Here is a 72,089-nt window from a genome sequence, read left to right as displayed (position 1 = left end):
CTATGCAGATACCCGTCGACAAGAGCTAGAATTTGATGAAAGTGATAAAGTGTTCTTGAAGATTGCACCAATTAAAGGGGTAATGAGATTCGGGAAGAAGGGTAAGCTTAGCCTTAGGTATATTAGGTCGTTTAAGATATTGGAAAGAGTTGGCCTAGTTGCCTACAGGTTAGCGTTACCCCCAGCGCTATCCAGAATCCATGATATATTTCATGTGTCCATGTTGAAGAAATATATCCTAGATCCGTCTCACATAATAAGTTATGAAACACTGGAAATTGGTGAGGCCCTATCTTATGAAGAAATACCAGTTCAGGTCTTAGACTATAAAGGGTAGGAATTACATACCAAGAAAATCCCACTAGTGAAAGTGCTCTGGAGAAATCACACAGTTGAGGAAGCTTCGTGGGAATTAGAGGAGGAAATGCATCAGAAGTACCCACATCTTTTTTAGTGGGAATCAACATCAGCTAGAGGAAGGAAATGTTTAGGTAAGAAATCATGTAAATAGGTAGGTTTTTGTGTAGGTTAATAAGTAGTATGTAATAGTTTTCTGTTTTGATGGTTTTGGGAGAGTTTTGTTTAGTTTTTGTAATCTTCGAGAACCGTAAGTGTAACCACAATATTCTTTCACCATAAGTGAGGGTAATTAATAAAATTACAGTAGGTTTTTCCTCAGAAAGTGATACATATAAGAGATAACAAATTTCGAGGACGAAATTTTTATAAGGGGGGAGGATGGAGAGACCCAGAAATATAATAAATGAAAATGATAAAGGGAAAAGGGAAAAAGAAAGGAAAGAGAAAGGAATTTTAAAAGGGGCATCAACAGGGGCTCGTCAACGAACCCATTGTCTTCATCAACGAACGTCCTTCTTGGTTTTTTCGATGAGTACATGTGTCATCAATAAGAAGATAGCGAGAGCAAAGAAGTTCAATACGTTAAGGGTTCGTCAATGAACCCAATATCTTCGTTGATGAACGGCCTTCTGTGACTCATCTACGAATCCATTCTTCGTCGATGAACACCCTTCTTTAGCTCGTCAACGAGTACACGTGTCTTGTCGACGAGGCCACATGGACACCTATCTATATAAGGGCTTAAGATCATTTTTCAGCGAGAATTATGCCCTTTCTTCTTCTTCTTCTTCTTCTTCTTCTTCTTCTTCTTCTTCTTCTTCTTCTTCTTCTTCTTCTTCTCTCTCTCTCTCTCTCTCTCTCTCTCTCTCTCTCTCTCTCTCTCTCTCTCTAAATTTTGGCTCTCCCTCCTTCTCTCTTCAGATCCATCTCCGGTTTACCCCGCTTCGACGATTGGAAGTTACCACGATGATCCTGAGGTAATTCTCTGCAAGATAACCGAAGCGGATTGTTGATTTGGGGTTCTTAGACACCATTCCAAAATCAGGGTAAGTAAGTAATTTTAGGATTTATGTGGTTATTTGGGATACAAGAACCCAAGAAATGTGTTAGATGGTAATATACTAGTTTGATTTGATTGAATTGGGGTTCATGCGATTTCAAGGTTTGGAGTTCTAGACATTGTAGGCATGATTTAGGGTATTTCAACAGGCTTCTAAGAAAACAGGTAAGGCAATAGATTAAGTCAGGTATTTTTAGAAAATTTAACATTTATTATGCAGTATTTGATTCAGAAATTATATGTATGAAATAATGTAGTTTTGGGAATACTGATGTTTGAACTGAGAAAACCCTAGAAAAAGATTTAATGTTATTTTTCAGCCAAATATGATTTTTCCATACAAATGATATAATACAGAGGAGTACTCACTTGTGTGGCATGAGTATAAATTTTATTGTAAATGATAGCATATCAGAATTTTTGGCCTAACAAGGCTTTCACATCTTGTTTTGATGGTAACAAATGAAGGAAAAATTTAATATGTTGTGTGTTCAAGTAATGATGTTTCAAGAAACTCAAAAAGCCAAAACCAACAAAGCTTCGAAGGAACTATCAAAAGATCACCAACAGCTCAAAGGTGTATGATGTGTCATGAAGTGATCAAAAAGGGAAGCTCAAAGACAGTTAAAGATGGAATGAACTCAAAGCTCAAAGATAACCATGAAGTTTTCAAAGAACAAGAAGTGCTTATATTTTTAGGAAATCTTCATGTAAGTACTTCAAAGGTAAAAATGTCATTGTGAATGAAAAGAAGCTCATTAGGGGATATAAATGAACTTAGAGACTTTATTTTAAAACCCCAAAAAATATTTTTCAAAATTAAGAAAGCAAGAAAGCCAAACATTTTTTAAAAAGAGAAGAGAAAACAGATTTTAAACTGTTCAGGCAACTGAGGTTTTATCTTCAGGCAACTGAAGATTTATTGAAAGAAATCAGAACAGGCAGTGTTGCTTTAGGCACCTAACCTTGTATCTTTAGGCACCTGAACCCACTTCAGGCGACTGAAGTTCCACCTTAGGCAACCGAAGTTTGGCAACGGCAAGATTTTTCAAACTTCTTGATTTCAAATTTAATTTTCTTGCACCCTAATCTTTTTAGAAACTTGGGGGGGCACTCCAAGTAAACTTGGGCAACATGAATGAGAGTGTTTCTAAGCCTATAAATACATGGGTTATGAACTTTAAACTTACCAAGAATTGAATAAATCTCTCTCTCTCTCTCTCTCTCTCTCTATCTCTCTCTCTCTCTCTCTCTCTCTCTCTCTCTCTCTCTCTCTCTCTCTCAAAGCCTTCTTCTTATTGAATTGCTCACTGAATTGCTGCAAAATCACTGAGATATTTTTTAGTATATCATGTATTTTTTGAAGCATATAATCTGAGTTCTTGATCCTTATCAAGAGAATTAATCTGCTGATATAAATCTTGAGCTTTCTACTTCATTCTTTTGATATTTTTTAATTGAAGTATATTAGTTTTTCAATTGTACTAATCCATTCTATTTGAGAGCATTCTTTGTACACATATATTTGTTTTATCTCTTGTAGATTGTGACAATTCCAAGATTGTTAGATCGTTGGCTAAGCATGGGGGGTCGCTTAGAAAGGTGGGCTCTAGCCTAATTGAAAGAGTGACCGAATGAGGAGATATCATTTGGAGAGGCAGACTCTAGCCTACTGAATGAGTGCATAACGGTGTTGTACCACCCGAAAAAGGAACTAATTTAGTGGAATCCTTTGGTGGTTTTCCAAAACTGAGGACATAGGCTGGGGATAAGCCAAACATCGTAAAAACCGTGGTCTCACTCTCTCTTTCCCTTGCTCTTTATTTTCAGCACATATAAACTGTGTGGATGATTTAATTTCTTAATCATATATACTATGTAACTTTAGAAATTAAGTAAACTTAAAGTTTAATTTTGATTTGGGATTGCAAAAACTGAAAGGGAGTACGTTAGTTGATCAATACTTTGCGAAAGCCTCAAAGGGAGTATGTGGATTGGTTAACACCCAAAGATAAATTAACTAAGAGTTTATTTGAATTCTAAATTTTTGGGAGAGTATGGATGTCAAATTGAGAAACAAATTTCATAAATACAGGGCTTGATTCAAACTTTCATTCACTACAGGGCTGCAAACAAACTAAATATTTTGATTGAATATTTTGTGGATTTGATTGATTGGTTTTAAAGTTTGGTGTGGTTGACTGATTGTTTAACTGTGTTGTGGATTGTATAAAAAATAACTAAGTTCTTGTGTGATTGTTAAATCAAATAACGAAGTTAAGAATAAATTAAAAAGATTTAAAAGAAATTTTAAAACCCAATTCACCCCCCCCCCCTTCTGGGGATTACACCTATGTTTTCAAGAATACTTTAAGAATTCACAATACCAGCATGAATTAACGACAGTTTTTAGAAAGAATATAAACAGGATGGAAATTATATTTTTTAGTATATTATGATATTTAGCCGATGTATAACATGATCATTTAGCAGACACAGATGCCGTGATTTTTTAGTCGGCGCAAATACCATGATTATTCAGCCGGCTTAGAAGCCGTGAATAGATATATATATATATATATATATATATATATATATATATATAACAGTTTATTCATAAATTATGATATGATAGATTTTATGCAGAAATATGAAATGAGATATGTTTCAGTTATATATTATATAAATGTACTATATGATATCAAAGTCCCTGATGGACTAAGTATGTTATGAGCACGGTACCGTAGTTAGCTAGCTAGATCAGATAGTGTAACCCTGTGTGCCGACCCAAGAAGTGTTGCGGAGAGTAGGATGGGCGGACCAGGTGGCTAGATCAGATAGAATAACCCCTTGGGTACTAACCCGAGAAGTGTTGCAGAGAGTGGGATGGGCAGACCAGGTAGGTAATATCCAATAGTGTAACCACACTATTTAGAAGGCGTTGGGTCGGAGGCCAATTAGCCCTAAAGAGTTGTGGAGACTAGGATACCCACTGTGTGCCGACCCAAGAAGTGTTACGGAGAGTGGGATAGGCGGACCAGGTTAGGTGGGCAAGCGTGCATAGTTATGTCATATTTGACATTGCCTGGTAGGCCAACCAAATTAAGTCCAGCCTACGGTCCGCACAACCCAAATCATGCAAGGTTAATTCATGATATACAGTTATCCATCTAGGGGAAAATCTCAGTGATATACAGATATAACAAATGATTTACATGTTATGGTAATTTATTATGATATAATATGCTTATCCTTAAATGCATAGATTTTCATGAGTTATATACAATACTAGAGTTTTACTATAACCAAAAATACACATATACATCCCAAAAGGACCATAAATATCCTAAGATCATACCCCAAAAATCCATCTCGATCTTAAACCTACTACTTACCCTTCAGCCAGGGTAGCACTAACAGCCTCTTCTATCTTAGAGCTCACTTCGCTCGATTGCCTATGTTTCCTAAAATGTTTGTATTGCTGGTGTAGAGACCCGGGAAATAAAATAATAGAAGAAAATGAGAAAAATAGATTTTTGGCTGGAGTAGGAGAAAACCAGCAACAATTTCTGAAGGAGGTAGAAAATTGGCGATGAATTTTGGTTTTCACCACGAAACAGTAAAGGTAAAACGGTAAATTCTTGCTGGTTAAATAGAAAACCGGCGATGATTTTTTGAGAATCCAAGAAAATCGTCGACGATTTTTGGTTGTAGAGCTAGTAGTATAAGGAAAGCCGAGAGACAATTGTAAACATAAAAATTAAAATCTCTCTTCTCCCTCAAGAAACCTTATGACCCTACAAGCTTCCACCTCTGATTCCGGCTCTATTAAGCCTCATTTTGAAATTTAGGAACCACCACAAGGTTCCTGGGAAGATTCTCTACATCATAGGCGAAGCGGAATTTCAATTTGGGGATTCCGGGGAACCATCCCAGAACTGAGGTAAGGGTGTTATGTGAGTATTTATGGGATGTTTATCTGGATTATGGGATGTATAGGCTTAGAAATGTGAATATAAACATAGTTTTGGAGTTGAATTGAGGAATTGGGAATTTGTGAAATGCAGGGTTTGGTGAGAATACCGCAGACAGGCTAAAGATTTTAGTGGGTATTTTCTCAGGAACCCAGATAGAATAATGAATAATTTATAGTTTAGGAAATTGTGAATATGCATATTTGGGGAAAATGTGAATACAATAGTTGTTCGGTATATTCAATTGATTAACAGGAATATATTCATATGTGTGTTATTTTAGGGTATCGAAATTATGAACGCCGCATATGTGAGATTGTAAAATAATAATTAGTGCTCAGATAGTCAAATAAGGGGAAAACATGTTATGCCAGCTTTATTAGAAACTTTACCAATAAAGTATAGTATTTTGTCACGAGCTTTTAGAGTATGACTATTGAATATATCAGAGCATGAAAATTATATAGATTTACAGAGTATGTTTATAGAGTTTTTATTTAGTTATGTGGCATGAGAAATACTGAATTATTATAGAAAATTCATACAGAGTTTTAGAATCATGTTTATATAGTTTCTACAGAAATACGTTATACAGATTTACAGAAACATGGTCATATAGTTTTTACAAAATTGTGATATATAGCTTATACAGTTTTATTTACAGAGCTATAGCTATTCAAAATATTATAGAATTATAGTTTATATGGTTATACAGAATCATGATATATAGTATTTTACAGAATCATGTTTATACAGTATGCTACAGAATCATGATTACACAGTGTATTACAGAACATGATTATACAGTGTTTTTATAACCATGATTATACTGAATTATGCAGAACCATGATTATACACAATTTTATATAACCATGATATACAGAGCATAGAGCCATAACATACAAAATTACAGAATTACAAAATATACAGATATACAGTTATTACAGCGTCATGGCTATACAGAAAATTAAAAAATCATGGTTAATACAGTTGATATTAAATCATGGTTAAATAGATAGATGTTATATAGAGCTATTATTATATAGTATCAAACCCTGACGGAACAGAGCAGTATACAGAACATTATATAGAGCACGGTACTGTTGCCATACATAGTGCACCCATACGTCTTAGATAGAGTATAGCATTGCTGATTGTGCCCATAGGTAGATGACTCACTCGAAAAATGAGCAGCTCGGAAGCTATCCCAAGTATAGGAGTTCTGTCGTGTAATATTAAGCCCAAGGGCTAGATCGTCTCCTCATGGAATGCGTTTTAATCTTAGATTTTACGTTCTTCCAATCAAAATTAAAAAGGTACTGAACTCAGTTCAGATTCGGGTTTTCAAGATTGTTGAGTTCCACTTTGAATTAAATGACATGTAATTTAAAGTCCTAAACTAAAATGCAGTGAATTGAAGAACACTAATGCTAATCTACTCAAGTAAACATCAGAACATGCGTTGATTAAAGATGGAAAATTGGAACTCATAATTAAAAACACACAGGCAAGGAAACTCAATCAGATTCAAACGCACACACTAAAATTGAACCTTCAACAAATTTAAGATATTGAATCAAGAGTCGCAATCTAAACACAGACATAAACAAAAGTTCGACGCTTAAATGACAACGAAACACAATAAAAACTCAAACTTTAATCAACCCGACCCTAACTAACCCAAGATTCAATAAAAAGACTAAATTTTGGAAAAACAACTTCAAACAATAACTCTTTTTTTTTTAATTATTATTTGGCTAGAAGTAAAACAGAATTTAATTTAAAAGAAAGATAAATAAATAATTGAAAGAAGCTAAACTAAACTCTACCAATCTAATGACAATATTAATTGAGAAATCTCAAATAAACAAGAACTAAACATCAATAAAATAAAATAAAGTAAAAGTACTTAATAATCACTCAAACAAATTTTCAAAAACTCTATTTAACTAACTAAATAATTTAAAAACAAAACACATTCAATTGCAATAAAAGGAGAAAGAGAAAAAGCCATAGCAGCTGGTTCTCAGGTTGCTGCTGCTATTGGTTGTGATGGAGCTACTTTCGGCTGCTGTGTTGTGGCGTAGCTGCTACACTGGCTGGCCGAGAAGCTGCTGGAAGGCTCGGGTACTCAGCTGCTGGAAGAGAGGAGGAGGCCTAAGTTGCAGAAGCTGGAGAGGCTGGAGGTCAGGGCTGGCTGTGCTGGAGACTGACCGAGAGGCCTGCTGTGGTGGCTGGCCGGACTGGAGGCTGGCCGAGAAGTTTTGCTACAGATTCTGCTGCAAGCTGGAGTTGGTTGTGGAGCAGAGGAGTTCCAGCTGGTGTTGGCCTGCAGAAAAGTGGCTCTCAACTGGAGCTGTTGCTGAGAAGCAGAGGAGGGCCTTGGGTTCTTGAAGGGTGGCTACTGTCGTAGAATTGCAGAGTTGCCAATGCCCGAGGAGATTGCTGAGTTTGGGAGAGAACAGCAAGATAGTTGATTGAGAGGGAAGAGAGAAGAAGAGGACAGGAATAAAAACAGAGAGTTGAGAGGAATAACAGGAGGAGAAAAGAAAAAGAAAAACAGAGGAAGAGGACGGAAGAATGAGCAAGAGAAAGGGAATAGAAAGGCTAAGAAAAAAAAAACAGGAGAAGAGAAGAAGAAGAAGAAGAAGAAGAAGAAGAAGAGTATATGGAAGAGAAGAGAGTCTGTGCGTAGGAGAAAAAGAGAATTTAAAGGGTAGGGGGGCGGTGCCCTAGGACCCAGCGTGGAACAACCCGACTCGGCAACTTGACCAGAATTGTTGTACTTTTTTTTTCATTTTTTTAATTCTATGTTCATCGCAAATCTGACTCTTCTAAAGCCTGTATCTCAAAAAACTCAAAACATGAGAGTTGTAGATAATCCTTTTCTCTTTCTCTAAAAATTTGAATCGTCTCGATCGGAGTTTGGATGGAAATGTTATGCACAAAATACAAATAGGTATTGGTTTTGGTTCTTAGGAATTTTCCTGCAACAAAAAATTACCAAAATTTCATAAATAGTGCAATAAAGTTCAAGAATGATGATTTTGGAACTTTATTAAAATATTGGACAATTTTGGATATTTAATTAAAAATATAAATCATAAAACTAGGGTTAAACGTTCAATTACGCAGTTTCGGTGCGTAATCACACCCCCCAACTAACGTTTTGCTAGTCTCTAGCAAATGACGTGAATGAATCTCAGGGTGGTGTCTAGAACTACATACTCCGATGATCATGAAATCAATGCACATGCAACACAAGCATACCATTTCACATACGAGAATACTACTGAATTTCACACAAGCTCGTTCATATTCAATGCACACGACTCCAAAGCACGTCACTCATGCAAGTTTCATCGTTTATATGTGATTTGAGAGTAGTATACTCTCATGAAGTTAATCAGTGGCACATTCAAAGTTAATGCAATCATATAAGTTCGAGTATAAACGGGTAAACTCTCGAGGTGTGTGTGATGTGTGTGACTCAATACACCTAGGACGCCAGTGGACACCTACAGAACGGTTGCTTTGACTCGGCCTAACTGGTATACCCTCAAGAACACTCAAAGAAAATAGGTTCACTCATCATATGTGAGGAGGAGTGTCGCGATCAAACATCCCACATATTAAAAGGAACAACGCTAAGTATATGGAGTGGACTAGTCTAGAAAGGATCTAGCCTATCTATGAGGTGTCGGGTCCTTCACCCTAGCATCTTCTCACCTACTCGTCATATCCAACCGAGACCACCCTAGATCAACTCATTCACAAACTTGTCGTGAATACATCTGAGGCATTAATCAGTTGAAGAATCTTCATATGTGGAAAAACATGTGTCGTCCTTGACTTTTTGTGATATGTATTTGGGCCGGCATTGACATTTCATTTCATGCGCATGTGTATTGCTTATTCTTTTTTTCTGCTCATTCTTTATTTTCTGTCTTTTCTTGATCAACTAGGACAATTATAACACTTCTTTTGTAATCTTCATACCATCAATGGGAATTGAGCTCGAATAGGAGTTCATGAATTAAGTCTTTCTCTAGGGGTGGCTCAGCCTTCACATTTTGAGTAGGTTACAAGACCTAGGTTTCTATCTCCCCACTAGGTGTCACCTCTAGACTATCAAATCAAAAACAGAGACTAGTGTACAAGGAATCATCCAGAAAAAGAGAATTGAGTTCTATGAACTCTGATTTGATATTAATGCTCAAAAGGACGATAAATAGCTCAAGGATATCTCACAAGGTGCCATAGTCTCCACGGATGTTCTCTCAATGCTCACAGAAACCCTAAGTGCAATGAATCACGTGAATGTGTTTATTCAGCCTCGTGAGATGCCGTGTAAATACAGGAAATTATATAGTCAAACTAACACGAATGTACTACCAAGCATGGCATAGTGCAATGTAATTCCTTAGTGCTCCTCCTTTCTTTCTCTCTCTTTTTGATTTTTTTTTTTTTATTTTTTTTTTTTTAAATTAAAAACCCGGTACATGTACGTGCACAGTGTTACATGCGAATGCTCACCCCCCCCCCCCCCAACTAAAGTGGAACATTGTCCTCAATGTGAAAGCACAGGGGAAATAAAATTGTGCACGATAAATAACTAATAGAAAAGTACTACTAACTAATGTAGCAAGAAAGAAAAGGGAAAAACACAACTAAAACAAATAAACGAAAAAAAAATAAAATAAAATAGGCATAGAAAGGTCAGAGGACTCCCCTAGGGTCTTGCAAAAGCAAGACCTCTTTGTCGACATCGAATGGGGTCATGAAAGGCTTTAGGCACTGTCCATTGACTGTGAAGCGGTTGCCATTCTTTGGATCTACAATTTCTACCGCACCATGAGAATGAACTTTTTCAACAATATACAGACCACCCCACCGGGATTTCAATTTCCCAGGAAACACATGCAGTCGGGAGTCATAGAGTAGCACTTGTTGAGAAGGGAAAAGTTGTTTTTCTTTGATGTTCCTATCATGTAGCAACTTCATCCGCTCCTTAGCCAAATGAGCATTATCATAAGCGTCCCTTCGAGATTCTTCAAGCTCGCATACCTGCAATTTTCTTAAACCTGTGGCATCATGAAGTGAAGGTTAATCTGTTTGATAGCCCATAAAGCACGATGTTGAATTTCAACAGGTAAATGACACGCCTTACCGTATACTAACCTGTAAGGAGACATCCCTAAGTTTGTCTTGAAAGCTGTTCAATAGGCCCAAAGTGCGTCAACAAGTTTTTCTGACCAGTCCTTACGGTTAGGACGCACAGTTTTCTCAAGTATCGTTTTGATCTCTCTATTGGCCAATTCAACTTGACCATTGGTTTGAGGGTGTAAGGGGCGGAGACTTTGTGGGTTACACCATATTTTTGCATGAGTTTTTCAAAAGGTTTGTTACAGAAATGGGACCCTCCATCACTAATGATTGCCTTGGGCATGCCAAAGCGTGCAAATAACTCTTTGAGAAAACGTATGACAACCTTGTGGTCATTGGTTCGACAAGGTATTGCCTCTACCTATTTAGAAACATAGTCCACAGCGACCAAAATGTAAGATTGCCCAAAAGAACTGGGGAAAGGTCCCATAAAATCAATACCCCAACAATCAAAAATCTCAAGAGTCAATATGGGGGACATAGGCATTTCATTCTTGGCAGTAATTTTTCCTAATTTTTGACAGGCCTCACATGCTTTACAAAAATTTTCAACATCTTTAAACATGGTGGGCCAGTAGAGTCCACTTTGTAATATTTTTGAAACAATTTTCTTAGCAGCAAAGTGGCCTCCACATATCCCACCATGGCAAAAATGCATCACGGAACTAAATTCATCATCTAGAACACATCTACGCACCAATTGGTCAGAACAATATTTGAACAGGTATGGATTATCAAAATAATAATGTCTTACCTCAGTTAGGAACTTACGCTTGTCCTGGGTGAGCCAATGGTCTGGCATCCGGTTAGTGACGAGATAATTCACAATGTCGGTGAACCATGGACCGCATGACACAGCAAAGAGATGTTCATCAGGAAAGTCATCATTCAAAGGAGGGGACACCAGTACCTCGGGTGGCTGCAACCGAGAAAGGTGGTCAGCTACAACGTTTTCCACGCCCTTTTTATCGTGTATGGTGATATCGAATTCCTAGAGGAGTAGAATCCACTTGATCAACCTGGGCTTGGCGTCCTTCTTTGCTAATAAATATTTCAAAGCAGAGTGGTCAGTAAAAATAATGACAGGGGCACCAATGACATAAGAGCGAAATTTTTCTAAAGCAAAAACAACAGCTAACAACTCCTTCTCAGTGGTAGTATAATTGCTCTGAGCATCATTCAAAGTTCGACTGGCATAATAAATAACTGATGGCTTGTTATCAATTCGTTAACTTAGAACAGCACCAAGAGCTTAATCGCTAGCGTCGGTCATGATCTCAAATGGCAAGTCCCACCGAGGAGGTTGCATGATAGGCGCAACAGTCAAATGTCGCTTAGTGTTTCAAAGGCCTATTGACAATCATTAGTCCACAAAAATTCAGTTTCATTTTGCAACAACGTACATAATGGTTTAACAATACTACTGAAACCCTCAATAAAACGTCTATAGAAATCGGCATGACCAAGGAAGGAGCGAATATCCTGGACTGTCTTAGGGACAGGTAGCTGAGAAATCAACTCTACCTTGGCCCTATCAACTTCTATACCACGCTCAGAAACCAAATGTCCAAGTACTAAACCACTACGTACCATAAATTGACATTTTTCCCAGTTTAGAAGTAAATTCTTTTCCTCACATCTTTTCAAAATCGCAATTAAATGTGTCAAACAATGATCAAAAGACTTACCGAACACAGAAAAGTCATCCATAAAAATTTCGCACACATCATCTAACACATCAGAGAAAATACTCATCATACAGCGTTGGAAAGTAGCAGGGGCATTACATAGACCGAATGGCATTCTGCGGAAAGCAAAGGTGCCAAAGGGACAAGTGAAGGTAGTCTTCTCTTGGTCCTCAGGTGCTACAGCAATTTGATAGTAACCAGAAAATCCATCCAAGAAACAATAAAAAGAATTACCAGCTACTTTCTCTAATATCTAATCTAGGAAAGGTAACGGGAAATGATCTTTTTGGCTAGCCGAATTCAATTTACGATAATCAATGCACATTCTCCAACCCGTTACTTTCCTAGATGGGATCAATTCTCCATTAGTATTTTTAATAACAATCAAACCAGATTTTTTTGGGACTACCTGTGTTGGGCTTACCCATTTGCTGTTGGAGATCGGATAGATGATGTCAGCAGCTAATAATTTCAGTACTTCATTTTTACCTCCTCTTTCATGGCAAGATTCAGCCTCCTTTGTGCATCTCGAACTGGTTTAGCGTCTCCTTTGAGGAAGATGTTATGAGTGCAAATGGAAGGGTCAATACCCTTGATGTCAGCAATGGTCCATCCAATCGCTCCTCGATGTTTTCGAAGTACCTGCAATAATTTAGTTTCCTGTTCATGAGTAAGGTATGAAGATATTACCATAGGGAATGTGCCATCTACTGGACCCAAGAAAGCATATTTCAGCTCGGCAGGCAATGGTTTCAACTCAAGTGTTGGAATTTCTTCTGCAGACGACTTCAGAATTTCTGGTAGGTCAATGGCCTCAAATGTAGGCTTACACCAACTACTTGTATAACTCGCATCAAACATATGAGGACCACTATCTGGGATCCGCTCCTCTGATTCTAGCAATAATTCATCAATCCCTTCAAACTGCGCAAAAGAGTCATTTTCAAGTGTGGCATCGACGTCGAGTACCAACAGTAGCTCTGAAATGTCTAAGTCATCTATCACATCAACTGCATAAGTATCTGCGTCATCACACCCACTTGACATCCTATGAGCATTAAAAACATTCGTTTCCAGTATCATGTTCCCAAATGTGAGCTTCAAGACTCCGCTCCGACAGTTAATCAAGGCGTTTGAAGTAGCAAGGAATGGTCGCCCCAAAATGACAGAAGCCTGATAAATGGTGGAAACAGGCTGCTGCATATCTAAAACAACGAAATCCACGGGATAGTAAAATTTGTCAACCTGAACCAAAACATTCTCAATAATACCTCGCGGAGCCTTTACAGATCTTTCTGCCAACTGTAGCATCATAGTAGTTCTCTTCAATTCACCTAAACCCAGTTGGTCATATAATGAAGACGGAAGCAAATTCACACTACTCCCTAGGTCAAGTAGAGCTCTCCCGATACGAGATTCACCAATCATAATAGGTATCATGGGGGAGCCAGGATCTCTAAGTTTCTGTGGAGTCTGACTAAGAATCAATGCACTGACCTACTCAGTTAAGAAAGCCTTTTTCTTCACGTTCAGTTTCCTTTTTACGGTGCATAGGTTTTTTAGAAATTTTGCATATGCAGGGATCTGCTGTATGGCATCTAAGAGTGGAATATTGATTTTTACCTGCTTGAATATCTCTTGAATCTCCGTATGATACTTGTTCTTTTGTCCAGATGTCAAACGCTGAGGGTATGGTACCACAGGTTGGTATTCCTTAACTGGCTCATCCTCTTTATTATCTGACTTTGTTAAACTTGAGCTAGCCTCATCTGATTTTTCTTCTGTCTCATTTGGCACCTCAGGTGTCAACGTGGTTGTTTGTTGGGCAGTGGCCATTTCAGGACGGGGAACTTCCTTTCCACTTCGCAAAGTAATAACTGCTTTTGCTGACTCAAATGTATCCCCTGAAACATTGTGCACTGACTGTTGTGGCTGTCTATATACCTGGGGATTAGGCTGAGGCTGTGCAGGGAATTTTCCTTTTTCCAGGGTATTAAGCTGTGTACTCATCTTGCTAAAGGCATCTTTCAGTTCTCCATTGGTTGTAACTTTCATTTGCATGAATTGCTGGAGCATGGTTGCCACCTGCACTACACTATCATCTGAAGCTTTCTTTACTGGAATGGGGACTAACGCTGGTTGGAATCCTGGTGGTGCGTAGCTCCGAGAAAACTGTTGCGGTTGATACTGCGGTTGAGGAGCTACGACTGGATTGTATGTCGGTTGCGGAGGCGGTGCATATGATTGAGGTGCCTGCTGATATCGTGAAGATGATGGACCAGGCTGATCATTTCTCCATTGGAGGTTTGGATGATTCCGCCACCCTGGGTTGTAAGTGTTTGAGAGCGGCTGATTCTGTGTCTTGTTAACCCAATTTGCCGATGATACCTGATCAGATCTGCTCTCTTGCAACATAGGTAAGAATTGACAATCCTGAGGTCTATGGTCTGAAGTCTCACAAATCGTGCAAATCTCAGCTTTCGACTTTTCGGATTCCATGACTTCCAATTTTTCAGATAATGCAGCTACAAGGGCCTATAAGCTAGTGTCCTCTTTAACCTCATATCTGCCCCCGCCACTGATTGCTCTGATAGGTTGGGCAGCTATCGGCACCCGTTCAAGTCGTGCGTTCCACTGCTGGGCACTCTCAGCGAGATAGTCTAAAAATGATAAACCCTCGTCTGGTTCCTTACGAAAGAACATCCCATTGCACATAGACTGGACAAATTGTTTGCACACAGGGGTTAAAGTAGTAAAAAAATAATTCACTAACCTCCATGATTCGAAACCATGGTGCGGGCATATGTTTATCAAGTCCTTGAATCTCTCCCAACATACCTGGAATGTCTCGCCATCTTTTTGCATGAACTGACTGATCTGCTCCTGCAGGTACTGAGTTCTCTGAAGAGGAAAAAACTTACGTAAGAACTCACGCTGCATTTCAGCCCAGCTAGTAATAGAGTTAGGGCGCAAAGAATTAAACCAGATTTTTGCCCTGTCTTTCAGAGAAAAGGGAAACAAACGCAGTTTAATGTATTCATCAGTCCCAGCTCTATTAATGAAAGTGGTGCAAACCATCTCAAAGTCTGTCAAGTGTTGGTACGGACTCTCAGAGTCCATCCCGTGAAATTGGGGAATCACAGATAACATGCCATGCTTAAGAGTGAAATTCGGTGCATCTTGTGGCAACACAATGCATGAAGGTGTAGATGTGCGTGCAGGCTGTAGAAAATCTTCAAGTGTACGTGGTGCATGTGCAGCCATAGCTTCTTCAAAATAATGGCCAAACAGATTATTCAGCTCAAATTCAGAATCACTCGCAGGACTAACAGGTGAAAAGTCAGACTCAGTGCTATGTGTATCCCTACTGGTGCTAGGTGAAAGTCTACACAATCGATTCGAATTATCTCGAACCCAGGGCATCAAACATCACAATCGCCAGCAGAAATCCACTAACACGGCAACAGACAAAATTTTTTTTAATTTTTCAATTTTCAATTTTTTTTCATTTTTTTTCTATTTAATAAAAGAAAATCAAAAAAATAATTGGGAAAATGCAAAATTCGAAATTAAAACTGGCAATTCCCCGGCAACGGCGCCAAAAACTTGACTCACTCGAAAAATGAGCAGCTCGGAAGCTATCCCAAGTATAGGAGTTCTGTCGTGTAATATTAAGCCCAAGGGCTAGATCGTCTCCTCAGGCAATGCGTTTTAATCTCAGATTTTACGTTCTTTCAATCAAAAGTAAAAAAATACTGAACTCAGTTCAGATTCGGGTTTTCAAGATTGTTGAGTTCCACTTTGAATTAAATGACATGTAATTTAAAGTCCTAAACTAAAATGCAGTGAATTCAAGAACACTAATGCTAATCTACTCAAGTAAACATCAGAACATGCGTTGATTAAAGATGGAAAATTGGAACTCAGAATTAAAAACACACAGGCAAGGAAACTCAATCAGATTCAAACGCACACACTAAAATTGAACCTTCAACAAATTTAAGATATTGAATCAAGAGTCACAATCTAAACACAGACATAAACAAAAGTTCGACGCTTAAATGACAACGAAACACAATAAAAACTCAAACTTTAATCAACCCGACCCTAACTAACCCAAGATTCAATAAAAAGACTAAATTTTGGAAAAACAACTTCAAACAATAACTCTTTTTTTTTTAATTATTATTTGGCTAAAAGTAAAACAGAATTTAATTTAAAAGAACGATAAATAAATAATTGAAAGAAGCTAAACTAAACTCTACCAATCTAATGACAATATTAATTGAGAAATCTCAAATAAACAAGAACTAAACCTCAATAAAATAAAATAAAGTAAAAGTACTTAATAATCACTCAAACAAATTTTCAAAAACTCTGTTTAACTAACTAAATAATTTAAAAACAAAACACATTCAATTGCAATAAAAGGAGAAAGAGAAAAAGCCATAGCAGCTGGTTCTCAGGTTGCTACTGCTACTGGTTGTGATGGAGCTACTTTCGGCTGCTGTGTTGTGGTGTAGCTGCTACACTGGCCGGCCGAGAAGCTGCTGGAAGGCTCGGGTACTCAGCTGCTGGAAGAGAAGAGGAGGCCTGAGTTGCAGAAGCTGGAGAGGCTGGAGGTCGGGGCTGGCTGTGCTGGAGACTGGCCGAGAGGCCTGCTGTGGTGGCTGGCCGGACTGGAGGCTGGCCGAGAAGTTTTGCTACAGATTCTGCTGCAAGCTGGAGTTGGCTGTGGAGCAGAGGAGTTCCGGCTGGTGTTGGCCTACAGAAAAGTGGCTCTCAACTGGAGCTGTTGCTGAGAAGCAGAGGAGGGCCAAGGGTGCTTGAAGGGTGGCTACTGTCGTAGAATTGCAGAGTTGCCAATGCCCGAGGAGATTGCTGAGTTTGGGAGAGAACAGCGAGATAGTTGATTAAGAGAGAAGAGAGAACAAAAGGACAGGGATAAAAACAGAGAGTTGAGAGGAATAACAGGAAGAGAAAAGAAAAAGAAAAACAGAGGAAGAGGACGGAAGAATGAGCAAGAGAAAGGGAATAGAAAGGCTAAGAAAAAAAAGAACAGGAGAAGAGAAGAAGAAGAAGAAGAAGAAGAATAAGAAGAAGAAGAGTATGTGGAAGAGAAGAGAGTCTGTGCGTAGGAGAAAAATAGAATTTAAAGGGTAGGGGGGCGGTGCCCTAGGACCCGGCGTGGAACAACCCGACCCGGCAACTTGACCCGAATTGTTGTACTTTTTTTTTTCATTTTTTTCATTCTATGTTCATCGCAAATATGACTCTTCTAGAGCCTGTATCTCAAAAAACTGAAAACATGAAAGTTGTATATAATCCTTTCCTCTTTCTTCAGAAATTTGAATTGTTTCTATCGGAGCTTGGACGGAAAAGTTATGCATGAAATACGAACAGGTGTTGGTTTTGGTTCCCGGGAATTTTCCTGCGACAAAAAATTACCAAAATTTCATAAATAGTGTAATAAAGTTCAAGAATGATGATTTTGGCACTTTATTAAAATATTGGATAATTTTGGACATTTAATTAAAAATATAAATCATAAAGCTCGGGTTAAACGTTCAATTACGCAGTTTCGGTGCGTAATCAATAGAGTTAAGAGCTCCCTAGCATCCGGACCAGGTGGAGCGAGGCTTTCATGCTATAGGCATCCAGATATGCATGCAGTTAGGCTAGCACTGGAGGGCTAATGAGTGTTTAGCCCCGCCTACGGCACAACCCTATAATGAGGGGTTAAATCATGACATACAGCCATCCAGGGAAGTTTTTAGAGTTTTTATATATATATATAGTACACATAGAAAATAGAGATTACCTAGTATAGTTAGAAGTATGTTTGAATAGATAACTCAAAAATTTTCATATTTTAAATGACATAAGCATGAGTTATTATACAGATGTTTTTATATGATATATTGTTTACAGTCTTAATTAAAGGATATGTTGTAAATAAACTCATATGCCACACACTAGTAATAACATGTTTCTTCTTACTAAGAGGTGCTTACCCCTAGCATTATGAACATTTCAGGTAACCCAGAGAGGTGTGCAAGGCCGGCTCAGAGATAGAGGAGGCGGCTGAGTCAGTATAGTTTTGGGATGAGTCATGGGCTGGATAGTAGAGCCCACAAAATTTTGGGATTTTTGGGAAATTTTATGTATATGTGTGTGTATATATATATATATATATAGGTGGGTCGAGTGTACTCTGGTATTGTGTTTTAGAAACAGAGTTGGATATGTATGTTTTCCGCTACATAGGTGTTACATGTTATGCACAGGTTACCATGGCCTCTCTAATGGGTCCTTGATGATATGACCCCAAGTACAGGATAATAGAATATGTTATATAGTTTCAAAAAAACATAGTATAAAATTTTGGGTCGTTTTAGTTGGGGTGAGACACCTCTCAGTAAGAGAGATAGATTAATATCAGTGTGTGGCAACATGAGTATTATCGTGTTATAAACATATACTGCAAGTAATGTGATTGTAATATATTAAGCTATAACTGATAACTCATGAAAATCTGTGCTTTTAAACATAAGCATACTATATCATAATAAATTTCCTTAACATGTAAATCATTTGTTAAATATGTATATCACTGAGATTTTTCCCTAGATGGATAACTGTATATCATGAATTAACCCCGTATCATTCGAGTTGTGCAGCCCGTGGGCTGGACTTAACTCTAGCTGGCCTACCAGGTTAAGTCACACAGGACATAACTACACACGATTTCCCACCCAACCTACTCCGCCCATCCTACTCTCCGCAACACTTCTCGGGTCTACTCGACCTCCAACCCAACACTTTCTAAATAGTGTGGTTGCACTGTCGACTATTACCAACCTGGTCTGCCCATCCTACTCTCCGCAACACTTCTTAGGTCGGTTCACAGAGGTTACACTACTTGATCTGGCTAGCTAGCTACAGTACCATGCTCATAACATACCTAGTCCATCAGGGTTCCGCTATCATATAGTATATTTCATTAATAACTGTAATAATACTATTTCATGATTCATTGTAAATTTTTTCATGATAATAATATTTCTGAATATTTTTTATAATTATATCTGATCACGGCATCTGCTTCGGCTGGATATCATGGCATCTATGCCGAACTAAATATCACGACATATGCACTAGATTGAAGATCATGGCATCTGCGCCGGATTGAATGTCATAATATACTGAAAATATAATTTTTGTACTATTTATAGTTTTTTCTGAAAACAGCCTTCACATTATGCATATTCATAGAAATCATAAAATATCCTGACATACCATTATTTACAGTAAAATTCGTACTCATGCCACACACAAGTGAGTACTATTCTGTAATAAATTATTTGTCCTGGGAAAAACATATTTTGTTGACAAAAATCATATTAAATCTATTTTCAATGTTTCCTCAATTCAACATCAGTATTTCCAAAAACTATACTAATTCATATATATCTAAATCAAATACTGTATATTCAATAATAAATTTTTTGAAAATACCTGACTTAATTTATTCCCTTACTTGTTTCTTGATAAGCCTATTGAAAAACCCTAAACCACGCTCGTGGCGTTCAGAACTCCAAACCCTAAAATTACATTTTCCCCAGTTCAATCAACTAAAACCCCAGTATTACCATCTAACACATTTCCTAGGTTCACATATCCCAAATAACCACATAAACCCTAAAATAACTTACTTACCATGATTTTGGGATGGTGCCCAAGAACCCCAAATCAACAATCCGCTCCTGTTATCTTGCAAAAAATCACCTCGAGATCATCAGCTGTCCATGTGGCTTCGTCAACGAGACACGTGGACTCGTCAACAAACCAAAGAAGGAAGTTCATCAATGAACATTTTAGGGTCTGAAATTTTTGCCCTCTCAGTATCTCCTCGTCGACGAGACATGTGTACTCGTCAACGAACCAAAAGGGCATTCATCGACGAAGCCAATGGGTTCATCAACGAACCCTGATTCCCCTTTTTTAAGAATTCCTTTTCTTTCTTTCTCTTTTCCTTGTTTTCTCATAATTTAATTTCTAGGTCTCTACAGATAGCGTCAAACAAAAGGAAATTTAAGAAAGGTCAATCAACCGCTCAAAGTGGCTTGTCAACTGCTTAGTGAAATATTTTAGTCTCTCTACTTTTCTTTGTATATTGGTAACTTTATTTGATTTATTATTTATTTGGTCAAAAAATGACTACTAATAGTAATAGTGCAAAATTTTTAGTTGTTGTATTTGTATGTAAATATTAAATGACATAGGAATAATAAATGTATTTATTCTATTTATAATGAGGATATCCACACACACAAAAAATCTAATATTGCCAATATGATTTCCCTTAATTGGTAATGATCTTTTAATTTTGTAGTATGTCCTTAAAACAACTATTCATATTTTACTAATTTTTGTTAGATATGGCGTCCCAGAGTATACACTAGAGTCAGAGGGGGGTGAATGGACTCTTTTCGCGGAAAGCGTATTTTTCTCCAAAAGAAAAACTTTTGGCAAGATACAAGAAATTATATCACAATATAAATATAAATCATACACAAGATATAAAGTAAAGAGTGTAAGGGAGAGAAAGAACAACACCGGCACACCTTGGGACCAACCCAAGAATTCCACAATCCACTATGAATACTTCTTCACCGGCGGAGCAAACCTGTTGGAATTGGTGTTGGGTATTTAAAAATTTATTCCTAGGTTCAATTCAATTCATAACCAGTATAACTCAACCTAGGGTTTTTCTAAGCAAATACCAAAAACCTAACAATATAAGACTGAGTAGATAAATAAAAAAAATATGGCAAGCTCAATATTTCTCAATCATTCACAATAATAAAAACATAAACATTCAAGTGCATAAAATAAATTGCGAAAATTAAAATCAAGCACAATAAATGTTATCAGGGTTTGGCCAAACTTGCCTACATCCCCGCCTCAAGCTAACAAGAAAGAGGATTCCACTAAAGCTCGCTTAACGGGCGGTGCGACACCTAATACAACACTTTATAGGCTGGTGCACCTAGTTCTCCTAACCGGGTCTAAACCAATCCAGTGCTCTCTTACCCGAATCAGAGCAATTCAGGACTTTTCACAAGGCAAGTCTCCCTCTTCCGACCACACGCCATGAGTACAACAGATAATAATTTGTGTACAAATAAATGCTTCTAACACAAGCAGAATGTACAATAATTAAGCACAGTATAATCAATGCACTTAAGTATGATAGAGAATTAATGCTCAAGTGAGATTTGGTTAAACAGTATATCAACTCACAACAATATGTATATCTATATGTATATGTGTGAGTAAGTGAGATCCTTGATCTTTGATTCTAGAAGGTATATTCACAATATGAACAATCAAAGAATCTAAACAACCCAAATCAAATATCTCAAATATATTTTTAAATTACAACCACAATAGATATCTTGGGTTAAAAGCTTGCAAAGAAAATATCAAAGATAATATGCAAGCTTTCAAGTCTTGCAATTAGGATGCCAAGACTCAGAAGCAAAGAAATGATTTTCTCAATCAATATTTATATATGAAATACTATGAGAATATTCACACTAGCAAAACTCTCAAAGAAGATTTTATCAAATATGTATTTGTGTGAGAGTATATGCCAAGGGAAATGATGTAAGATAACACACACAATTACAACAATCAATTTCCCTACAACTTGCAATAAATTTGCAAGTGAGGAGTTTAATAAAATGATACTCTCTATTTCAAAATGGTTTTAGAAAAGAATATGAGAGAGAGAGAGTATGAAAAATTAGGCTTGAAAAAATGGAGTATAGGCAATTGAGAGTACGAAAATTTACGAGGATTTTTGTTAATCAATTTTCTAATCTCATACTAATTAAAGCAAATAAGAGGGTATATATAGAATACCTTAAAAAAATTAGTTGTTGGGGACACATTTGGTATTTTTAAAAAGTTTGATTAAAGTTTATCCCTAATTACTGAGGTTATTTTTAATTAACCCGAGAGGTTCGTTCACCCGGTCCTTAGGGCCGGTCGCCCAAATAAACACAAAGCATGTATTGGGTTCGAGTGACTATGGGGAAAATCGGTTGGCTGAAGTTAAGACAATTTCCCAACCTTCATGAGTTTGGGCGCCCAGTTCATTGGTTCGATTTGCTGATCGTCACTATTCGGTCGCGCAGGGTGATTTTGAACTATAAGTTCAGGCTGCCGGGGCTGGTAAAAAGTGTCAACCTTCAGGTTTGGTCAACCGTGGAATTTTAGTTCATCTCTAGACCAATCGCCCAAGCCTCAATCAGCATGTTGACTTTCTACCAGTTTGGTCGACCGAGGCATTTATAACGCCCAATGTTCGGTCGGCCGAAGCCCTTTCAAAGTTAGATTTAGGTCCAAATTATGATTAAAAGTTTCCCATGTTCATATATATATTATTTTTAAGATATAGGAGATTTTTCATAAGGTGCTTGGGGACCTAAGGTCAGTCTAAGGCCTAGGCTTTTAAATTAAGCCTAAAAAATTTGGCATCAATCGATCGAAGTCTTTGTTAAATCTATTTTAGATCTTGAACTTTTTCAACCCTGTGAGAATAAGCTATGGCATTTTATATTAAGGTTATTGGTTCCTATGAGTCAATCTATGGTCATTGAGCATTCATCCCTATCATGCATGCAGAGCATTATTACAGACCATTTAAATTATTACGGACTCAAAATATAAAACAATATGCAATTCAATTGAAAATAGATGTCTTCTTCTGTTCTTGCTCATTGTAGGTGTGCTTTAGGACAATACCATCAACGGATAAATGGTACTTGGACAGCGGGTGTTCAAGGCACAGGACCGGTGATAGAACCAAGTTCACCACATTAAAACAAAAGGATGGGGGATACGTCACCTTCGGCAACAATGCCAAAGGTAAAATTATTGGCATTAGAAAAATAGGTAAAGAACCTTCTCTTACCATTGATAATGTGTTATTGGGGGAAAGATTAAAACACACTCTTTTAAGTATAAGCCAACTAAGTGACAAAGGGTTCAAAATAATCTTTAAGAAAGAAAAATGTGTTATTCAAAATCCCAAGAACAATAAAACCTTGTTTATAGCTCATAGGATAAATAATGTATATTGCATAAATCTTGAGAACTTGGTAAATCAAAATGTAACTTGTTTAGCTACAATGAATGAAATGAGTTGGCTTTGGCATAGGAAACTAGGACATGCTAGTATGGATCTTTTATCCAAATTATCTAAGAAAAATCTTGTAAAAGGATTACCAAATACTAAATTCATAAAATACAAGGTGTGTGATACATGCCAAAAGGGAAAGCAAGTCAAAACAAGCTTCAAAAAGAAAAACTACATATCTACTAAAAGACCCTTAGAACTCTTGCATGTAGACTTATTTGGTCCAACTAGAACCTTAAGTTTAGGAGGCAAACAATATGCTTTTGTAATAGTAGATGTCTATTCAAGATTTACTTGGGTATTATTCTTAGTGAACAAAGATGAAGCTTGTGACATGCTAAGCACCTTATGCAAGAAATTACAAAATGAAAAAGGCTATAACATAACTAATTTTAGAAGTGATCAAGGCAGGGAATTTAAAAATAAAGATGTTGATAAATTCAGTAATAAAATATGGAATAAACCATAACTTTAGCACCTAGAACTCCACAATAAAATGGAGTTTTAGAAAGAAAAAATAGAACCCTCCAAGAAATGGCTAGAACCATGATAAACGAAAATAACCTACCCAAATACTTTCGGGCAGAAGCTATAAGTACAGCTTGTTATATTGTAAATAGGGTATCCATAAGATCAAGTATAGACAAAACACCGCATGAGTTATGGAAAGGTAGAAAACCCAACGTTTCATATTTTCATGTATTTGGGTGCAAATGTTTTATTCTTAATACTAAAGATGATTTAGGAAAGTTCGATGCAAAATCTGATAAATTATTCAAATGCGGATTATGCAGGATGCAAAATAGATAGAAAGAGCACTAGTGGGACTTGTCACTTTCTAGGACACTCACTAGTTTCTTGGTTTTCAAAGAAACAAAATTTCATAGCATTATTTACAGTTGAAGCAGAATACAAAGCAGTTGGGAGTTGTTGTGCTCAAACTTTATATATGAAACAACAATTAAGGCACTTCAAAATTCAATATCAAACAATCCCTATAAAGTGTGATAATACCAGTGCTATAAATATCTCAAAGAATCTAGTTTCACATTCAAGAACCAAACATATTGATATACGTCATCATTTCTTAAGAGATAATGTAGAAAAGAAAGAAATAGCTCTTGAATTTGTAAACACTCACGATCAATTAGTTGATATATTCACAAAACCACTAGCTTAAGATCAATTCTGTATTTATTTGATGGGAATTATGAATGTTACATATACAAGAGGTTAACTAAAAAGAGAAAAAAATTTCTTCAGGGTAGATGATTGCAAGACACCAGGCAGGCGCCTGACAGGCTACTGTCTATCTAGAAAAACAGTTGACAGACGACTATCACCTTGATGACAGACGCCTATCTCATAGTGGTTCACGTTCATTTAACATAAAAACACTCTTTTTAAAAGCCCCAGACGTCTGTCCACTCGTCTACCCTTCACGAAAACAGCCTCTCTTCATCTCTTCCTTAAGTTTCTCCTCTCCAAACCTCCTCACAACGTCACTCCATCAAAACCCTAAATCCTTCACATCTAGGGTTTCTCAAATTATTGCTTCATCATCATGCCAAGAACCAAATCAGTTGGGAAAAAGGATAAAGCTTCTTCTTCAAGACCGTCTGCAACAACGAAATTGAAAAATGGTTACTTTCATCTCACTCAAAAGCTTTGTACCAAAATCACATCTCTACAATCGATCCAATGTTTTGTAAGGCGCTAGACATCTCTTTCTTTGAAGAAAATTTTCCTGAAAAATATAGGATGGGATAAGTTTGTTCTTCACCAAGTTAAGGGATATTACCCTGATTAGATTAAGCTTTTCTAGTCAAATTTGGTAAAGAAAGATGTTGGATTTGACACCGAAGTATTTGGCCAAAAGATCACACTTACTCCACACTCACTAAGGAAAATACTTCGTCTTTAGCATGGTGATTTTGAGTGCAATCCAATAGAAAAACAATGGACAGTGAAGCATGGTTTTTCCCCACAACAATTTCTGCCTCTTGTGATGAACGATCAACCCGTCTATTTTGGAAGCCCTCCGCAGTACAAACAGCTCAATCTGCAAGCTCAAATTCTTCACAAGATCATTGTTTATAATATAATTCCTAGATCAAGCTCCTTTGATCATACTTCCTTCTTTGATTGCTTCGTCATGTGGTGCATACTAAAAGGAAAGAAATTGGATTTATCTAGCCTTGTACTAAAATGGATGGTCATGAACCTCGAATCTCCTAGAATTCGGTTTCCATATAGTGGCATTCTTTCCTTAGTTTTTGCTCACTTTTAAGTCCTCACTCCATCTTCCAAACTGGTGAAGCGAACCCATTACAACATATTCTCCTCCACAACTTTAAATAGGATGGGTTACAAGAAGTATACCGAGGGATGGATGTTTAGGGGTAATAGACCTGCACGATCAACATTAGAAGAACGTAATCCCGCTCCTGAAGAAGCTGATATGCCTCCTTGGTTTCTTCCTTTTTATTAGCACTATAACAGCTTCAATTCTGAAATGAGGGATGGTTTTGCTTCGCTTCAAGACAAGATCACAAATATTGATGATAAATATACTTTACTAGAAAAGCATCTTGACAAAATCGAGCAATGTGTTACACAAAATGACACTGATTTAGATAAAGAGAGTAATGAAAATGATAATGAAGACTCTCGGGCAAAATCAGATGAAGACACTGCTGAAGCCGAAGAAGAAAAAAAAAAAAGAAATCCAAAGGAAAAGGAATTGCTGAAGATAGTGACACAACTTTTGATACTTGACTACAGACTCTTGATGATGTTTGATGTAACGACCCCGACCCATCACGTGGGCTCGGAGTGCTACTTTAGTGACGTCAGTGTACCTAATACCTTATTCATCAAATATAAAACATACATAAGTAGTGGGAATAAAATATAAAATCCTCGAATTACATTACCAGAGTTCTAACTATCTTTATACACGAATATATCGATTTTCACATAATTACATCCCATAAAACTAAACAAAATAAAATCTCTATCTACACACTACCTACATAAAATTTACACCTCTAGCCTGGTTCCTCTAGCCTTCTAGACCCGATCTCTAGGATTCCCTGAAAAAACAGTTTGTAAAATAGGGGTTAAGGCACGGCTCAGTAAGGGAAAGACTAAGTTAATGTCAGTGTGTGGCCAGCATGCATTTGGTGTACAAAAAATAACTAGTTCACTAAATAGATAAACACATTTATGAAAACATTCTTAATTTACACTCACACAGACAATTAGTCGAGGATAGGGAAGATTACCCGCCCATACAAGTAGTTTCCCTCTACTCTAGTACCATTACTGCTACCAGAGTACTTACCTTTCTCAGTAAGCCCTCAAAGTTATCTTATTAATTAACCATATTCACATAAATTAATAGATATGCATATGAGACACTCTCTGTGACAAACAAGCTATTTACATCCCCATGGCATAGGTTGTGCGGCCCGAAGACTGGACTAAGCCTGGGTGATCAGCCCAAACAAAGTCAAATACAACATCATCTGCAAACACATTTGCAAGCATCCACAGCAAAGCTACAGGTCCGATGCCCTTACTTCAACCTCACGCAGGCAGTCGGCTGGACCCCCTACACTTCTATCCAGACAATGTGGGTGCACATGGTCTAACTAGCAACGATATCGTACTCACAATACACTGTTCCCCAGGGTTCCTAAAGCATATCATGCAATTTAAATAATAGAAATCACCATTTAAAATATTAATTCTTATATATTTCCTGTTATTCCAAACACCTGGCCCCCGACCACAAAATATAACCCTGTATATAGCCATCAATTAAAACTCGGCCATCAAATAATAATCCTGGCCCTTGGCTAATCAAATAACACCTAGCCATTGGTCGTTAGTTCAAACTCCTACATTTCATAAACAGTTCCAGTATTTTCACAAGTATTTCCAGTATTTCTCAACCAATTCAGTATTTCTATAACGCCCCAACCTGGATCTGCCAGGGAGCACGGCATCTCTCCTCCTCCACCTGGACCAGACAACACGGGGATGGGCCTTATCGGACTAATGACTAGCCCCACAGATCAACAGGTGTCCTTTTCAGTATTTTTTGTCCTCACTCACACACTTCCTGAGAAAACTTCCTAGGAGGTCACCCATCCCAATATTGCTCCAAGGCAAGCACGCTTAACCGTGGAGTTCTTACAGGAAATCTCCCTAAAAGAAAGGTGCACCTTGTTGATATGGATAGTAACATCTAGTCTTTTAAGCCTTTCCTCCATGGGGTATCACAAAACTTTTTGTTATTTTGTATACTACACATGCTCAGTCTCTGGATGTATTAGGTTTTTTTGTTGATGTCAAAAGGGGGAGTATGTGTATGAGCAAAGTCTATGAGTCTATAAGTCTATGTATATATTTATTTCTAGTTTTGAAACTTTGAACCTATGTATGTATTTATTTCCAGCTTGATGTACTATAAGTTCTATGTATTTGTTTCAATGTTATCTGAAACTTTGAACCTTCTGAACTTATGTCTTAATGAAATTATTTTCAGACTTTGCTTATTGCAAGGGGAGTATTATTTTTGCATCTTTGCTCTTTCTTTGTCATCATCAAAAAGGGAGACATTGTTGGCTTAGCTAGGCTTATCACTCTTGATTTTGATGATAATAAAGTAAGGTTTTCTAATATTGTTTTCAAGTGATATTATTTCAAACAAAGATGATTTGCTCAAACTTCAAATACCCTAGCATGAAAGCTCACAAGGATCAAGGAACAAGAAAAGCCTCACATAAAGTGATCCATAAAGCTCAGAGAAGTTTGAAAGATCCTAGAGCTTCAATTTGAATTTCATATTGTGAATTTACTGAAGTATATAGTTTTTATCTGTACTAATCAGCTCTCCAGGAGCAATTCTTGTACGTCTTGTTTTTAAATCTTTGCAGCAAATTTATTGATGGTTCGAGTGTTGAATCGTTGGAGCAAACAGGGGGATATTGTTTGGAGAAGGCGGCTCTAGCCTTAACCAAAGAGTGTTGTAATCAGTATTGTTCCGCTTGGTAAAGGAATGGTGATAGTGAATCCTTTGGTGTTTTTTCCAAGGGCGAGGACGTAGGATGTGCTCAAGCCGAACTTTGTAAAATCTTGTGTTCTTCTTTCTTCCCTACTCTTTACTTTTCAGCAAAATTTACAACTGCGTGGATGCTTTATAAATTTCTAAATTCTGAGTGTTTGGTTATTAAATAGACTGGAAGTTAATTTGTTTTGGTTTGATCAACATTGATTGCGGAAACCGAAAGGGACTACGTTGGTTGATCATCCTTAACTTTTTAAACTGAGAGTTTATTTAAAAGCTGAACATTGGGAAGAAGGTTGTTTGTGAAATTTAACGACAGGGCTTATACAAATTTAGCAAGCTTTACACATTACTACAAGGCTATTGTTAAGTGGTTGATCAATTTGTTTTGGTTGTGATTACTCTGATTTAATTTTGTGATTGTGGTTGAGTATTAATTATTGTTATAACACAAAAGTATTAAAAAGGGAAATAAATTTTTAAAAAATCCCAATTCACCCCCTCTTGGGAAAGCTATTCCAATTTCAATTGGTATTAGAGCCTAATTATAGTAATTTCTAATAAGAAACTATAAAAAGATCAAATGGCAAATATAGGAGTAGCACCCTTCAGTGAGGGCCAATCCTTAACCCATTCACCAATCTTTTGTGGACACAACTATACCTTTTGGAAAAAAAGAATGCAAATATATCTCCAACACATGGATTTGAAAGATTGGGAAGTAGTTATGGATGGAGACCTAATTCCTACTAAGATAGTAGAGGGAAAAAGCTTTCCCAAAGAGAAAAAAAATATGACTGATTTAGACTATAAGATGCTCCAAAAAAATTCAAGTATCATAAATGCCCTATACTGTGCTTTAGATGCTAATGAGTTCAATAGGGTCATGACTTGCAAAACGGCTAAAGAAATATGGGACAAATTATAAGTAACATATGAAGGAACAATAGATGTTAGGGACAACAAGATAGATATGTTAACGAGTGAGTATGAAGTATTTAAAATGAATTCTGATAAAATAATCTCAAGTATGTACACTAGGTTTACCCACATAATCAACACCTTAAGTGCCTTAGGAAAGACTTATACTACCTACGAAATGATTAGAAAATTTCTAAGAGGCCTTCCCTCCATATGGGAACCGAAGACTACTACTATTACGGAAGGTAGAAACCTTAAGACCACCTCTCTAGATGAACTCTTTATTTTCACATAAACAACCATCTCCCAAAAGCCCTTTAAAATCAGGTAAAGATTTAGTTAAGGACAATTTGATGGCCTTTTTGTAAATTAAAAAATCAGATCAAAGGAAGGAAATTTTCCTTTCTATTATAAATATGTTTGAAGGGAAAAAAAAATAGAGAAGTAAAAATGAAAATAGAAAACAAAAAACAAAAATGTTTGTGACTACCATCGACATTGTCAGTCTCTGCATGCCGACATTTGCTAGTCGCGTTCCCTTCTCTTGTTGCATACTCTGTGTGTGTGTGTGTGAGAGAGAGAGAGAGAGAGAGAGAGAGAGAGAGAGAGAGAGAGAGAGAGTAAAAATAATAAGTATCCATTTAATTGTGAAAAATAATTTTTTTTCTTTAACTTTTAAATAAGTTACAAAAAAAAAAAGCTAGTTTTTTTTTTTTTAACAATAAATGTATTATATAACAATTTTAACACTTTTTTCTTGTGAAAATTATTTTATTTTCCATTTCTAATTTTTCAAATGAATATAAAAATACTACCTTATTTTTCAATTCTATGGTCTTCGAAAGCCCCATTAGAAGAACCTGAGTGTGAGATGATTGACTACTAAGTTCTTTTCTTTCTAAGAGGTGGAATAGAATAACTGGTTGGAGCATAGTAATCATTGCATTATATGTCCCACAAAAAGCCCCATTCTTCTACCCTGACTATCCATAGCTATTACCTATTAATATAAGAAAGTTGAAAATTACCTTTCATTATTTTTTGAAATTCTAACTTACTTCGTATATGAGACTATTAAATTTAATCTACAAACAATCAAAATTCAAACTCCCAGAGTTGTACAACATTGTTTTACACATTTAGACAAGTTTCTATAAAATGACTTTAAATTTCCATAATTCTTTAAACATTTCTAAATTAAAATTTTATTTATCAAAATTAGTTCACCTACAAATTAATAACTTTTTTCATTTTTTCTGTTGGCTGTTGGCTGCACAAATTCGTTACCCAGTACAGCCCAACAAATAATAAAAACACAACAAAAAAAAGGTGGGTTAGCAATTCTTGCAGGATTCTAGAGAATCAACTATCAGATACCATATGAACATTGCTGCGTCCTGAAGAGAGGGCTACTTATTTTTCTTTTTCTTTTTTTCCCCCATCTTTGACTAAAAGGCATTCTACAAAGAAAAAGAAAAAAAATAATAATAAGATGAATATTAAAATAAAATTTTAAAAAAAAAAAAAAAAGATAAATAAAAAAACAAAACTAAAAATAGGGGCCTGCCTCCCAGATTCCTTCGTGAGAAACATTTTAGACAGATTAGAACAATTATAGTACACTCGCCACCAAGTGATGACAGACATTGGATTTAATACAAGACGATAAAATCAAAGAATTCGCCAGATCAGGCAACGGGCAGAGGCCCATCAAGTCCACCTGCTTCAAGCAGCGGCGAGGTTAGCATTTGTCGAGGATGAGGGGCAGCTGTGGTCAATGAACTTAACTCGCTTCCTTCAGGGAGAATTCTGTCCTAGAAGATACGAATGAAAGAATCGTTCCCTACCAGGCGATTATTGAACATTTGCTGCCCTTTCCCAAGCTCTCCTCTCCTCTCCTCTCCTGCCCATTCTGCCATCACTGTCTGGAACCAAACAATTTCTCAACAGAGTAGGTGAAAACCATAAACAGCCCCCTCTTATCTGGAAGCTCTTCAAAACATTAATATTTACAGGGTACGCATATCGCTCATCCAGCATTGCCAGCAACCTCTGCAGCTCGCTGTCTCATCATCTCCATCACAGCAGCCCTTCGCCTGGAGTCCGACTGCTGCTGCAGCCTCCTCAAATGCTCATTCAGATCTCTGAACGCATAAAGATATATAATTTATACAAATTACAATATAATCCTAATAAATAAATTTGGAAAAAATAAAAAAACAGTGAGACCATAGCGATCTACTAATTCTTTGATTCCAGTTAGTAAGAGGGATCTTGCACTAAGAAAGACCCTAAAAGCCTAAAAAGGGTATCTGAGCAATTGGGTTGGTACAGGAGGGTCTCTTTAACACATTTTTTCTTCTCATCGAATTTATTTCTCACAAAGACTTGCCATGATAAGGAAGACCTAAACAAACAAACACATGAATACAAGAAATTGACAAAAAGTTCAATGTACAGACCTGCATCTTGGCACGTGGCATTCAGATTCTTTGCAAGCCCGAGCATGAAGTTGAAGGAGGTACCACATTTTTTTACAGAGAACACAACCTCCAGATGCACGTGTTTTGCACTGTATTCCATGACGAAAAAGTCCTTTCACCTTACGGCAATTCGGGTATTGACAATGTGGTGAACGGCATTGAGATGCATGCACCAGAAGGTCCAGCATTTTCCTAAGCTGCAATATTACATGACCAAATTATGTTAGGCACAAATTGAACACTGATTTTCCTGCTAGAGAATGCAACTTTCTCTAGTTCCCCCTTGTATGGTCAAATAAGCAGCAAAAAGCGAGCATTAAAAACTATAGAATAAATGCATATTCAGTGTGGGAGGGGGAGGGGCCGTTGACACTTGACAAAAATACATGCACCATACAAGAAAGACCATTCCATACAGAGGTGAAACTGAACCTATAAGCTCCCTCCTATTTCTTAAAGTGCAGCTTTCATTAATCAATATCTAACTAAATAATAGACCAAGTATTGTTTTAAACTCAAATTAAGATCAAACAAAGGAACATTTGAAAGACATTGGGATAAGGCAAAACTACTCTCGCTTCAGTTATCCATTTGATAGGGAATCCAAATGGAGGAAGGCATTAAGGGGCTGGGAATGGGCAAAGGTAGACCAGGGCTAAGTTAAAGAGGAGGGGGGGCTGAATAATGAATTTTTTTAATAAAAAATAAAAAATAAATAAATAACAGCTTTAATGCTAGTAAAATTTCCAATAATAGTTGTTCAAATTAAGTTTTTTTTGGAAAAACAATGTTGCCAACAAGCCTCTCCATTTCCTAGTTTTCCATGACCTCAAATTTTTGAAGGAAATCTCCACCTACTTCAGCAATATTTTTGTTCATCATTTTTCAGTTATGTGTGTGCGTGTGTGGGTGTGTGTTTCATGTGCAGTCTTTTGGCTGAACCTTCTCACCATAGTATTTTTCTACCTCTCCTTTTGATAATATTATTTTTTTTTAATGAAAGAAATATATATATATATATATATACCTGTACAACTCGCATTTGTCTAGCTTCTTTATTCTGTGCATCACGATCCGCTATAGACGGATGATTTGTCAACTTATGAGGATGATCCATACCCCCATCCTTTTGATAACAAGCATTGCATACATCATAATCAGGACATGTTTCACAACGCCATCCTTGACCAGCTTCAATGTCAAGATGACATATATTGCATGTTGTCACAAAGGCTGGAGCTGTCGGGTTATGAAGATGGTAAAGGACCATCATTGAGGAATGTTTAGCACGGCGTAGTGTATCGTACTGGTAATGATTCCCTTGGCAGAGACTCAGAAATGCCTGTCTGGTGTCAAAGAATTCACTCTCAAGGATCTCATCTTTATCCTTGGTATCAGCTGGTACATCCTTTATTTCAACCTGCAGAGTTTGACCATCCCATTTTTATGTCAAATGAGCAGCAGGTAATAAGAACCATTTACTTGAAAAAAAATAATAATAAATCATGAACTGAACTTCTTACCGGATATAGTATGTGCATGTCCCTCTGATTGATAGGATGTCTTTCTCTCTCTTCCAGCTTCTGTTCTGCATCATAGCACCTGCGATGGAATAATAACAAATATCAGAACCCAACAAGGTCACAGAAAGAACAAAACAGGATACTGTAATACTAATACAGGGAAGCAACTTTCATTTTTCTTTTTTAATTTGGAAAGGACATATCCTATTCAATCTAAGCCCATTATCATAGTACACTAACAATCATCCCATGAATTGGTGGACCCTGAGTAACAAATGTGATGTGGAACAGCATCAATGACCTGCAGCCATGAGAAGTGTAAGAGAAGAGAGAGGAGGAAGAGGGAAGAGAGGAGATACAAGGGAGGAATCACGCATTAGCTTCTCAATTCAAATTCATCAATCAACTTCTACATGGATTGCACACTCTTTATAAGAAAGCCTCTAATACATGAAATTACACATATACCCCTAAAACTGGATGAAATTACAACCCCCCCCCCCCCCTTCTTAAATTACAAAGATATTACAAACAGCCCCCAAATACACATAATCCTAAGCTAATTAAACGAAACATACATGAGAAACTAATTAATTGAACACAACCACCCCTTGTCCAATTCTTGTCCATTAATCTCAACAAAAATCCTCCCAAGATCTTGCTTCTAGTCCTACATCAAATCTCCCCTAGTCACAAAAAATTTGGCCTCAAATTTTGAAGTGGGGGAGGATCAGAAGTAAGAAGCAGACTTAGGCTCTTCAAAAGACGGCACTTGAGTGATACAAGCAGCTGCGTTCCATTGGCAGCACTATAGACATGAATTGAGAATTGGCATCAATGAACATGTCTGGAATGACAAACTAAACAATAGGAATGTTTTGAAAGACTTCAAATGTCTTCAAACACGTGTTCCCTTGCTTCTTGTGTCTTCAAGTTGAGTAACTTCAACTGATTCTTTGTCTTGGTTGGTTTGTAAAGCAGGCTTCAATTTTCTTATCGTTATAGTGAAAATGTATGTTCTCATGTCCTTGACTACATCCAAATCATTTAACCATGGAGAACCAAAGAGTACATGGCCAATATTCATGGATATGACATCACACCAAACATTATAAAAATAGTCACCCATTTGGATAGGAACCAAACATCTTTCACAAATATGTAAAGTAGAGTTATCAACCCAAGATATCTCATAAGGCTCTGGGCGAGGTTCTAGATGAAGTTGCATGCTAGTGCCCCCTTCATAAGAACCACATTGATAGGACATCTTCCATCAATGATATGATTTTGCAAACTTTTTCTCCACATTTGAGAAAGGTGTGAAAAAGCTTGCATTTGTGCCCAAAGTATGATGAGTGGTGTTCCTTATTCCAATAATTCGTCACCATGTTGTTGAATTTATACATATCCATACAGAAACAAATGTCCTTAACACAAATTTCTAACAATCTTCAATCTGTTTATGCAAACCACAAAAAAGACTCAAATTTGAATTATCTTCAATTCACCTTCAATCTTAAGCGTCGTGCTGAAATGAAACAAATTCACTTTGAAAATTCCAATGTTTTAAAAGGCGAAGGCGTAAGGTGAGGCATTTTAACCCTCAAAAGGCGAGGCGTAAGCCTTAAGGCGTTAGGGCGTAAGCCTTTTGAGAATTGTTTTCTAAGATAAAAAATTGTTAAATAAATTATATATATTTAAAATAAAGTAAAAGTTAAGAAAATCACAAATATAATGTAAAAAAGAAAAACTAGATGTACTTTACAAAATACTTGTTGGCCATTCAAAAATTGCTAACTTGAATACATGACATAAATCATGACAAGAGATTGCTATACCATTACAAAGTTCAAACTATTTTCATGACGTAAGATGCAAGTCCAGTTATTTTGGAAAGGTTGAGGTTCAAGAGTTTTAAAAATAAACTCATATTATGACAAGAGATTGCTATACCATTACAAACTTCAAACTATTTTCATGACGTAAGATGCAAGTCCAGTTATTTTGGAAAGGTTGAGGTTCAAGAGTTTTAAAAATAAACTCATATTATGACATTCCTTTGGTACAAACATGTAGTTAAAATTTTCTAACCAATTCTAACTTAAGAATCACACACCCAAAATGTGTAAGCCTCAACTAAAAATGCGCAAAAGGCGTGTTTTTTGTAAAAATGCGTAAGCCTCAACATGTAATGCGTTAGCCTTTTTGGAATTTGGTATTTTAGATTGAGCCTCGAGGCGTTTTAAGCATGCTTTGCCTCAAGGCGAGCCTCGATTGAGCCTTTTAAAACACTGGAAAATTCACAAAATGCAGCAATAAATCCTTATTTTTTATGCTGGCAGCAACAATTTCTCGCTTTTCATATCAAATTATCATGCTTACTTGCAAAATATCAGATCCACAATCAAAATATCTCGTTGCAGGCCAAAATATCATGGAGAAAACACAAAATAACTGGAGCAATTTCTCAAAATTCTGGCAGCAGAAGAATATTCTGGCAGTTCTTTATTTGTAGATTGCGAGTGCATGGTGTGCACTGCTGGTGACATCCAGTGATGATTTTCTGAAAGGTGGTAAATTGAAGGGCGTTGAGTCGAATGGTTGTAGTAGTGTGTCAAAACAACTGCTGCAAGGTTAGATTTTGAAGGGGTCAGCAACTGGAGAATGTTTGGCCAGTGCGTGCAGGCGCTCCAGTGGTCACAGCTACAAAATTTAGGGGAAGGGGTTTGGGGGTTCTGATTATGATGGTGTGGGAGGTGTCGCGAAATCTTCCAGGAATGGGGTATTCAAAAATTGGGACATGAATGGAATTTTTAAAAAGTTCAGAACTGCTCTTCAATTTTTTTATTTTTTTGGATTGAAATTTCAGGGCAGAGAACAAGAAATCATAATCCAAGAGATACAGGAGTGAGGGAATGAAGAAAAGATAAGAAAGAGGACAGAGGAAGGGAGAAACTAAATGAATAGAACAGAATTGAAAGCAGAACAGAAATAGATTAAGAGAACAGAATAGAGAAAGAAAGACGTAGAGAAGAGGAGAAGAAAGGGGTTAATGGGTGGTTGATGGGGATCAGCATAACCTACCTATGTCATTTTCAGATGTTGTGACACGTGGACAGCCTCCCGATGTCCACATTTCCTTTGCTAATATGCTGACACGTGGACGACCCTTGATGTCCACATCGGTTCATAATTGTTTGTAGATTTTGAATGGATTATTTGAAGACTTTTTTTGAAGACTTTTCAGTGTGAGAAAGACCCGAGTAGAGATGCCGAAGCAAGTCCGAGTTCAAGACCCAAGTGGGCCCCACACAGTCTTGTGGGCTCACATGGCTCCATTGGGCCCCACACAAAATTGGGCCACCAAGCAGACAAGCACTAATTTGTCAACTCCTCAATGTTTTGGGGTTAAAAACAAACTCCCACAAGAATCCAACTCATAGGGACCTCATGTTGTTCCAACAATCCTCTAAGCAACATTCGTGATCCCTAGTCACAATCGGGTAGATTTCCAACCAACACTGACCATCCCTGAGCCACACTCATAGGTTGCGGTTAGTTAAATAAATGCTTTCACGATTTCCTGCTTCTCATAGATCCAAGAATCTCACCTCCTCTATGGAATACAAATTCTCTGAAATTTAATGAACACATTTGCACATGCTCTGGCAATTGTCCATTTCCATGGATCTATGAATACCATCTCTAACTATGGACTAAGGACACCGCAAGAACATATGTTCATCACATCTCTAAACTCAACTGCCAACAAAATATGATAATCCAATAGCATGGTGTCAATAGCCACCTCACAAGCATAGGATATTTTCAAACATCCTAATTCCCAAAAAATAAACCTTTATCCATGTACCAGGGATATATCGGGTAATCTCAAGCATCCTGATTCCCTTATAATAGTATATCAAAGACATAGCTCAGCCAAACGATCCAAAAAGTCACAAAAAAAATTTATCAAGTAGAATCGTAAAAAAATCGGTATCGTAGAATCACAAGTAGAATCGCACAGATCCTACTTCAATACATGTTTCTATTTGCCCAAAGGCCCCAAAAGGTTTAAGTTGTCCAAAGTCTTCTAAAACTGGGGCGAAATGGCTCCCAGTCTCCCATCAATGAACAGATTCAGCAGAATCTACACCTGACTTCCCAAGAGTTCAACACCTCAGTCCTCTTCTCATTGAAATTCAGCAACCCAGCACCCGAATTTATCTCCTATTTGACAGCAGAGAGCTCTCCATCTGGTTACTGGTGTTTGATCAGCAGCAGCTAGCAGTCTTGCTGTTTGATCAACAGTTCTTTGGTGCTCAACAATCAGAGTTCTTGGGGTTCAACAAGAACTCAGTCCTCAGTCCTCAGTCCTCTTCCTTCTTTGGTGTTCGACAAGAACACGTCAGTCCTCTTCAACACAGAGTTCTTGTTTGATCAGTAGCAGCCAAGGAAAGAACCAAGCCAGCAGGCCCAGCGGAGCTACAGAGGCATGCTTTGAAACAGATTTGCTTCTTGAAAAGACTCAATATTGAGCACTGTTTTTCTCCTCCTTCTCCTTTTCTTGCTCTTATTTTTCTTCTTTTTATTGTTTGAATTTTCATCGTACTTTTAACTTTTTATACTTTAAGTTACTAACCAAGATTTTAGTCTTAAGACTTGTCATAAAGTTCCACATATATAAGTCTTTAATATTTATTTTACATTGAAAGTAGAATCTTCTGATTCTCGATCTGATTCTACGATTGGATCCTGCAGATCCCTCCAACGATCCCACTTAGAATCCCGATTCTAACAACCTTGAACACATATAAAAGGGACAAAGTGACCATACACACCCAAAAGCCTATTGATCATCCCCCTTAATGTCACTCCTCGAGTTTCAACAATATATTTGATACCAACAATATTAACCCAACTTCACCCCACTCACTCCATCACAAGGCAGCAAAATCCCATGGCCAAAAGAATCATATCACCTTTAACTATCAAACATTTGGCAAAGGCATGCTTGTGTGGTGACAAGACTACACCAAGTCCAGTGCATCCATACTAATCCAGATAAATGAAAAACTATGGATCCATATTCCATAGTGTCATACGTAACACCATATTGCATAGTGTCCTACAGCTCCAATCTCTACATTGAGAGTGGTACGTATCACCATATTCCATAGTGTCCTACAGATCCTCAAGGATGTCAAGAGCCTGTCCCCAAACTCTACTCGGAGAGCTCACTTAGTTCCCATCATGACATAGGGGATGGTGGGATGCTCACCAGGTGTTTCCCCATAATAAGCTTTCCATACCAGTATTGCTCTAGCAAGAGGAACTATCAATGGGTCAGAAAAATTATACTCCCCTTGATTTTGAGGAAACCACTTGAATGTATGCTCATCATTCCCCTCCAAGGCTGCCCTCTTGCAAATGTCACGGAATGCAAGAATGCACTGTGGCACAAGGCAAACCTCAAAAGACACTGAGTCTTAATTAGAACATTACTCAATATTGCAGGCCCCATGTACTGGCCAAAAATAGAAACCCATTGCCAAAGCTTCGCCCTAAAACAGGATCAGGTAACCTTCGAAATCCATAACAAAGTTTGTTAAACCAACCCCCTCAAACCGCCCCCACCACCACAAAAAACAAAACAAAAAAGTTCGATAAATCAATGGGCAACTCTACAAACAGAGCTTTAATTAATTAGTAAAACTAACTCCTCAACCATACACATTGCCCCTAAACACCCTCATAAGTTTGTATTATAACTGGAAACTCATAAGAACATATGAAGAAGTATTTGTATCCCAAATTTGTCTATGCATTTTTCTGAAATCAGATGCATCAATTCACTGTAGGTCGCTTCAATTATAATTAATAAATTCAAAGTAAAATTGCTTCACTTAATAACCAAAAAATAGGAGAACCAATTCAGCAAGCAAGATAGACTTTAACGTTCCATCCCAGTAATGCCACAAATCGTCTCCTTGTCAGCCAATTTTACAGAATTAGCAATAACTATTCTCTATGGTATAAAACTAAATTAAATCAATTTAATATTGTCAATCATCCTAATAGTGTAAACCAAATTGAGGTAGTTATTCACCAAATCCATGTATAAAATTAGGATGATTAACAATATAACTGGCATTTTCTGTTTCAAGCTTTCAAAGACAACATATCTAAAGATCACCAAGCAGATAAAAAGCAGCCTGCCCACCACGTGAAGCAATATAACCTCTTCCTATTTCCATCCAGCTTAGGATGACAAGCTAACAAGAATTAACTTCATTAACACATCTTAGTAATGTGCTGAGCAACAGTCTCTTACTGGTCAAGATCAATCATTGCCCATTTATAGCACTTAATTTATGGGGCCCAACTTGATAGGCATCAGCAATTATCTTGGCACCCAACTGTATTTTTGAGCATGGATAAAGCAATGCACAGCATACAAGAATGGGCCTCAAAAAATAAAGCCTACATTTTCGAGGTATTAAACATGTCTCTTCAATACCAGAATCGAGATTCTCAATGGGACCATATCATGGGCGCATGTTCAAAACTGTGAATAAAAGATTATCAAGCCTTCCTCACTCAATCAAAGCCTCATAAGCAACTTAAGACAATAAAACTCTGAACACCTCATTCAATGCTCTTATTGGAGTTTGCAGAATCCTGATTTGCATTTCATGGCTAAGACCATATAAACACAACTCTCACAGTCCTGCTGACAGGATACAATCTGTACCATTTAAAACTCTTCCAACAGCATTTTTTTTCTACTCGTCTCTTTTATTCATTTTTTTACCTATTTATAATCATCAAGAAGAGAACATTTCATTAAAAACACTCTAATCACTATCGTACATGAACCTTTCTTCAAGATCTCTAAAGATATTGACATTAACACACACGCATAGACCTCAACATACAAAAACACAAGTTTGGAATGAGAGCAACATCATTTTCTTTTAAGGTTAATTAATATAAATGCCTTCTTAATCCTCCCATTATGCAGAAAATCTTATGTCTTTTATCTGTCTTCTTATTTTTCATATAGGAAAGACAGCTGGAAATAAGATTTAAAAGTCATGGGAAAATTTTGCCTTGAGGGTGAAGTTTACCATCTTTAAAGCATCTAAGATCTGAAAAATTCATCAGCACAGAAGAGAAAATATACTGTCAGTTTTATCCAACCAGTCAAATTTTTCTTTTCTTTGGTTAGTTCCTGAAAAGAAGCTCGAAAAGTCATTAAATTTGTGAGATCATGATGCTCTGTTTCCTTTTCTAAATATAAGTACCATTACTATAATATTTTTTTAAAGAATTTTTTTCCCAAATCTCCAAATTTTAACATTAGCTAAGTTCATATAATATTTTTAAACCAAATTTTCTACATATCATTCCTTGTCTTTTTTTCTGCTTTCAGTGCATAAGATATTTTCCCAATATTCCTTTCAACTAGCTTCACAACATTAAGCAAATTCACAATTCATGAAATGAAATGGCATGAAACATAGAAAGTAAAAGCAAAGAAAATGAATTGCCCAACAGAACAATAATATAAGTAAAAATTTCACATTCTTACTTGTCACAAAGTTGAAAATTTTTGCATTGTTTGCAAACCCAATGATTTCCAGACACCAGTAGATGACAACAGTGACTGCATGCACGCTGTAAATGGACCATTATAAAATCTTCCTTCATCGGGGAAATGGTCTCACCAAGCTGTGGAGAGAGAGAAGTGAGATTAGAAATATTTGAAAAATTTACAATCTGATAAATAACAAAACTCCAATAATTTTAGCAAGAATTGCACATTCTCTCACATACTCAAATAATTACTAAAACAAATTGAAAAGAAAAGGCACAAATCAAAAGCCTAGGAAAATTACTTTATGCATTAGCAGCAAATCCTTCGATGCGTTGCCAGATAGATCAGACTGACCAGAGGCTTTTAGAGCCCTTTTTGTTATGGTGGTCTTCTTAGTTGATCCTTTCTTATTTTGTTTCCTGCCATCTTCTTCTTGACGAAGCTGATAAATCATATCCTCTGCAGCACCAGGCCAGTAGTCACCATCAAAATATGGTAGCCTAGCTGCAGTTACCTTGGCCTTACATTCACCAGTTGAAACAAAGAAATGGTCGTATAGATTAATAAGATCAACTACGATACTTTCTTTTTCAGCTTTTCTCAACATTGATAAGTACCTGAAAAAGAAGATAACCATGCCACACCAATGAGAAATGTTAGGTATTATTGCACAATATTTAACAGGGAGATGTACAAAATCTATTTCTTAAAGCCTCTTAGGCTTACCATTCCCTGAGTTTATCAGATTTTGGTGTTTTCTGAATCTCTGGGTGGCAATATAAAATATAATCTTCACCCTTCAACGGAGGGCAAGCCCATATATAGCAACTCGTGAAACCCCGTTTCTTGCAGTACTCAAGATATCCAATCTGGAAGAAGCAAATGTCAGACAAGCCAATAGCTCAATGTTAAAGAAGAGCATGCAGGAAATCTGAGCCTCACCAGAATTTCATGGTAAACAAATGTGCGGAGAGCTTCTCCGGTTACTGTTTTAATCTCAGGCCTGAAGTACTTCACAGAATCCAGATATGAGAGATAAACACGGCGTTGATTTGGAAACTGGCACTCTGATCCAAATTCTTGAACATACATGCCAAAAAGGCATACTTCTACACCTTCAATCTTCTGAAACAATAATATTACCTAAACAAAACAATTGTTAGTTCAAAAGTCAACATCAATAACATTGTAACTTTCCAAACAAATATGCTGCACTAGAATTTAAAGTTACTGTCAAATCAAACTTAAAGGATCATGCCTGGGTAAAGGGAGAGGGTTGTGTTCCTTAGCTGACAGCCAGCATAAAGCTTGTCAGATCTCCATGATATGAATCCTTACCAATTTTGACAGAAAAGGATTCATGTGGCTGACCCCACCTAGTAGGACTTTAAGGCTTTGTTGTTGTCGTTATTGTCAAATCAAACTTAAAGTTCACTGCATACCTTGGATTTATATGGGAATTCCGTTGGGTAGTTCTCTTCCTGAAAAATCTCTAGAAACCTTTGCTTCACTTCCAATTTCTTGTCAACTGACGAGACAACTCTTACAACAAGTGCTTCTGCTCCAGGAACCTGGCAAGATCAATGAAATTTTAAAACATTAAAATAAATGAGAATAATAAATAATGGATGATAAATAACCTAAAAATATCATACAAACAATGCAATGATAGATACTCTGTTGGGAAACAAGACATGCAAATGTTCAAGTTCAACCATCTCACATTTCACTAGCGACATGTCCTAGAGCATATACAGCATTTTGACTTTATTAAAATCAAAATTGGGGTTTCACAAATTATCTTTAAAACAATTACCTAGAGTAGACTAATCCATGATTGAAGAAGAATATAAAGAGTTAAGGAGATGAGCTTCTTGACTCAAGAGAAATAAATCAAACTAAACTGAGGCTGGGTTGGTCAAGAAACAATTTCAACAGTTCAAAGGAAAAACAATTACTATCCAGCAAAGATGTGCAGAAATAAAGTAGAAAACAAATATATTGTAAGTAACCAAATTATACAGAAGATAGAAAAATTTTCCAATTAAAAAAGCAAATGCTCAAGTTCAACCATTTCACATTTCACTAAAAGCTATAAAGCATGCTGCATATTGTTCCAATTAAAACAAAAATGGGCTTTGCAAATTAACTTTAAAGCAATTACCTACATTACCTACAGAAGGCTACTACATGATTAAAATAAAGATGCTCAACTCAAGAGAAATAAATCAAAATAAATGATGTGTCAGACACCATTTCAGTACTTAACGAGAAATGATTATTACTCAGCAAAGCAGTGCAGAAATGTAGTAGAGAAAAAAACAAATTAACTAAGCTAGTTATGCAGGAACAGCTCATATCAGAAACCTTAAAAAACTAATCCAAGCTTTTCTGTTGCCTTCCACTATTTTAACACAAAAAGCTTCAACCCAGTTTTTTTGGAATGATCTTTTAAAATTATTCTATAATTTGGAAAATATTATATATGAACCTCCTTTAGCTTCTTAAGAGACTAATAAATATATTCCGAAGTTTTTTTTTTTTCTTTTCCAATTGAAACTTGTTCTGCATTTGTTAATAATGCATCACAGATTCGCTACACACCCCGAACTTTCAGCAGATAAAATCCCTAATCTTCAAAATCAACCTGAAATCTTTGAACATTTTCCTAATAACATAACAAGAATGTCTTATAAATCACCTCATCAAAACTTTTCCCTTGGAATTTTGCCCTCTCTTGTCTTTCCAGCTTCAATTTTCTAAATAACCGTTGCTCTATGTGGTCGCTAAGGAGTGTTCTAGGCAAATCTTTTGCCCCAAGAACAGCACTCTGTGGTAAGGGCGAACGCTCTCCTCTTTCAATCTCAGTTATATAGCATCTAGGGCAAGTGTATTCAGCTTGTCCGCCATCATTCCTTCGGCCATTGAATAAGGCACAAATTTGATGTTGCCAAGCTTCACATTTGTCACACTGTACCCACTGCACATCAGGAAAAAACAATAATACCATAAAAATCATTGAACCATCATACATCAAGTAACAGACAAAAAAGAACATATGAATTGTACCCATTCTTCCGTCTCCTCATCATTTTTCTTCTTTTCCAGCCTTGCCTTTAGAACAGCAGTTCCATCAACCAGAATAGTGTCACTACGAGCCTCATTATAGCATGGAATGCAGAAATAGTGCCTTGTATCACCAGTTCCCACAGTATAATACATAGCATTTCGCTTGATCCGGGCACCGCATGGTGTACAATATATAGGAGGTGGCTCAAAAGTAAGCTTCTCAACAGCACACAACTGACAAGAGTTCTCACTCATTGCGTGCTCCATTGCTTGATTCTTTTCTGCCTTAGCTTTACTCTGTAGGTAGGAAGGATGGAATAAATTTTACATTCAACAAAAAAGAGAAACTAACAATATCAATTGATCAGAATAAATAATATATAGTCTCCGTTATATTTTTACAGTGTTAAAAGGTAAAATAAGAAGTTAAAATTATGCAACAATAGAATCCCCATGAACCATATGACCTATAAGCCAGAAATGTAGCACTATGACAAAATGTCTTTGACTTCAGTTACACATTTATTATGGATATTTGTCAATTTCCAAGATGCACCTAAGGCATCTTGCACATAACCATTTAGCTTTCAACGATCGAAGAACAATATGACTTACCACCTTAAAAGAATCACAACAAAAATAGATTCATAAACTGACCTGGCCAACCCACTGCCTGAGACCCATAATATGCTCCCTAATTTGTTCCGGAGTGAATAGTTCAGTCAATGAAACTCCCTTTATTTTTGGCTTTCCAGATTTGGTACCCGCAGCCTGTTCAGGAGGCACCACAACATTTTCCTGCATAGCCTGATCAACGTCCTTCTCAAGTTTAATGCTCTCTTGTTTAGGAAAAGCAGCAGACTCATTAAATACAATATGTTCACCATCAGGTTTTTGGTTGTAAAGATCATCCATATTATCATTCCTCATCTCACTAATATTTGGACTCCCTTGACTGGAAATAACAGGTACTTCCACATTCACTTCAGTAAATTCAGATTTTATCGGCCCACAAACATCACCACGCTGATATTCATGGGGCTGTCCATCATGGGAAATACGGGGTTCAGCAATTGCAGGAATGGATACTGCAGAACTTTCACCCTCAGGGATGAGTGATTGGAAGTGCTGCTCTGTCTTCAAGCGTTTCACTGAGGGTTGTAGGTCATCCGAAGTTTCTACAACAGATGGACTAGACTTTGAAATCAATCTAACTGAAGTGTCTCCAGCATCATAGGTTTTGCATGATGCACTGACTGAACTTGGCAATCTAGAATTAGAATCTGAAGTACGCTTCTTAAATTTTTCCTGTAAAAAATTCCTGACAGGAACACAAACAGGGCACCCTGGGTCTCGGCAACGCTTGTAATGATTAAGCAAGAGCTTGGTATGATGACAGCGAGGATATGGGCAATGAGTTATATTACATCTTTCCATGTGCTTCCACAGCTTCTGAGCATGAATGCAATGAGCCTCTTCACATTTCCCTTCTGGAGATCCACAACGGCGGGCATGACGCAAGAACAAAAGCCACCGCTGTTGATTCTTAAATTGTCTTTCACGATTTGTTATTCCAGAACTACAAGTGGCACCTCTCAAACTCAGGGGCTCTGCCGTGCCTCTAGATGCAACAGTTTGACCAATTATAGATCCCTCAGAAGAAAAATTGTTCCTCTGAGCTTCATCCTGCACAGTTATCCTGTGACGAAAGTCCTCCTGTACATGCTGCTCATTTGACAAGTTTCCTGTCACAAGAGACATATTTTGTGATTGAGAACCCCACTGACCTTGTGCTACAGATTCTGATTGTGCTCCAACAGAAAGGCAGCTAAAACTATTTTGAGCTTCTGTCACCAACTGGGGTGGATGCAACATCTGTTGCATTTGCTGTGAATTTTGAGAGAGTGATGAGCATATGTCCTGTTGACCAGATGGAAGAGAGAACATCTGAGAACCACGAGCATGTTTTTCAGCAGAATTTTGCTGGAATTGATTCTGCAACTCAGTAAGTTGGAACTGTTCAGAAACATGTGATGGCAAAACTTCACTATGGCGCTCCATTACATGCTCAGGCTTTACATGACTGCCTAAATCTGATGCCAGCTTTGACTGACCAAAAGCATCACTCTTCATAAAATGATGCGGCTGCTTATGTTGGCGATTATGCTGACCAAATTGCTGCTGTTGTTGAAACTGATGCGGCTGCTGCTGAAATTGCTGCTGTTGATGAGAATGTAAGAGGTTCTCCTTTGATGATAATGGTGATCCAAAATTCATCTTTTCTGATAGTTCGATTGGCTGAGACTTCACATGTGCAACCTGTTGTGTATTCTGCAGATTTGAATGATTGGTTATCATTTGAGTGTGTGTCTTCGACATAGCCTGAAAGCTTACTGGATTCAAATTCTGAGTGTTCATCATTGATCCAACAGATGTTACAGGGGCATAGAAATTCCCAGAGCCAGAAGGATCAGTAGAGCTCATCCCATACCCATCACCTGCCAAATGAATTGTTGAACGTTAGGTTTTTTAAGAAATATTATGTATCAGAGCTCCCAATATAAACCAAGACACACATGCACAAGCAAGAGCATATATGGGAGAGCGGGAGGGAAAGAATTACCCTGCATTAGTGGTCGCTGATGTTGATCAAACTGCTGCTGCAAAGGTTTTGGAGAATTACCGTACTGTGATGCAGACAGATAACCCTCAGACGTGGTAGGTCCATTCACCAGTTGTAAATTACTCCCAACCATCGCTAGACCACCATTTGCAGCCCCATTTGAGAATCCATAAGGTTTCTGCAACAACCCCGATCTAATCCCACTACCCATTTGGCTCCCAAGGTTATGCAATATACGGCTGTTTTGACCGCCAGCATGCTGCTTTTGCTGCTGCGACTGTGATATCATAGATGATTCCACACTGGGAAAACCACTACCATTATTAGAAGCTTCCAAATTCATGTATGACTGATTATTATTACTATTAAATCCAGGAGTAGGAATCATTTGGCTAGTGATCCTTTGCACACTCGTTGATGACATCATATTGTTTCCTGAAGAACTTATAGAAAAATTTGAAGGTGGCTGCTGATATCCGTTAGATAGAGTCCCTGCAAAGATAGCTTCTGTCAAACCAGGAAGAAAAAGGAATGGTTATAGCAACGTCAAAACAAAGAGTTGAAATTACCATCAGACGCACTGAAGGAACCACCGTGGATGCTGACAGAAGGCCCATTACCAGTGGACAACAAGTTTCCTGTGTTGACATTTGAAGGTGCTATGCTATTACAGCCACTGGCAGCAATCATGGAAGTATCCACAGACGATGTAACCATCAAGTTAGAGTTTCCACCATGCGACATACCAGGTGTAGGTATCATTGTTCCAATGAAAGAGGATGAATTAACAAGTTGCGGAAACTGCGGGTTTTGAGTTAGGCGCTGAATCAAAACATGCAAGCGGCTCTCCAAAGTCTCCAAATTCACATACTCATCCTAACATAACCAAAATCTAAACATATTAATAATTAACCATCATATTAAAACATTAGATACTCTAAAGAACAATTTAAATATGCAAAGCCCAACTTATCCAGCAGCCTAGGGAAAAAATAATATTTTTTTCTGATAATTAGGGCATAAAAAGATAATTTTCTATTTTATTTTATTACTGGAGCAGCATTCACCACTAAAAGGACACGGAATCAACTAAGTTAAGATACAAAAATTAAAGAGAAGCATAATAAACCTTTGTGACGGCAGATTTAAAAAGACCTTCCTCTAAGCGTCTAACAATATCAAATATCTTTTTTTGTGCTATATCATTAGTATTCGGCTGCCGCTGCATCACAAACTCGTATCTGTAAAGGAAATTTAAGTCTCAGAAATCTTCAATAGTAGATGACTTCAAACAAGATAAAGGATAGGCACCCAGGACCTCAGGTACATAGTAAACAATTTATTTTATAGGAATTTAGCTCAAGTACATGTTACCAAAAAAAAAAAAATTGCAGGATGGCCCACATAATATCACACATTTAACTATATTATAGATGATACAGAAGAATAAAACTGCACAAGCCACAAAATCACACAAGTTTCAGATATAATTATCCATAATATGTCCATTCATTTTCTATTATCAATAAGAGCAAATAGAACAGTGTAGGAAGTGAAATCTCCATAAAATTTTAAAAAGCACAAATAGGGTATTTTAATGTTTAATTAACCCACTTAATTCCATATAAGGTTCTCCATATAAAGAGCCAAATTCTTTTCGGGCATCTGCTTTGGGGGTGATTTGGAGAATCTTTTTGTCTGATTTGCAAAGGGATTGGAGGGATGCACTATTATATAATTGCTTTAAATTCTTTTAAGATGCCTTGTCTCCAAAAATGTGTACATCTTTCTCGCTCTCATTAATGAATTCTTTTACTAATTACTATTAAAAAAAAAAAATCATAACGATAATAAATAGATTACAGGTAATTTAGCTAAATTTACAATAGATTAACCAATGTATTGTGAATTTACCTAGATATATAATGTTATATAATTGTTATAAACCTAAAATTCATCATATGCCATATGCTTATGTAAGTAAATACATTCAAATAGACACAAATGTGAGTGTTGCATGTATATATTCAGTTATATATGTTGTTTTTGGCGCGCGCGCGCGCGCGCGGGGGGGGGGGGGGGTGGGAGAGATAGGTTATGGCTAATGAGAGCATCTTGTTTCAAATCTACATTTAATCAAAAGTGGGTTTATTCCCTGTTCGAGGTTATTTATGTCCTTTAGTATTATTATTAAGTTTGTTAGTATGTTAAATAGTGAGAATTAGTAAGGGTATTATTGTCATTAAAATGTATTTGATTTGTATTATAAATATTTAATCAAAATCTCAACATGATATGAAAGCACAATCCAACCTAAACCCTATCATACTCCGCCATCGCCGGAAAACACCTTCCCATCAATCATCCTATACCCAGACTCAACAAAATGGGTTTGCAAGGAGGAAAAATAGACATATCCTTGAAATCACTCACACCTTACTTTATCAAATGCATGTACATAAAGTGTTTTTGAGTGGTGTTGTACCTGCACTTAAAGCTTGCTATCTGATCAATAGGATGTCATCCTCTATTCTTAGTAGTAAAATTCTCCACTCCATACTCTTTCCTAATTCACCTTTATTCTCTCTCCCTACTTGTATATTTGGGTGTGTGTCTTTTGTTCATCAACTAACTCCTAGGGTGGATAAGTTGGAACTTCGTGCTATAAAATGTGTCTTTCTGGGCTAGACATATACCCAAAAGGAATATCGTTGTTATAGTCCTATGCTGCATTGCCTCTTTGTTTCTACAGATGTTACCTTCTTTGAGTCTACACCTTACAACTCCCAGTCCCTGAGTGCTTCTGAGCTCAATGAGTCTTTTCCTCTATCTAATCTTCCAGATTCTAGTTTGTTGTCCTTGCCCAATCAATCATCTGAGTCTCCAAATAGTTCGAGTCCTTATCATCGTCTCGATCATCCTAATTTGCAGGTACATTCACGACAACAACTCCAAGGAAGAGAGTCCCCTCTAGCTTCAACTACCACGCCTTTGATTTCCTTGTCTGATGATCGTATTTCCCACAATGTTGATCCTCCCATTGCTGTTCAGAAAGGTAAATGCACACGTACCCAACATCCCATTTCCAATTATATTGTTATGATTTGTTATCACCCTCCTATTATTATTTTGTTACTACTTTGTCATCTATTGCCCTTCCTAAATCTGTTTCAAAAGCCTTAGCCCGCTCTGGTAGAGGAATGCTATGGTTGAAGAGATGACTACTTTACAGGACAATGGCACTTGGGACTTGGTATCTCTTCCACTTGACAAGTTTGTGGTTGGTTGTCGTCGCTCAATATACGTTGTCAAAATCAACCCTGATGGTTCTGTGGCTCATTTGAAGATCGTCTTGTTGCTAAGGGGCATACTCAGGTGTATAGTTTGGATTATTCTGACACTTTTTCTCCAGTTGCCAAACTTACATCAATAAGTCTGTTCATCTCCTTGGCTACCACTAGTCATTAGCCTCTACATTAGTTAGATATAAAGAATGCCTTCTTGCATGGTGATCTTGAGGAGGAGGTCTCTATGGAGCAACCACCCAAGCTTGTTGCTTAGGGGGGTCAAGCTTAGTGGTCGGCTCAAGAAGGCACCATATGGCTTAAAACAGTCTCCCAGAGCATGGTTTGGTTGTTTTAGTGTTGTAGTGCTTGAGTTTAGTCTTCGACAGTGTGCAATCGATCATTTTGTGTTTTATCATCATACTTCATCGGGTAGGATCCTTCTTGTTTTGTATGTGGATGATATTGTTACTACAGGTGATGGTGATAAAGGTTTGGTTGTTTTGGTGTTGTAGTGCTTGAGTTTAGTCTTCGACGGTGTGCAGTGGATCATTTTGTGTTTTATCATCATACTTCATCGGGTAGGATCCTTCTTGTTTTGTATGTGGATGATATTGTTACTACAGGTGATGGTGATAAAGGTATTCAGATTCAGAGTCTCAAACTTTTTCTACAAACTAAGTTTCAAACCAAAGATTTGGAACCTTTGGAATGCTTCTTGGGTATAGTATCTAAATCTCGATGGGAACTAGTTTTTCACAGAGGAAGTATGTTCTTGATCTGTTGGATGAAACTGGATAGTTGGGATCCAAACTGGTTGATACATCCATGGATCCTTAACAGCAAGTCAATGTCGAATATGGGTGATTTGTTGCCTAATCCTAGACAATACCGAACACTTGTTCGAAAGTAGAATTATCTCATAGTCACTTGGCCGAATTTATCTTTTGCAACAACTGTTGTGAGTCAATCTATAGATTCTCCAAGGAAAAGTCATTGCGACGCAGTAATTTGCACCTTGAGATATCTCAAAGGTGCACTTTGGAGAAGTCTTTTATATCGTGATTAGGGTCACCCTTATATTCATAGATATACAGATGCAAATTGGGTTGGATTGCCCTCCGCCAGAAGATATATCTCAAAGGTGCACCTAGGAGAGGTCTTTTATATCGTGATCAAGGTCACATTCATATTCATGGATATACAAATGCAAATTGGGTTGGATCACCTTCCGACTGAAGATCTACAACTAGGTACTATATCTTGGTTGGTGGTAATTTGGTTTCCTGGAAAAGTAAGAAACAAACTGTGGTGGCTAGGTCAAGTGCTGAATCTAAATATAGAGCTACAGCTCATCACACTACTTGTGAACTTGTTTGGTTGAAGAACATGTTGGAAGAACAGGGATTTTCACATTCTCAGCCTATGAAGTTGATGTGAGATAATCAAGCTGCTCTTCATATTGCCTCCAACCCGATCTTTCATGAGCGAACAAAACACATTGAAGTTGATTGCCATTTTGTTCAGGAGAAACTTGCGCAGAAGCTCATTACCACTGCTTATGTGAAGTGTGATATGCATCTTGCTGATTTGTTTACCAAAGCTTTGGCGGTGGTGTGCTTGTGTTAAATTTATTTGTAACAAGCTAGATGCATATGATATTTATGCTCCAGCTTGAGGGGGAGCGTTAAAAGTTTATTTATGTCTTTTAGTGTTATTATTAAGTTTGTTAGTATGTTGATTAGTGAGAGTTAGTAAAGGCATTATTGTCAGAAGGATATTTTATTTGTATTATAAATAGAGGGAGAGATCTATTTCCAAGATAGGTCTTTAATCAAAACATCAACATTCCCTCTCAAATCATTTACTGTAGTGTCCTTCTTAGTTTGATCAATTTATTGAAGGTTTTTCCAAAAGAAAGGAGTTTGAGTCGACACAAATAGAAACCAAAAAAAATACTGCATCTCATATATAGCAAAAGTGGCAGTACAGACATTCATTACCAGGCAGTGAGCATTTTATGTACTCTCCTCCTTAATGGCCATGAAACTAGGAAAAAATTTTCACTTTTTCCATTTCTGTAGAAAGTTTGAAGGGCACAGCCATGCGTAACACGACATGCTTAAATAAAACAATGACGTCACAGATATCCAAGCATCTACCAAAAACAACTCCAAATCCAGATGCATGTAAGAAAGTTAAATACTCAGTCACTAAGCATTCAAAAGCAGATTAAACAACAGCCACGCAAAGTCATATTAAACTGCCAATTTTGGTACTCAGTTTCTAAGTAATTTTTGTCTCTTTGACAGACTTGCATATAAAAACACTATAATTAACATAAAATCATTTCAAGCATAAAAAATTTTAAAAAAAAAAAATTTATTTTTCAAAGAAAAATCCAGCAATAACCTCAAATCCGCATGTTAATGTTAAGTAGCTGAATTTCTTACATCTTTTCTTGCATGAATTTTCGTGCTTTCACGAGCTCAGGCTCCATGGTACCAGTATTACGGTGAGTGCCTAAAGTTTGCATCTGGACAGGAAGAGCATTTCCATTCTGCTGGGATAGTCCAGGCAACTGAGTGCCAGCTTGATTAGGCACCTGCCCTGAGATCTGTCCCGACATATGTGCCTGCACATTCATCCTGTATGCTTCTAAAACAGCAGTGCATAGCGCATTATTTCACAATGCCAGCACCTAGAAGTAACACCATTTCTGACTGACCTGCAATGATGAATCCTCATCTTCTCATGCTATTCATGGAGTTAATTTTTTTTTTTTTAATCATACAAAGAGAGCTGGATTTTTTTAAAAAAAAATCATACAAAGAGAGCTGGCAGGTATACTGAAAGAGAAAATGTTGTAAGGGGCACTAAACTGTCTTTATTCTTCAAGTTTTTGTGCAGACAAACTATATTGACTGTAGAAAGGAGAATTAATTCAACAATAATTCTAAAGTTACATAGACAGTTTACAAAATTTAAAATTTGCAAAGAATAACAGAAATACATTATTTTATCCTTGAAATACACAGAAACTCAACAGAGTACTTCAGACATTGAAAATACAACAAAGCAAATGCTTTTAGCACTTGAAATCATTCCTGATGGACACGATGAGTTTCAAAAAGGTTTCCTTTTTTTTTCTTTGGGGGGGGGGGGGGGGGAGTTACTCATCACTTCAATTTACCTCTGGTTTCAACAAGCATTGCCCTATTGTTTGCTCAATTTTGAAACTTCCTTGCTTCTCACGACAAATATTCTTAGATACAGCAACATGGAAGAATACGAGAAGTGGGTTTTGGACATTAGAACCTACTAACAGACTTGTAGCAATGACTATTGTGGAATGGCAGGGTGCTAGTTCCCTAGAAAGTCATCTGGAAGATTTTGGCACCTCCCAAAGTTTCCAACATCACATGGGAAGCAGTGTAAGAAAGGATTCTGACTCTTGATAATCTACAGGAAAGGGGAACTTCTGCAGTCGACTTCTGCTTTTCATACAAAAAAAAAGAAGCTGAATCTGTGAATCATTTACTGAATAACTGCAAGTGGATCAGATTTGGTGGGAACATGCTTTAGCAATGATGAGAATCAGACGAGTAGCAGCTAGTTTGTCAAGAATGAGTTATGAGCTTCGAAAGAAATTCAAATAATTAGGGTAAGAAAGAAATTTCAACAAAAGATGCCTCATACCATTTTGTGGTTGGTTTGGAGAGAATAAAAATAGAAGATCCAAGCTGCCATTGATTTTATTGTCTCCATAAATTGGCAACTTTTGTATGTCTTTGGGTGGCAACCCTTGATGCCCTTAATAAAATTTTCCACACAGATATATTCTTATTTCTTACATATTCAAATCTTATAAAATTAAGCTCTTAGAAGTTTTACGTTTGAAGAAAGCATATCTGGTGTATATGCATAGCTAATTCTTCTTCTTCTTTTTTATCTCATAAAGTCAGAAAAATTTGAACTGAATCCAAGTATGAATTGTTTTGAGTGAATGTATCTGAAGTCAATTCTATAAAAGACTACATCAATCCAGATTTTCCTCCTTTTTTTTTGTTACAAAGAAAACATATTGAGGAAGGGAGAGAGTGAGGGCGTATAAGCAACAGAGGAAAAGGAGTCTTTGAGGCTAAGACAAAGAAAAGTTAAAAAAAAATCAGGACAAGTTCAAAATACCTACCCATTCAGAGTTTATGAAGCATTTTAATTTTTCCAAATCTCTCCACCCCCTCTTCTTACTCTTACCCCCATCAAACCTTGTGTCTTGAACTCCACAACTAGTTAAAGATCAAACCCAAGCCCATTCTGTACAAAAGTTCTAGGGTATCAAAGTCCTTCTCATGACATCCTACTTTGGATAGGTGTTAGAAAAAGACCATTCCTTTTAATACCATTTTCTTGTTCCCTCCAAGCCTTACCAAAAAACCCAAAAAAAAAAAAAATCCTCACCAACTCCATGCATTAGCATTAAAAATGGCATCCAAATCCATAGTAGGAGTTTACAACACGTGAGAAGCGTCCTTTAAAAAAAAACCTAATTATAACTATATGGTCTTGAAATTTGAATATCATGCAATAATCAAACCGTCGTCGCACCAAGAATTGAGCTCAAACTCATTCCCCTCAGTCACATCACGCAATTTTCAATTTACATCCTATCACCACCATCACAAATCTAGCCCCCAGACCCCCAACTAAATTAGGCTTACATTTAACATGCAGAAACCCCAATATCTCAGTCACTTGAGAAACGTTTTAGCACATTGCTTTCTCAGAAATGTTACATATCTCGATACCAAGAGAGATTCTTTGAATCAAAGCCCTAACAGTTTTAACTACCATCACTAGCCTGCCTACTGAGATCTGAAGACCGCTTTGAAAATTCCCAGCTCCCACCAAGATTCTCCTGAATTTTCCAACAAGCACCACTGTCAGTTCACCCACTCATAGCATCATAATTTCAACATCCCCAAAGAAATTACCTGATCAGACATAGATTAATGTAGATCATGTGCCATCAACCCTCATAGATGAGAAATTACCAAACTCATAGCCTCCTTCCCCAAGGAACCCCGAAACTCTAATCCATGCACTGCCAGACCCTCAGAATCCTGATCTGTGCAAGAAGCTTAACCACCACATATAGAACGCAGTCACAAACCACCATCACCCTAGATGGCCTTATTTAATATCATTACTTCTTTCCAGCATGTTTCTCGAACCAAATCTGGTTTTGGGGCTTCAAATGCTTTGCCTTAGAGAGGCTCTACCCTGGAACCACAAACAGACATGATCTATGCACCCATCAGATCCATTCACTAAAGCACTGGATGGGAGGGAGGGAGGGAGGGAAGGAACAGGGAGGAGAGGCAGAGGGGTGGGGTGAGCAGAAGGCTTTTTCTTCATCAATCTAATGGGGATTTTACAACTCTTAACAAATTTAAATGTCCAGCAGGAAGTGTTCCCTCATGTAACCCACCAGAAAAATAAATTACTAAATTGAAGTATTCCATATACATTGCTATGTATAATCCAGTGTGTCCATACTTTATAGAACGCTAATGAGTCCACAAATGGGCATTAGAAAAACACTCACCAGCTCTAAAATAACTTTAATACATATAGAAAATAAGCACCTTGATGTGTTCTTCATTCTAAGATCTCTCAACTCACATTGAACTAATTCATCTTACAGATGCACAATTTCTGGTCTACAAAATTAAACCTATCTGCTGCTTGTCTCCACAAGCAATCACTGGTTCGAACCCAACAACTTTATTCAACTGCAACCACCTAAGCAATTATTCAAGATCATGCACACATGTTTAACTGCAGGCTCCCAGCCTTTGCAACAAAAGGACAACTAACTACATGATTCATGACCACTTGATGGACTTCTTCAGACCTCTTTAGGCAACTCCACCAGGTGTCACTTCTGAGGTTACAAATTTTCATCTGATTAGAAGTTTCAAACTTACCTAAATTGAAAACTAATGAAGGATAAAATAAGTGCAATTATGACAACTAAATTGACTCAATCCAAACTATTGTGTTGTTGAAAATAGAATTGAACATAAAAACTATTTTCATTGAAAATCACTTTAATACTAAATGGATAACTAACTTGACCAAATGACTTTTGAGAAAAGCTCTGAAGCTGAGGTTTGGTTTATAATAATTCCTTGTTTATTCTCAAAAAAAGAACAAAAAATCCCAAAGCAATAATGACCATGGAAGTGGCAGTACTATAGTGGTAGTCATCACTGCAGCACTTGCAAAAAATGGCAATGCAGCAGATGATGGCAGCAATATTATAACAGTAATAACAGTGGCGGCTGTGGCAATCACAACAGTAACTTCATTAAGAGTAAACACATCATCTAGACATAGAATTTTCATAATTTGCATGACAAACAGCAGTTATTGAGTATTCTTATAATTCCTTTTTTCTTCAAATGGGAAAAACAAGATGAACTCTCTTTATTGGAAAGTGCTCATGTCTCTATGTATCAAACAGAAATGCATTATCCAAAATAATGCCAAAAAGACATTCCAATATTGAGCCTCTGAGTTGCCAAATCAAATTCAATATAATGAAGCACTGATTGGCCAGTCACACTAAAGGCTACAAAGGCAAACGAAACTTTACACTGCTCTCCAATGAAGGCATGCAAACGGCATAATTGCAAGCATAGCTCTCAATATACCTGCCTGGCCTGGGGCAAGTGACCAACAAGTACTAGAACTTCAGACAATCTACGACAGAGATCAAAAAAATCTATTGCGGTTAGATGGCAGTTATAGGATAACAAATGATATAATTGAAGACGACGTCATAAGTCCAATGAATTATTTCAAATGCTATGAAAAATTAAATGGACTAATTCAATTTGAACATGACACATAAATGACTACATTAACTACCAAATATTGTAATTGGAGATTGCAAAATACAAAACCGATGCTCCAAGGAGCGAAGACATGGAAATGGAACCCAATGAATTAATCAAAATATAATTTTTCATCTTTTATTGGTAATGAGTAGCAAAATGCATCATGGAATTTAAAATGCAAGCGCAACAAACGGAAGCATGTTGGACAAAGCTCGACAACAACAGTAAAATGCCCAGAAAACAAAGATTTGGGGGCTTTTAACGAACAATTGAATAGAGTTCCTCCCACTACCGGTAAAACTAAAATTGGTTCTCCAGTGAAAGTTCCAAGGGTTAGAACGATCAGAAATTTCAGTACATTCAAATTGCAATAAACTCGAAATGGAACTACAGACGAAGTAGGACAATTTTCAATCAACAAGCGAAAAGCCCCAAATAGCGATACAGGCTCGAAAAACAATAACTAATTGAAAGCACTGGGAATAAAGTTTAAAAAACCCTAAAAAAAACCCTAAGAGGCATTAAATTTTTCAATGAATTAAACGAAGAAGAAATCGTGCAACAGAAGCCCTAAATTAAAGAGACGAACCTGATGAAATCGACAATCGGTAGAGTGGAAGAGCTCGAAGATACCGATCGGAGCTTTCGGATTGCAGGAGAAGTTCCGATGCTGTTACGGCATCGACCAAGAATCAATGGATGACAAGAGAAAGAGGAGCGAAGGTCCGTCACCGCGGAAACCCACGCGCGAAATTCACACGCACTAGCTCACGCACGCAGGCACGGAAGAAGAAGATGGAGAAATCGGGTCGCTTTTCTGTTTCTCAGATTGGGGCCTCGGGAGGACGCGATTTTAATTTTTCGTTTTTTTTTTTTTTTTGATTTTCGACTCTGAAGTAATTGCTAAAAAATAAAATAAAATAAAATAAAAATTAATTGGAACGAGAACGGGGATGACGAGAGTAAACGGCACGGGGCAGGAAGGGATGTTCGCAGTCACCGATAACCCAAAGCCTGCGAAATGACGGAATCGCCCCTGTCATTCGCTCCTTTTTAGCCCAACACTTTCTAACATTACTCCTTAAACCCTGTCTTATTTCAACCGCCCCGACATTTCATCTTTCACATCCGATCTAATCACACGCACGCACCCACACGCGCAGCATAGAAGCAGCCTCCTCTCCTCCTCCGCATCTCTGGTCCGAATATCTCGCTAGTGTTTTTTTTTTTTTTTCTCCCATTTTGTGCTCTTTAGATCTTGTTTTAAATTTTTAACTGAATTTAAACTCTAGCCAAACCCAATTCGAGTTTGATTACATTTGTTCGAGCTTAGGGATAAAAAAAATTTTAATTGAAGGAAACTTAATATAAAATTTAATTAAATTTTGTTCAAATCTATATAAATTTAAATTTAATACTCACAAACATAACATGAGTAGATATATAAATAGACTTTCTACCCATAAAGTTATCAAATATTGAAAATTCATAATACATATGCATCATTGTACTACTATAATAGTGCTAAAAAAAAAAATCTAGCAGCACGTTTTAGGGTTCTACAAAATTTTTCTCACTTGTTTATACCATATGTTTGTAGTTCTCGGAGTTTGCGAGAAAGTTATATGTGCGACAGTATGTTGGCAACTAAGGCTTTGAAGATTATTTAAGAACAGTGAAGTAGTCTGAAAATTGACCAAAGAGATACATCACTCAAGAATGGAAGACAAAATATTGCATGAAGGTCAAAAATTGGCCCAAGATATCTATCGCTCAAGAATGGAACACAAAATATTGTGTGAAGGTCAATTGCCATTCATTTGCCAAGGCCCATAAAAGTTTAGTTAAGATTTGGCTCTACAATAAATATAAAACCCCAGTACTTAGCTTCAATATAAATATCATTCAAATTTCTTCCAATTGCCTCTCACTAGTTTTTGTGATGTGCCTATAAGAAAAATACAAATGAAGAAAACATTAATATGCAAATATAAACTTCTGATGATGTAAAATATTGTTAGTAGTTTGAAGAAAATAATTGCTGGTAATTATATTGTGCAGTTCTTCAAGCATTTTTCTTTGGTTCTCACTTGGAATTTGAAAATTTGTGAAATAAAAACTCAACATGTTTATTGTTGAAATTTAAATTTAGACATGATAATTATTTAAATAAAGTATTTAGGTAAATAAACAAGTAAAAGTGTTCCACTAGTTTCTCCATTTTGCATATTATTTGACAAATTATTCAAGATTTACTAACACAGTTATATAAAATAGTTCTGTTAGCATTGTTGTGATCCTAAGAGGGTGGTGAATTTGACATTTAAAACATTTTTCACTAATTGAAACATTCGCGTCGATTCACCACAGGTCATATCTTATACAACACAAAAACATGTATGTAAAATGATAAAGTATTGTGTGTCAACATATATGTGCAGCATATCTCATTTAAATGAATTTGTACATGCAAATAATTATAACTGTAAGTGGACAAACATACACATATGAAAATTACAGTGCGGAAAGTAAATGAGATAAGGAGAGAAGAACACACGATATTTGCTATCGAGATTCGATCAAATCAGCTTACGTTCTCGCCTTGGACATATTCCCCAAGGATTACACTAAACCTACTCAATTAAACGGGCGGAGCAAAAGTCTTTTACATCCTCTCCTTACGTGGCTAGGAAAATCCCAGCTTAATTACTAGGCTAAGCCTAAGTGGTCTCACTTATGGGGCGGAGACACCCCAGTTCAAATTTCGAGTTAAACCTAATCAGTCTCACTTACGAGACTGAGACTCCCTAGTTCAATTATGGGCTGAACCCAACCAATACAAAAAAAATATCTTTGTATATGAAAATATACTTCTAGATACAAGTAAAGATGTACAACATGAAAACTCTAATACATGCACTCTAATATGATATGAAATCTGCTCAGTAGAGTAAGGGTGCCTATCATATAATCAATGTACAAATATATGTAAGCATATATTTATGATAAATATGTTCCCCTATAAATAATTTTGCAAATAAAGAATATTTGGAGAATTTAGGAATTTAGGCTTAGGAAAAATATTTGTGCAATAAATAATTTTTCCCTAAAATGTTTATCATGAAAATAATCGAGAGGAACCCAAGCAATACTCTAAAACTGATTTTCAGAAAATAAATAACAAGTGAGAGTATGTGCATGTGAGATGATAAAATGATTACCCAAATAAAATACTCTCTACCAAAATAGTTTTGAAATAGATGAATGGAAAGAGAGTTAGAGAGTTTTGTTCAAAAGATTTTGCCCTAAAGAAATTATTTTTGCAATAAAAGATGATTTAGGGGAACTCTGATTAACAAATGTTTAGAAAGAATTTGGAATTAATCAAAGTTGCTAATATGAAGTTATGAGGGGTTATTTATAGATTTTCAAGGAAATATGACTATTGGAGACAATGTAGGAATTTTGGAAATGTTTTAATTGAGTTTTAACCCTAATTACTCCAACAAAAAATTGGCAACCCGAGAGGTTCGGTTTGCTGACTCTCAGGGTCGATCGAGCAAACAGATACAGAACATTTGAATTGAAATTCAGGTTCAGTTTGCTGAGGGCAGAGGTCAGTTAACCGAGCAAGGCAAAAACCCAAACCTTCGAGGTTCAGTCACCCGTCCACCTATTCAATTTGTCGATTCATAAGATTCGGTCAACCGAGGCCATATTGAACTAAACGTTCGGTCGCCCTGGGATGTAGGAAGGATCACTGTCACGGTTCGGTTGACCGTGGGCAATACATTCATTTTTGGTTCGGTCGACTGAGTCAAGTCAACATGTTGAATTTTGGACAGGTCGGTTTACCAAAGCGTTTATATCGCAAAGAGGTCGGTCAACCAAGGCTTTTTGAAAAATGGCAATTTTTACCTTTTGACCTTCTAGAAATTTATCCCTATTTGTATGTGTTTGCAATTATTGGCTTAAGGGACTCCTGTAGTCATTTTAAGGTCTTTTGAGCTAACCCAAAAATCTGACATCAGTCGACCTTCCCTAAGGTCAGTCTACAGTCACAAGGTTCCCTATAGTCAATATATGGTCTTGTCTGAGCAAATAATTGTATCATACAGATACATACATTATTATAGATCAAAGATTAAAAATGAATGCAATACAAACAAAAACAAATGTCTTCTTCTCTTTTACTCTTTGACAATATGGAATATGTCAGATATGAGCTTTAAGACTTCTTCCATATTCTCTTAATCTTATGTGTGACCATAATTATACATGTTCACGCACTAAAACACACACTTAAGAGACACTTGTGTTTGTCAGCATCAAAACAAAGATCGGACTCAAAAAGTCAACAATCTCCCCCTTTTTGATGATGACAAACACATAAAAGTAAAATGGTTACAGCCTGAAAAGGCTCCCCCCAACAATATGCATAGCAAATATAAACAATAAAACTCAAGCATATTCACAAAAGAATACATCACAAATGATCATGCATTTAATTTTTGCGTTAAAGCACAAACTCAAAAATTTACCCTTATGATATTTGCCCCTCAAGAAATGTTCCCTTTTTTATCATAAAACATTTTGCTCATAAAAATTCTCCCCTTTTTGGCATCAATAAAAAGGGCTAAGCTAAGTTAAGAAAAAAAAATTGAGTATTTAAAAACAGACTTAGCAAAGAGAACTCCCCCATTTTTGAAAAACACTCTCCCTTTTTAGTATAGGATTTTGGCATAGAAAATTTTGAAATGTTTAAAATATATATATATATATATATTTTTTTTTTAAGCACACTTTAGACACCCCAATTTTAACCAGGCCTTTCCGAGGAGACCTCGTGTCAAACCCTCCCCCACATGGCTTGTGGGCCTCACACATCTTCATGGGTCCCACACGGATTGGGTCGTACTTGACATATATTTGTAGTCGTAGACACCCCAATTTTGATCAGGCCTGTCCGAGGAGACCAAGTGAGATAAAAAAGACGACTTTGTAAACCAGGAGTAGGAGGACCTAATTGGGTCCCAGTTTATTTCAAAATTGAATCCCTTTTACTCTAGTTCGGATTCCCACATCTGATGCATGTCATCTCTTGGTACACTAGCTCGGATTCCTACATTCAGTGCACGTTACGCCCTTTGATACGCTAGCTCGGATTCCTATATCCGGTGCACATTACCCCATTTAGCACTCTAACTCAGATTCCTACATCTGACGCACGTTACCTTCTCTTACGCTAGCTCGAATTTCTACATCCAGTGCACATTACCCCATTTGGTACGCTAGCTCGAATTCCTACATCCGGTGCACATTACCCCATTTGGTACGCTATGGCTCAGATTCCCATATCCAATGCACGTCATCTCCTGGTACGCTACCTCAGATTCCTACATCCGGTGGACGTTATCCCCTTTGGACGCTAGCTTAGATTCCTATATTCAGTGTACATTACCCCATTTGGTACGATAGCTCAGATTCCTACATCCGGTGCACGTTACTCCCTTTGGTACACTAGCTCGGATTCTTACATCTAGTACACATTACCCCATTTGGTACGTTGGCTCAGATTCCTACATCCGATGCATGTTACCTTCTCTAACGCTAGCTCGGATTCCTACGTCAGTGCACGTTACCCCATTTGATACATTAGTTCGGATCCCTACATCCGGTGCATGTTACCCTCTCTAACGCTAGCTCGGACTCCTACAACCTTCATGCAGCTTGTAGGCCCCACGTAGCTTGTGGGCCCCTACATATCTCCATTGGGCCCCATATATCTCCATTGGCCCCCAAATGGCTTGTGAGCCCCACACATTTTCATTGGGCTCTTCACAACTTTATGGGCCCCACACGGATTTGAGTCGTACTTGACATATATTTATTTTAGTATTATTATTATTATTATTATTATTATTATTATTATTATTATTATTATTATTATTATTATTATTATTATTATTATTATTTATCTACTTTGTAAAGTGCAAGCATGATTTGTTCACCTTATTATTATTCATCCCATACTATATTCTCATCATTATTATTCACCCCATGCATTGTTCCCATTATTATCATTCACCTTATACTATATTCCCCTCATTATTATTCACCCTATGCATTGTTCCCCTTATTATTATTTACCTCATGCATTGTTCCTCTTATTATCATTCACCGCATGCTATATTCCCCTCATTATTATTCACCCCATGCATTGTTTCCCTCATTATCATTCACCCCATGCTATATCCCTCTTATTATTATTCACCCCATGTTTTGTTCCCCTCATTTTTATTCACCCCATGCTTTATTCATAATTATTCCCTTATGTCTTGTTTCTCATGCTTGCCCTAAGTTAAGTCTATAAAAAACATTCTCATTCTAAGCATAAAAAGGAGAAGATTTTGGGAGATATTGAAGTCTTGCATTGTTAAGTTTGTTTCTCTTTGGGAGTGAACGGTAAGGCTATGTTTCATTCTATCGGGAAATCATGTCAGATATTACGCCGGCCATATCATAACATATAAATCATGGCGTCTATGCTGACCATGTCATAGCATATATGTAACGCCCTGGACCCGTCACGTGGGGCCCGGAGTGTTATAAGACCAACACACATCTCTGATACCATTCACGTAGTGGAAATAACAAAATAAACTCAACAAAATATACCAAAGCTCTATATTTACACATGCTGATCCATAATAATTACAATCGCATTCTTTATAATACAAAACCTGAATAAAATATATTAAACATAAAAGCTAAAAACATAATCGTTTTGGTACCACTCACAAAACTACTCTGCCCTAGAGCTATCTAAACTTGATCACTTGGATAACCTGAAAAGATTTAATCAACGACAGGGTGAAGCACCTCTCAGTAAGGAAGAAATAATGTATACAATGTGTGGCTGAAGTGTTTAATATATAATTAAAATATCCAGACAAACGCGTTCACAATCCACTAGAAGCCAAATAACATGTTCATAATCACACCATGGTCAATGTCTTTGTCATCCAATCATAAGCCTACATATATAAATATTTTACTGATAATTCCCAAGAATAGGGAAGTTTACCCGCCCAAACAAGTAGATTCACTCTACTCTAGTGCTAACACCAGGGCACTCACCTTTCTCAATAAGCCCTCGGGTTATGTATTTAGGTAAAGTCACCGAGAATAAGGAAGGTCACCCTCCTATACAAGTGGCTTCCTTCTACTCTGGTATCCACAAATAATTACCAGAGTACTCGCCTTCCTTAACAAGCCCTCGGGTGAAAAAATCTACTTTACCATAAATACTTAATTAATTAAAGTCACAAGCAACCAACAATATTTGTTTCACAGAACTCCACACATATATGCATATCACAATCAATCCACACAGGATAATCATACAGTCTTCAATCATATCACACAGGGTCTACATCTGTACAATATGTATTCATCCACACAGGGCTCTAACCTACACATTATACACATCCACACAGGACTAACTAATTACACAAAATACATGTCCACACAGGACTGGTCCACACAGGACTAATCAAACCACACAGGTTACAAAACAAACATGAGCTCTGTCCAAACCTCTGTGAGGGAGGATGGACTCTCAATCTGGGAACTTGTTGTCTATAGGAAACAGAGCCTAACCACACATAATTGTGTGAAATCCCCCACCTAGGATAGGGCCTAAAAAAAAAACCTTGTGTACATACTTACCCTAGGGTTGGAACAGGAGCCATATCCTTCTCCATAGATTGTAATCTATGTCTGTTGTACGTATGATTGACAAATTTTTTGTGTTGTGTTGTACATTCTGCATCCATTTAGGCATCCATATCATTTGGCCAATATTACGGAAAAAGCTCATTTCATTCATGGAGTTAAATTTTATCTCCCAAGACACCCTGTTAAGGGGAAAAAGGATTATTCCCGAGATCATTAATGAATGAGGTTTTTCCCGAAACCCTGGCCAAATGATTATTTAGGTTGTATGCATCCATGCATAAGATTTCCTCTCCAATGGGCCTGCAATCACATTATAACTTCTTATCAGGCCAAATTAAAATCTAGAATTCCAACATTGAGCCCACCTCTACCCACCCTTACACCACCAGAAGTAAAACAAAAGTCATGGCAGAACAATTAGAAAGTCGAGTCCTAGGCATAAAGCAAGGACAGAACGAGATGAGTAGCTAAATGAAAAGGATACTGAATTTGCTACTAGACAAGAGAAAGATAGTGTAGGAGTAGGATAATGAAGCTGACATGGATCATATCCATGCTCCGAGGTTCACCTCGGTCCACAGGCAAACATCAGCACAACCTCTGGTCGCCGTAGGAAACCCCCTTCCAAATAATGCGTAATTCATTCCTACTGCACCGATGCCAGGAATCCCAGCAGTTGGGGTACCCCCAATAACAATGACAAATGTCGGGGCAAGCAAAATCGTAACTGAGTGTTGTTATGACGTGCTTGAAGAACGGTTGAGAGCCATTGAAGGCTATAATTCATTGGGTTCTATTAATTTGGCGAACCTCTACCTAGTACCAAAAGCGGTCCTACCACCAAAATTCAAGATTCTAGACTTAGAAAAAATTGATGGGACCCAATGTCCACAAACTCATCTTCGATTGTATTACCAAGCAATGGCAGCCTACTCCGACGATGAAAAACTAATGATACACTGCTTCTAGAGTAGTCTGACCGGTACGATAGCCAGGTGGTATATCCACCAAGATAAAGCGCGGATTCGCACATATGGAGATCTGGCCAACACTTTTGTAGCTAAGTATCATCATGTTATGGAGATGGCGCCAGATGGGATGGCCTTGTTGGAGATGGAGAAGAAGCCCACAGAGACCTTTAGGGAGTACGCCTATAGATGACAAGATGTGACAGTTCAAGTAGACCCCCCGGTAGGCAACCGGGAAGCTATCATGTAGTTCGTAAGTACCCTAAAAGACCCCTATCGTAGGCATCTCCTAGGAGCAACTTGTCACGCCCTGAACCCCGAAAATGGGACCTAGGGGTGAAAATGTAATCTAACCTGTCCCTATATCCGATAAAACATCTAAAGATACAGTACAATGGATGAGGGTCCGACCCCGTGGGGTTCCCAGGCACCCTAAACACATCCAAACACAACAGAATATACGTAGTGGAAAAAGGTTATTTCATATATACATATGCAGTACCATACTAGAGTCTATACAAAAGCAGAAATAGGCTCTATCAAAATGTACAAACGGGTGCCCAAATACATCTCAAAATGGTAACCCACCAAAAATACAGTCCTAGCACTTACCCAAACGCTAACTGCAGTACACCAGCCACTACGCTCCCTACACCAGGACGCTAGTTCCTGTTACTCGAAGGACCTGTAAAAATGTACGTACACTAGGGGTGAGACACCTCTCAGTAAGGAAGAACAGAAGTTATATTAGTGTGGGGCATTTGAGTGTTATCATGATGCAACATACACACAGTTAAATGCAATCCAGTACTAATTTACACAGTGCATACATGCACACATACACATACACATGATCAGAAATCCTGGTGTAGTCACACCCTTCGGCTCGAAGCCAACCCGTGACATACGGCATTGGCCCGTAGCCAACCTGCGAACACGGCGCCACCGGCACATGGCTAGTCCTCGACTCCCATGGCATCGTACCAGCGCTAACTAGTGGATCCACACCCTTTGCTCTGATCTGCCGGTATAGGCTCACGCCTTCAGATATAGAGCCGAAAACTCTTTCCTACGTGGCAGGCCATAAACAAACGCCCTCGGATATAGAGCCGGACACTCTTAGTACCTGGAACAATTTCAGAACCGCATTCCTTCTAGCATTTCAACATATCACACATATATGCATGCTTATATAACCAAAAAAACCACACCCATTTGGTAATCTAAATCATGGTTTTCCAAATGAATACAGTTTAAACAAGTCAAGGCACGACTATCCCAATAACACAGTATAAATCACCATATACACTCGGTTTTCAACAAAACTAGGGATGCAGCCCGTCACCCCCTTTTTCCCAAAACTGTAATAATGAAAAACCCATAGTTTTCCCCTTTAGATCCCCCCCAAATGAGTAGCCAAAACACACACAGGACCTTGAACCACAGTTTCACCAAGTTCGATTTCAAAAATAACCAATATAAACATAGTTCCCCTTACCTTTTCCCCGAATAGCAAATCCCAAACTCCAAGGTCCCTAAATAGTGAACCGAGTTCCAAAACCTACAATCAACAGTACGGAATATACTCACAACATAGTTTCCTACAAAACTACCGGATTAGAATTGAAAACTAAGCCTTACCTTAATTTTACGCCCAAACTCGAAAATCTCTGAAACGAGATTCCAATCCGTAGAACTTGTCGAGAATCCTACCACGATCCTCGTGGTAACTACAGATTCATGATTCCAGCAACGAACCGCGAAAAAATCTAGAGAGAGAGAGAGAGAGTAGGGAGAGTTCTAGAGAGAGAGAGAGAGATATTTGAAGTTTCTTAATAAAGAAGTAATGAAAATTCTATTTATAGCACCTTTGACCCGGGCAAACTCATCGACGAAATGGTGCCTTCGTCGACAAGGCTCTATAGTCGTCTCGTTGACGAGACGAGGAATTCGTTGACGAATCCAGATATTCCCAGTTTCCTAAAACTCCTCGGATTCTCCTCGTCGACGAGTCTCTGAATTTCATCGATGAGAAAAACAAAGACTTCGTCGACGAAATCTGGCTTCGTCAATGAGGCCTGCTCTTTTACCAAAATGCCCCTCTTTTTAATTATTTAAACCACTTATCACGGTTCGGGTTCTTACAATCTCCCCTCTTTACAAAAATTTCAACCTCAAAATTTGCCATCTTTCATTCACAGACTCATACATACAATCAAACACATATATAGCACTTTAGAGAAAAAAAAAACTGGCGACCACTACAGCGTAGCCCCATCATACACATACACATACATACTCTCACTTATGACGGAGGAATACCGTGGTTACATATACAACTTTCTCAGGAGTTCACAATACACACACTCCCGACGACTAACCACCTATCCCAACCCATAATAGGATCATGTACAAGTGCTCAAAACAACTGTGGATACTTCCAGCGTATTTTTGTTTCCAGTTCCCAAGAAGCTTCCTTAACTTCGTGGTTTTGCCACAATACCTTCACTAACGGTATCTCTTTGGTACGAAGCTTCTGAACTTTACGGTTCAGAACCTAAACGGGTATCTCCTCATACACTAAAGTATCCCTAATTTCCAACTCATCATAGCTAATAACATGTGAAGGATCCAACACGTACCTCCTCAACATGGATATATGAAACACATCGTGGACCCTCGAAAGTGCTGGAGGTAATGTAATCCTGTAGGCTATTGGACCCACTCGCTCAAGTACCTCGAATGGTCCGATATACCTCGGGTTCAGCTTGCCTTTCCTCCTAAATCTCATCACCCCTTTCATAGGAGCAATACGCAGAAATACCTTACCTCCCACTTTGAACTCTAACTCATGGTGGCGAACATCTGCATAACTCTTCTGCCGACTCTGAGCTGATCTAATCCTTTCCCGGATTAAACCCACCTTCTCAGACGCCTGCTGTACAAGTTCAGGTCCTATCACTTGACGTTCACCAACCTCCTGCCAACACAAAGGAGATCGACACCTCTGATCATACAAAGCCTCAAACGCTGCCATCCCGATACTAGACTGGAAGCTGTTATTATAAGCGAACTCTACAAGTGGTATAAACTGTATCCAGCTACCACCGAAGTCTCACACACAAGCTCGCAACATAACTTCCAAAATCTGTATTGTCCTCTCCGACTATCCATCAGTTTGGGGGTGGAACGTTGTAATAAAAGTAAGCTTCTTCCCCAATGCCTCCTGCAAGCTCATCCAGAATCGAGAAGTAAACCTCGGATCTCAATCTGACACAATGGACACCGGTACCCCGTGCATTCTCACAATCTCATGCATATATAACTCCTCTAGTCTACTCAAAGGATAACCAACTTTCATCGGTATGAAATGAGCAGATTTCGTCAATCTATCCCCAATCACCCAAATAGCATTCTGCTCGTGAAGTACTGGCGGCAATCCAGTCACAAAATCCATGGAAATATGCTCCACTAGAATAGGCAAAGGATGCAACGGCCCTGCCGACCTCTGATATTCAGCTTTCACTTGCTGACACGTCAGATAATGCTCCACGAACTGAACAATATGCCTCTTCATACCAGACCACCTGAAGGTCTCACGCTAGTCCCGATACATCTTTGTACTACTAGGATGTACCATATACGTAGAACAATGCGTCTCCTCTAGAATCTTCCTTCTGATCTCATCATCGTTCGGAACACATAGTCTAGTCCCAAACCTCAACACACCTCCCTCAGAGACGTTAAACTCCGTAGCCAGTCCCTGCTGTACTTTTTCCCTAATCTCTGCCAACTCTGCATCACTAGCCTGCGCGGCTTTTATACGCTCAAATAAGGTCGGTTGGATCACCAAGCTAGCAATGAAAGCCTGATGATCACTGAACACCAACTCCACGCCAAGGCTTCCTAGGTCTCATCTGATATGATGCTGAGCTACAACCGTAGATACAACCGCAGACCCTGACTTCTGACTCAACGCATCAACTACCACATTAGCCTTTCCCGGATGATAATTGATCGTGCAATCGTAGTCCTTGATCAACTCTAGCCACCGTCTCTGTCTCATATTCAACTCCTTCTGCGTGAGGAAATACCTGGGGATCTTATGGTCAGTGAAGATCTCACATTGTACCTTATACAGATAGTGTCGCTAGATCTTCAGTGCATATACCACAACAGCCAATTCCAAATCATGTGTAGGGTAATTCTTCTCTTACTCTTTCAATTGCTGAGAAGCATACACCACTACCTTACCTTGCTGCATAAGCACACATCCCAGACCTTTCAGAGATGCATCGCTATAAATCACAAATCCACCATCCCCCGAAGGAATGGTCAACATTGGAGTAGTAACCAACCAATGCTTTAATTCCTGAAAACACTACTTACAATCACTAGTCCAATCAAATTGTACCCCCATCCTGGTCAATCGTGTTAGAGGTACAGACAATTTAGAGAAATCCTCTACAAACCGATGATAATAATCTGCTAGTCCAAGAAAACTCCGAACCTCCTGCACATTCTTTGGCCTCACCCAGTCGATCACAACTTCAATCTCTCTAAGATCAACCGATATACCATCACCAGTAACCACATGACCTAAGAATGCAATATGACTCAACCAGAATTCACACTTCTTTAGTTTAGCATACAGCTTCTTCTCCCACAGAATCTGTAATACTAACCTCAAATGATCCTTATGCTCTTCCGAACTCCTCGAGTATACCAGAATGTCATCAATAAACACCACCACGAATTGATCCGGGTACTTATGGAAAACCCTGTTCATTAGATCCATGAACACTTTCGGAGCATTCGTCAACCCAAATGGCATGCCAAAGAACTTATAGTGGCTGTATCTGGTTCGGAAAGTAGTCTTCACTACATCCTCCACTCTAATCCTCACCTGATGATATCCTGACTCAAGTTGATCTTTGAAAAGACTTGCGTTCCCTACAACTGGTCAAAAAGATCATTTATACGAGGTAAAGGATAGCAATTTTTCACAGTCACCTTGTTAATCTCACGGTAATCAATGCACATCTGCATCGACCCATCCTTCTTCTTCACAAACAATACTAGAGCTCCCCAAGGCGAAACACTAGGTCGAATGAATCCCCTACCCAGTAATTCCTGTAACTGCTCCTTCAACTCTCGAAATTCTGCTGGAGCCATCTGGTACAGAGCTTTAGAGATCGGTGCCTTACCAGGCAACAACTCTATCGCAAACTCCACCTCACGATCTGGAGGTACCCGAATGTACCTCTAAATCATCTGGAAACACATTCGGGAACTCGCTGACTACCCGAATGTCCTCGAGTCTCAACTCATCCAGCGGCGGTTCCTTCATACAAGCTAAGTACCCCTGACATCCATCCAAGAGTAGCCTCCTCGCCTGTAGTACCGACAAAATCTATGGCACTGGACGCACGAACGATCCCCCGAATTCGTACTCCTGTTCCCCATGAGGTCTGACAACTACCACCTTCCTACGACAGTCGATCACTGCATAACTAGAGAACAACCAATCCATCTCTAGTATGACATCGAATCCCGACATGTCATATACAACAAGATTTACCGGTAGCAGCTTTCCCTGAATTTCCATTGGGTAGTCTACCAACATCTTCCTACAGAGAGGTACACTCCCTGATGGCATAGTAACAGATAACACTTCATTCATGTCTTGGGTTTCAGTCCCACACCGTCCAATAAAACTTACAGATATAAAAGAATGGGTTGCACCCAAATCAAATAATACAGAAGCCTTATTTGAAAGCAATAATAATGTATCTGTCACCACGTTCCCTGCCTACTCAGCGTCCGCTGGAGTAAAAGAATATACTCTGGTCGGAGCTGTTTTCATCTGAACGGTTCCCCGAGGTATCTGATTGCTCCCTCGGTTCTCACCGAATGCAAGCATATCTCGATTCGGTGCATGACAATCACAAGCCATGTGACCAGGCCGACCACAGTTATAACAGTCACCTTCAAAATACCGAAACTCACCCTCATGTCGTCTGAGGCACCTGGTACAATGACCACTAGTCTGGCTCCCCCAAGAATCCTGGTGCTCGGTATTCTGGCAGTAGCCCGAGCCTTTGTTCCTCTTCTTCCACGATCTTTGAAGAGATCTTGTCTGAGAACTGGAAGATACTTCCTCGATTCCTAATCAACCTCATCCTCTTGGATACAGGTCTCAATCACTGTGGCTTTATCCACCAACACCGAGAACTCACAGATTTGAAGCATACCCACCGGTCTGTGGATATCCTTCCTTAGGCCCTTCTCGAACCTCCGAGTCTTATCATACTCACTTGAGATCAAACATGGTGCAAAGCGGGACAGCTCTACGTACCGAGCTGCATATCCCTGCACCGTCAAACTCCCTTGAGTCAGAGCAGAAAACTCATCTGCCTTCGCATCACATACAGAAGCC

At 37.7% G+C, this 72,089-nt stretch overlaps 1 protein-coding gene and 1 non-coding gene across 4 annotated transcripts; one reads left to right on the top strand and one right to left on the bottom strand.

Annotated features, from left to right (window-relative positions):
* The first annotated feature begins 15,033 nt into the window (after positions 1-15,033).
* Positions 15,034-15,139, top strand: LOC131159060 (small nucleolar RNA R71). The gene has a single exon (XR_009137674.1). It is a non-coding gene; the product is annotated as a small nucleolar RNA R71 (small nucleolar RNA).
* Positions 15,140-30,931: 15,792 nt separating this feature from the next.
* LOC131157734 (histone acetyltransferase HAC1) lies at positions 30,932-58,007 on the bottom strand. 3 transcript variants are annotated; one of them, XM_058112078.1, is made up of 18 exons: positions 57,532-57,965; positions 56,757-56,805; positions 52,491-52,765; positions 47,883-47,994; positions 47,323-47,629; positions 46,754-47,245; positions 44,788-46,628; positions 44,131-44,427; positions 43,763-44,041; positions 42,504-42,632; positions 42,004-42,204; positions 41,788-41,930; positions 41,363-41,678; positions 41,056-41,195; positions 33,462-33,540; positions 32,966-33,358; positions 31,918-32,135; positions 30,932-31,599 (listed from the first exon to the last, which is right to left on the bottom strand). In XM_058112078.1, exons 3-18 carry the CDS (start codon positions 52,682-52,684, stop codon positions 31,485-31,487), a joined length of 5,256 nt encoding a protein of 1,751 aa, XP_057968061.1. In that variant the 5' UTR covers positions 52,685-52,765; positions 56,757-56,805; positions 57,532-57,965; the 3' UTR covers positions 30,932-31,484. The 3 variants fall into 3 exon arrangements, with proteins under 3 accessions (XP_057968061.1, XP_057968063.1, XP_057968062.1); XM_058112080.1 differs by lacking the exon at positions 56,757-56,805 and having other exon boundaries at positions 57,532-58,007; XM_058112079.1 differs by lacking the exons at positions 56,757-56,805; positions 57,532-57,965 and adding an exon at positions 56,694-56,713.
* Between the last annotated feature and the right edge of the window lie 14,082 nt (positions 58,008-72,089).

The sequence above is a fragment of the Malania oleifera genome, chromosome 6 (assembly GCF_029873635.1).
Source record: "Malania oleifera isolate guangnan ecotype guangnan chromosome 6, ASM2987363v1, whole genome shotgun sequence".
Taxonomy (NCBI): domain Eukaryota; kingdom Viridiplantae; phylum Streptophyta; class Magnoliopsida; order Santalales; family Ximeniaceae; genus Malania; species Malania oleifera.
Note: the sequence above shows the minus strand (reverse complement) of the source record. Positions and strands in the feature narration are given on the sequence as shown.

What these genes read in the sequence shown, in the direction of transcription:
- LOC131157734 (XM_058112080.1), bottom strand. Translation starts at nt 52,684, where the DNA reads ATGAATGTGCAGGCACATATGTCGGGACAGATCTCAGGGCAGGTGCCT. An exon ending in AAGGGAAAAGTTTTGATGAG is followed by an intron (nt 42,633 to 43,762) that starts GTGATTTATAAG and finishes TGATCTTGCCAG; the next exon opens with GTTCCTGGAGCAGAAGCACT. An exon ending in GACAAATGCGAGTTGTACAG is followed by an intron (nt 32,136 to 32,965) that starts GTATATATATAT and finishes GTAATATTGCAG; the next exon opens with CTTAGGAAAATGCTGGACCT.